The 72,089-nt window shown below is 37.2% G+C and overlaps 3 protein-coding genes across 7 annotated transcripts in view; 2 read left to right on the top strand and 1 right to left on the bottom strand.

The window, feature by feature from the left end:
• Nucleotides 1–760, top strand: part of LOC308689294 (uncharacterized protein) — a gene marked incomplete at its 3' end in the record, with an annotated part of 7,602 nt that extends 6,842 nt beyond the window's left edge. The window contains exon 2 of the mRNA XM_081362948.1: nucleotides 1–760. This exon is cut by the window's left edge and continues 1,136 nt beyond it. Coding sequence (XP_081219074.1) covers nucleotides 1–760 — 760 coding nt within the window.
• A 19,315-nt stretch (nucleotides 761–20,075) lies between these two features.
• LOC308689246 (uncharacterized protein) lies at nucleotides 20,076–38,722 on the bottom strand. 4 transcript variants are annotated; one of them, XM_081362897.1, is made up of 5 exons: nucleotides 38,657–38,722; nucleotides 37,801–37,972; nucleotides 27,119–27,210; nucleotides 26,856–26,948; nucleotides 25,833–26,747 (listed from the first exon to the last, which is right to left on the bottom strand). In XM_081362897.1, the coding sequence occupies exons 2-5, from the start codon at nucleotides 37,970–37,972 to the stop codon at nucleotides 25,998–26,000; spliced, it is 1,107 nt and encodes a 368-aa protein (XP_081219023.1). In that variant the 5' UTR covers nucleotides 38,657–38,722; the 3' UTR covers nucleotides 25,833–25,997. The 4 variants fall into 4 exon arrangements, with proteins under 4 accessions (XP_081219025.1, XP_081219023.1, XP_081219024.1 ...); XM_081362898.1 differs by having other exon boundaries at nucleotides 27,119–27,353; nucleotides 38,657–38,715; XM_081362899.1 differs by lacking the exons at nucleotides 25,833–26,747; nucleotides 26,856–26,948; nucleotides 27,119–27,210 and adding an exon at nucleotides 20,076–21,919.
• A 4,243-nt stretch (nucleotides 38,723–42,965) lies between these two features.
• LOC308689668 (uncharacterized protein) lies at nucleotides 42,966–51,725 on the top strand. Of its 2 annotated transcripts, none has more exons than XM_081363502.1 (3): nucleotides 42,966–43,051; nucleotides 43,709–43,854; nucleotides 50,334–51,725. In XM_081363502.1, the coding sequence occupies exons 2-3, from the start codon at nucleotides 43,770–43,772 to the stop codon at nucleotides 51,239–51,241; spliced, it is 993 nt and encodes a 330-aa protein (XP_081219628.1). In that variant the 5' UTR covers nucleotides 42,966–43,051; nucleotides 43,709–43,769; the 3' UTR covers nucleotides 51,242–51,725. The 2 variants fall into 2 exon arrangements, with proteins under 2 accessions (XP_081219628.1, XP_081219629.1); XM_081363503.1 differs by having other exon boundaries at nucleotides 43,030–43,285.
• Nucleotides 51,726–72,089: the final 20,364 nt, after the last annotated feature.

Here is a 72,089-nt window from a genome sequence, read left to right as displayed (position 1 = left end):
GGATGCAAACAAGGATTTTGAATATGAATTTGAAGTAACTGTCCCAAAACAGATTGCAAACACACCAGGCTCCTTTTTGACCAATTGCCAAACTTGTCACCATACATGTCATCTCACATGTGCTTATGCAAATGATAAAGATAAACATAAGTGCTGTGCCATGACAGATGGCATGTGTACGGTCTGTCCTGGAAAGTGTGCCTGGAACGTGCACTTTAATCAGAAATACAGATGGGATTATGTCAAAGAAAAGAGAACGGGAACCTCTCAGGATTTAAAACAGCGATATGTGGATGCCTGTGGACAGGTCATGTCAAAAGAAAAGATCTTTGAAGAGCTTGAAAAGGAACTCAAGAAAGTCCAGGATATTGTGACCAATCTGATTAAAGAATCTCAAAAGTCCTTGGAGCGTCTGCAGGTAATCGCTCTCAAACCCAATCCTTTGTCCACCCCGAACTACATTGATCTGATGATTGAGTCTGAGAAACAAGAAGCCAAGGATGGATTTCAAGATCGCATTCAGTCTTTAATGGAGGTCAGGAAGAATGCAGAGACCATCAGTAAGGTTTCCACAGGAGAAGTGCTTCCAGTACATTTGAAAACATACAAACCTGAAAGTAAAAAATCATCCTATGATTCATGGGTCATATTCACTAAAGGGATCAGTGAAGGGATCAGTGAAGGGATCAGTAAAGGGATCAGTAAAGGGATCAGTAAAGGGATCAGTAAAGCAAATAATTATTTGTTCAAGAAAAAGTAAGCTCTGCATTGAAGTAAAACTTTTAACCTTTTCTCTACAATTACTACAGCTATAAACAAAAAACATGTGGTTTTGTGGTAATATACATTTTTTATTATACTTAAAAATACTTAACCTTAAAAATAGTCTTCATCTTTATTTTTCATTTGATGTATAATACGTATCTGTATGATTCTAAAATCTAAAAAAAAAAACACAAAAAAACCCCACATTCAAATAGTTAGTTTTTTGCTATAAGATAGTCATGCAGCATTATCAGAGTTCCTCTGAAATGTAACCTCTAAGATATGTTAAGTCTTTTATTATTCCAAATCACTAAACAATGTTGAAAATGAAATGATTGGTGAAATGAAGCTGTGCAAAGCATGGAGGGTTTCCCCTCAGCTGTATTGTGAAATGGTTAATTATTCAAAGTTTTTTCCAATACGGTGCACACTAACAACATCTTGTGGTCAAAATGTGGAAAAGCTGATTTTGCAACCCAGATGACCCAGCCATTGCTTGATTTTCTTTGTCATGTAATCTTTTTCATGAAACCATAAAGGAAATAAAAAATTAGTCTATATAAAAGTTTTTCATGTGTCAGTGCTGATGCAGTACAATGTGTGAATAAATCACTCTGTGAATATCATTTTGTTAATTTGAATTTATGAAATAATTAATAAATGGGATTAATTGACTTTTACTGAAGCAATTTGTATGAATCAGCTTCAACACATAAACTCTTGCCTTAGTTCTAAACCTATGAGTTCATATACAGTATATATAAGAAGTGCTTGTGATCTGGGCAGTGAAAGTGCTTGTAAACTGGGGAGTAATCGGTGCAGGAGGAGTAGCGCGCCAAACTTTTAAAAATAAATTGTAAAGGCTATTGATGTACTAGTTAATGAAATATTGAATACCAACAGTTACACATTTTATCCCTACACTGTAAAAAAAAAAGGCATGATCAATAACTAATGGCAACTTATTTCCCATATTCAGGCTCAATTTTATTTGAAAAAAAAAAAAAGTTATATGAAATTAAACTAACTTAAATTAAGTTCAATATATTTATTTTGGCCCACCTAAATTAAATTTTCTTTCAACTCATTTTTTTTTTTTTTTTTGGTTCTAACTTTCCACGTATCAGTTTTTTTTATTTCTGGCCCAGCTCCAGCCCACACCACCAGTTTCCCTCAGCCTACATATTGCAAAGGTTCAGATTTGAAGGCCTAGATCCAGTAGCGGCTCGTGACAATAAATTCAGATAGGGCAGATTATGGGTCTTGCTGCTAGTTTATGTTAAACATTTTGTAAGCTTTGTATACTTGTAGCGCCCCCTACCTGTCTTTCTTGTAATTAAGTAGGACAGCGCTCCAGATTCAGTAATGATACGCCTACAGATGTAGAAGTTAGGCCCCTGACTGAATTAATTTTCCTGTAGAAAATTATAATAAAAATCTAGACTCAATTATGCTTAAACGGACTGGTATGAACTCTTTTGAAAGAATAAAACTCTTTGAAACTAACAAACTGTAAAGAATTTATTTTGTATAAAATAAAAAGGTCAAATTAGTTCATATACACAAATTAAAAGTATTTGATTAATTCACACAGACAAATTTTATCTCAAATCACCAATGGACAGTCACACACAATATGCAATATATTAAGTGTCAAAATTAATGAATGTGTCTGTCACACTTTCACTATAGATGAAAATAGTAAAAAAAAAAATAATAATTTTGAGACGTTGCTGAGGCCTGAGACGTTGATGGGACCTTTGAAACAACAAACTGGCTGCTTCACACTCCTGAGCGGGAAAACAAACTTACACAGAGGTACCTGAATTCAGTTTGGAACCATAAGTGACTCAGCGGCACTGAATAAATCTTAGGAAATCTTCCTCCTTTGCATTTCTGCGCGCCCTCTGAATACGGGCCAACGACTCCTCTGCACAGTAGGCCTCCGGGATATCGTCCACCAGTGTGTGGCTGCCCTCTCTCTGAAGACGAGCCACAGACTCCTCTTTGGCGGCCGGCAAACTCCCGATTCTCACGTTAAAACATCAACAAACAATAACTAAAGTGAGTGTCTTCAGTCTTTGAGTCTGTCCCCAGTTATCTTTACACTAACTTGAAACACTGTCTGTATTGGCAGATTAATTGGTCTGTATTGGTCAGTGATTAATATTTGGGTGCTAGATGTTTATTGTTCCACTTGGGAATTTAAAGGGAATTGGCAAACCACTCAAGGAAGCATCTGTAAGCAGAAATTCCCACACTGTTGCTTTGTGTCTCTATTGCCAGGTATACTGAGGGTGCTTTCACACTGGCAGTTTAATTCGGAACGGGGCACGGATCGCATGAAAAATTGCTAATGTGAACGCTGTCATGTGGACCTGGGTGCGCACTGGGGTACCGAACCTGAGACTACCTGGAGGAGGCGGTCTGAGTTCGGTTTGCACTAGGGCTGGGCAATAATTCAATATCAATATATATCGCGATATAATTTTTTCAGTGTTATGATTTTTAAACACATTTACGATATTTCAATATACATTACAGGCATGGAGGTCCGTGTACCTTCGGATAATTTGTTTTCTCGTTTTTGTCTTCAAAACAGAAAAATTAAGAAAACCATTCATTTACCACATACTCAACCCTTCTCATGAACATAAAAAAAGAATTTTAGGGTGTGTTTTTCATATTTTTTATTTCCGTGTCACCATATCATTCTCCAAGACTGGCACTATTATCAAATCTCTAAACAGCAATATTGGATAAATGAATAATTAATGCAATCTTTTTATACTTTTTGGGGGGCAGTTCAATATTATGAATCTTCAAATGGCATTAACTTAAAAGCAAGCTAAATAATATATATTTGAAACAGGAAATAGCAATATCAAAACAAATTATATGAAGATGTAGATAAAGTTCACTGTTAGATTTTTTTAATTTTTTTTTACTTTCCTCCAACAAGTGAACTGACCAAAAATAAATGACTAAACAGAGTCAGAAGAGAAAAAATAGATCCCTCTCTTCACCCCCATGTGTTATTTCGTTAGCCTTCGAGGTTAGTTGCAAACATTAAGTTCAAATACTTACTTATGTGGAGTAGCGTATCATATTAATGAAAGTTTCAATCCTTTAGTTTAAACGTGCTCATGTGAAAAACTCATAGAGAGCCATTGGGGCAGATTTCGGGCTGCTCCGCATATTATCACGTGATCTTACATAAACCTCATTCCAGAACAGGAAGCTATCAGTCTGCTTCAGCTACTGTATGTGTCTGCATCAGGTCAGTAACATGTTGGCATTTCTGTTCTTCTTATGTGGAGTAGCATATCATATTAATGAAAGTTTCAATCCTTTAGTTTAAACGTGCTCATGTGAAGAACTTATACAGTAGTTCTGTTGTGTTTGGTTTATGTTTGTTCTGAAAACAGACATGACTTAGTTTTCCTCACTGGAATTCCTAACTTGCAACATTATTACATCCAAATATTGTTTTATAAATACATTAAGGCAATTCTATGATGGCATTCTATGTGTTTGTCGTGTGTACTAAAGTCTGTCAATCATCAATAGAGCGCCACCTATAATTCTGCCAATTTTTTTTTTTATCCTTAATGTGGCAGAGCGGGGATCTATAGGGTGAGGCGAGCACTAATTATGCACATGCTCAGCAAATTCAAATTGATATCACTTTCCGACTACGCCACCTTGGGAATTTCGCCCACGGAATTTAAAGCGCCCTCTAAAGGCACGCACAGGTTCTCATCACCATTTGAGCCAGATATAAAGCCAATATAAAGTCTAAATTAAATGTAGTTCCAAGCAGGAACCAACTACTCGGTCCCGCCCGGGTCTACACAAATTAAAATCACAATTAACAAAAAACTCAAAGCATAAACAAACTCATATTAAAGAACCACTATAAACAAATAATTAAATAAATTTGGCAGTATAGGTCAACCGTAATAATGATGAAATGAAATCAATATATATCCAGTAATCACAATAAATGATTTGAAACAAAAATACAAATTCAGAAATACCAAACATTAAAGAAACAAACCAAAAAAAGGAAAACAAAAGTAACTTAAAGCATATCACTGAGACACACTTCCTCAACAGAGCTTAGGAAGCATAGAGAGTTCACTTAAATGAACATGAAAAGCTCATTGGAAGCATATCAGTCCTGTGCTAGACACGGAATAATCCAGTGGAAACAGAACAGCAACTGAGGAGGCACAGAGCATAGCACTTGATCAGACTGACGCCATTGCCCTTATCATTCGCGATAGAACATGTTGCACCGGGATTAATATCCCAAATTCTAGCACTGCATGGAGCCAGATATCCCCGATGAACATCGTCGACGGAGAGTGCGGATAGACTTTGGACGTCTCAAATGTCTACATTCATTTCTCCAACCTGCAACACGCCAGTAAACAGCACAGTCAGTGGCTCAGGAGCTTCAGTGGTCTCTATGATTGACAATATACTCTGCTTGACATTTCAACACTCTGCTCCAACACCAGCAGCAAGGCGCGTCATGACGTCACGGCCCCGGAAAATGACACACACCTGCAACTGGCAGCCCGTGCTCTTATACACCCATGGTCCCAGTCCATTGGCCAAACCTCAAATGACAAAATTAGGAGGGGTAATATCGCCTGGCTAACGTCAGACCTCTTTCTCATTGAGACGTGTTCATGTTTTTTTCTCGTATTTGAGACGTGGTTTACGAATGCCCAGAGCCGTTTATTGGGCGCTACGAATGTCTATCAAATGTGCCTGTACGTAGCTCATAGCAAATCGTTTCAATTATACCAGATGACGTATGTAGAGTGACAGAAATCCGATGAGGAAGAAGACGAAATAAACTTGCGTTCTAAACTACTTAGAAGACTATCTAAGGCTGCATCGAAAGGTAACTTCGCGTCTGATGCCATGATGGATCCATAGATATAAACAAACTGCTTCGGTGTGTCGCATAGACGTCGTCATCGCCTTGCTGCTCCCTCCCCGTTCTGTGATTGGTTCCCTTTTTGAGGGGAAAATCTGGTCCATGGTGTCCAGGCTGCCTAGCAGCGTGAATAAAATCGCGCTGCGTTCAAGGCAGGATGGGGAAACCCAGGCTAGGGGTAATAGCCCATCCTGCCACATTAAGGATCTTTTAGTTATAATGGAATTAATTTAAAGACAGACACAATTTGTTCAGTAAACTACTAAGTAAAAAAAAAAAGGCAATTTTATGTTTAGTTTTCTCCTCCTTGCTGTACCGAACTTGTACCAAACTGTGACTTCAAAATGGAGGTACATACCGTACCGTTACACCCCTACCAAACAATTTTTCCTTTTAAACATACTGTGGTTTTATTGGTTCTAAAAACTTAAGGTGCACTTTTCTTCTACTTAAAGTTTTACCAAAGAAAGAATGGATATATTTTTTTGCAACCTGTATAGTCCTGAACATGCTAAAATGTAGGCAACAAAAGGCTGATGAAACAGTTTTAATGCATATCCTCCATACTTTTACAGACATCATCAGTGAGCCAATGCTGTCCGAATGTTGCCGGAGCATCATTGGGTGTAGAGCTTGCATCGAAGAATGGGCGTTAACCTCAAACCAATGCTTGAAGTGCAGGTCTGAGTGCTCTGTACTAAACATCATTTGGGTGGCTGGTCTGTCAACTGTTTTAGATGTTGTGAAAGAGCTAGAAGTTTGAAATATTTATTGTACAATACTTCACTGAAGAAGCCTTTTTTTTTCCCTTCTTCTTTTTTCTTTTGTGGACATGGTGTTCCAGGTTGTAAAATTGCATGCACACATGTCAAATCCTTACCTAATTTTTTGTTGTTCTATGAAAAATTTAAAAAAGTGTTTCAGTACAACAGTTTCATGTTCTAAAGTTCCACAAACATGAAAAATCCATACCTACTTTTTTTTTTCTTTTTTCTATGGAATATTTAAAATATTGTTCCAGTACAACAATGTTTCATGTTCTAAAATTGCACCAATGCACTGCTATGTAGTTGGTAAGGGTACTGCAGTACAATGCTGTTCTAGGTTGAAAAATTGTGTGCACACACACCACAAAAAAACTGCATAATCCTAGCTTAACCCTCTGGGGACCAAGAACGTGCCGGCGCGTTTTGCTCGTTTTTTTTTTTTAGCAATGAAAATAAACACTAAATGCTCTGTTAATTTTGATCTTTCATTTTCGTGTAATACATCAATCGATCCTGTTCAGTTTCTATTTTTTTTCTGTATACTCACAATAAAAATAAAGTGTTTTGCTTTTTGACAAATAAAGAAAAATTAACATGATGCGATTTCTCCCTTCTCTCTGTCAGTAAACTCCCATTTGAAACGCGTTCGAAAATGATCTATAACTCCGCGAAAATTCAGTCAAACAGGCAAACAGACCCACGGGCATAAAGCTTGAGATCGCATCTGTTAAATGAAGTCATTTATATAAAAAACAAATATTCTCAGCTTCTGTAATCTGTATAAAAAGAGAGCGAATCCAGTCGAGCTCATTACGAGATCATTCACAGTAATGTGACCACTCCCCGCAGAGCGCGTGCTATTCAAACGCAAATTCTGAGGGGTGTGAAACGCCCACATCAGCTGTAAACAAAGCGCGTCGCGATCGAGTGAGGCATAATATAGCCTACCTTATGGAGAAAAGATTCCTCAGAACAGTGCTGATATGAGGAGCAATATCTCCTGATATGAGGAGCAGATCCCGCTGAGGAGTGAGGTAGGCTGTTTTCTTTTCTCACGTGTGGAATAACGTTATGGAATAACGTTAGTGTAGGCCTATGCAAACCGCAAAAAGATGAATCGCATTTCTATAATATGACTCGCCTTTCTGTGAGATGAATGTAGGGGACATATTTGTAAAGACTGTTTAGCCTAAATATGAATCGCGCGTCTGTGTGTGAAAGAATAAACTGCTTTGCTATAGCCTACTGAGATGAGTAAAAATCGAATGGAATAATATTGTTATGTTGAAATAAAATGTATTTGTATAATCAACGTATTAAACTGCAAAAAAAAAATACTATTTTTGTCAAAAATAAATTCATAGACTAAGATGTTAGATGTTCCAATGTTGGCTATATTCAAACTAATGAATACATATGATAAAATGTAGGCCTATAATCTTTTTTTTTATATATATATAGGCTATATATATATAAAGAAAGAGTACAGTTGAAATATTGTTGAAATTGTAATTATTGTTGTAATTGTAAAATTTTTAATAAAATAGTAAAACATATTTACAAGAGAGATGTAAGCGAAATCTTAAATGGTCAATATAAAGCCGGCCGCACACCGGACGCGCAGCTCAGCGCCGCGCAGCGCCACGTCTAGGACAACTGTCACCTGAAAATCCGTTAGCATCAGCAATTTTCTGATTTCCGTAAATAAATATAAAACTAAATGTATATTGCAGCACGGGGTTAAGTCCGTATACATTAACTACGATTTGAGACACATAAATGTAAATTTAATATAAAACTATTTAAATGGCGCTCTGTGGCGCGGCAGGATTTTGAACACGGTCCTGAGCCGTTGCGGACAGACGCCGGAAGGCGCCGCCGGTGTGTGTACTCTCATAGAGAATAATGTGTTCGAATTTAAAAAACGTGGCGCTGCGTGGCGCGGCGCTGAGCTGCGCGTCCAGTGTGCGACCCCCTATAGTCTTCTAAATACATCTTTTGTCCTTCCATTGTGGCTCAGTCAGTGTCACACCTGAATGTATGGCTAATTATGCAGAGTCATTATTCAGAGTGGGTGGGACACCTTAATCTAAGGTGTAAACTACTCCTCCCCCTCGCATATTGCCTTTCCAAGCAAAACCTGTTTTACACCATTTAAATCAATGTATTTTTTTTTGTGAACGATAAAGCAAGACTATTTTTACATCATTTTAAAGCTAGAACTAAAAGGGAAAACATCCATTAGTCAAAAGTCTTGTGGACACATATTTAATATGTGTTTTGTGTTCTTAATTCAGCAACTTTCATTTTAATTTTTTCCAATAACCACGCATAAACATTATTCTCTTAAAAATACAAACATCTACATACACGTTGCTCGCATATTATGGTAGCCCTGTTTGTGCTATATAGAGTGAATTTACACCTTTGCCATTAACATGTTTATAATTAACTGAAAAAAGCACAAATGTCAAGGCATGTCAGAACATCTCAAGGACCCCAAAAACAGCTTGGTCCCCAGAGGGTTAAAGATTTTGTTGTTATATTATAGAGTTGGTAAAACAGTTTTCCAGGGAAGTAGTTCCAGGTTGTGAAAAACCACAAATTCACAGAGCTCCACATGCATTCTTTTCAGTGCAAAGAAACAAGGAGCATTCATCTTTAAGTTGTTTTATTTTGTCTTTCTTTATTGGTTAGGAAAATTGTATTTAACATTGTTCAATGAATGTGATTTAATGCGAGTTATGCTAATAAGGCACATAACTGCTTCCTGAAAATGTCTGTAATTGTTGTTGATTACACTGTTGTATAGGAAACTGTTAAAAAGTAAATTACTCATCATTAAAGTAATTTTGGCTTCATTATGGCTTTTAACAGTCATAAACATTGCAACACTATGTACACATTGTCTTCACCACCAACATAAACTCTGTAACTGGTGCATGCAGGGCCGTTTCTAGGCATAGGCAAACTAGGCGGTCGCCTAGGGCGCAAACAGCTGGGGGGCGCCCTTGAGAGCCCCCACCACACCAAGAGATTTTTGCCCAAGCGAGTGGAAGAAAAATCTTTTTTTTACATTTCCGATAATGGAGCGTATATTTGCACTAAGTGCCTGTCTTTTTTAGCAAAAATACGCCCACCACTATATATCTACAGTGGCATAGGTCGTAAGGCATGAGGTGCTTGAAAGTAGCTTTGGATGCGTTCGACTCGAGTTCGAATCCGCCTTTTGCCGAAATCGCTCTTCTCCCTTTTCCCAACACTTGAGATGTAAAATTTATAGCCTAACATAAAGGTCTCTAGCGTTATATTTTGTCAACAAATTAAAATCGAAATTGTGATATGGCTTTGTGCCTTTATAAAACAGCACAAGACTTTAATTAAGTAGCCTAGACATTCTGTTTGTGCTGCGTGATTTAAAGAAGTGTGCACTTTGCTCATGCGATCAGCATGGTGATCTGGTGTTTTTCTCCAAAATAATAATAAATTCTCCATAATTTCTTGCAAGTGAAGAAATTAGGAGGATAAAAGTATTGTAATTTCCCGATACTATAGTGTAATGTAAAATATACTTTTGAAATATTCATTTTAATTTATAGCCTACATATGATTGGCTATATGGATTTTACGTCATAGGAATACTTATATAAATCATAAACACCAGTGATAATGTAATGTAGACTGAGACTCTATATCATGATAACTAATAAGATGTTTGAGCCCTCTTTAGTGTCCAGGTACAAGTCAATGGTTTTTCTTTGTTCAATGTGCACAGTTCCTGGGTTGAAGCTCTCAAAGTACCAGACTGATGCATTAATTTAACCTTAAAATGTACAAAATTGTCTTGCGGGGGAGGGGGGGGTTCAATAGGAATCTTGCCTAGGGTGCCAAAAAGGCTAGAAACGGCCCTGGGTGCATGTACTGTAAAGAGTGTTTAGAGACCATGAAGATTTCCTGGCCCATGATGATGACTGGCTAATAAGCTGATTTAGATTCCCTAGAGCCATGCTCTTGGATCTGTGTGCTGAATTGGGGCCAACATTACAAACTACATGAAACCGCGCCATCCTGGTACCATCCCAAGTCCTTTCAGTTTTCGGATTTTTGGCAACCGGGAGTTATCAGCATTGAGCCCAGCTGTCAGTATTGGAGGAGGCCTAAACGTCTCGTAGATGAGACTGCCTGGGTTATTTTGTTTCGATATTAGTTATATTTTAAAACAGCCAGTCATTGTAGCCTACCACTCGGGGAATAGGCATTTAAAAGAGACACAGATTATGGAGTGAAATGACAACGGGCAATGGAAGTGTGAGATGTTCAGAAGAATGTAAGAGCTAAACTTCTACAAGCTCAATAACATTCACAGCAACAAAAGAAGGTAAGAAAAATAGTCGGAAAACTTTATTTAAATTAAATAAATGTGCAAGGCAAGCAGGCAAGTTTTGGGCTTGTTATGGACAATTAAAAATGTGAACATGCATGTTGCACTGTTGTGCAGTGGACTTTCAGCGTATTTCAGAATGAATAGAGTCTGCGTTTCTTTCATATCGAGGCTCCATAATTTGTTTCTTGTATGGCCTGTTGGTATAAAATGAATTGCACTGTCTGCCTGAAAAAGACGCGCTCTCTTCCCATGCAGTCTATATTAACGTGAGTCTTCAGAACAGGCTTGTCCTAGTCGTCCCTAGTCGTCACCCTGACATGACATGATAATGTGAATGACTTATTTTATTCAAGCTTTCTTTCTTTTTGCAAACAAATAAAGTGCAATAGGCATTAATTAGTAGTAGACTAAATAGCAGCATGTTATTACAATGATAAAATTGTACAGTAGCCTATCAGGTAAGGTCAGGTTTGCAGATGTGCGTTTTATTTAGGTCATTTATTTATTTATTTTTGTCCCTGTGTGCCGATCGGAGACGGAGTTCACTGCTGATATTCTGGGGATACAACATAGCCAATAGGCTTTACTAGTAGGGACTTTAGCCTTTCAGTATCTTTGCTGCATTGGATCACTATCTTTTCTAGAACAGGCAAGAGCTTTCTAGCCTCGCAGTTCGAGTCAGCAGCACCTTGCATCGCCCATAGACCTTAAAACAATCAGCGGATGGCGGGCAGGTGCGGCTTTGAAAATTGGTCAAAAAACGTTGGATTGCGGACCAATGATGAGTTTTGTGAAGCGGATGAAATAATAGCCCATCTGCGCATCTCTACTCCCTCCCCAACATGAACGGCTAGGGTTGCCAACCGTTCCGTATAATACGTAATCGTTCCGTATTTGACACATAAAAGTCTTGTTCCGTATTGAACTGATACGGATCGCACTTTGTTCCGTATTTTTGAAAATCAATTCAGTGCAAATCCATGACAGACACATATAGCTTCTAATATATGTCAGACTATGAACGAAGACATTTGTAGACGATAAGAAAAAAAAAAACCCGACGGTGCGGTAGATACTAATTTCTCCCCCTGTTTGTCTATGATCAGCGTAGCGTTTTTAACATCTTGGAACATCATCAGAGAATGCCCTTTTAATTGGTCGTTTCAGTCATTGTGAGTCACGTATCGTAGCAACGATGACGACAAGTGACAACAGCGGGAAATGTAAAAATGACTACCTCCGAGCAGCCGGCGAAAAAGAAAAGAGCATAAAAATATAGATGTCAAGGTTCCTTGTCCGTCAGACGTCTCCAGAGGCTGATATGGTAGGCTATGTAATCATGTGGATTTTTAAAACTCAAATATAGTTCATAAGAAAGTGATTATATTAAAAGAGATAGTACAGGTTTAGCCTAACATTGTAAAGAAATCAAAAAAGTACACATGGAAAAAATAGCTGCACAATGTGCTTAGTCTGGAGGTTTATTTATTTCTGTGAGATTTTCCATGTGCATACATACAGGTGTTGTATTGCTTGAATGCAGTATTTGAGTGCAATATTTTAGATTTTCTTTATTAACTGTTTTTTTATTTATGTTTTTTATATTATTGTTTTGCACTGGAAAGAAAGTTCACTATGATGGAAGTATAATTATATAAATATATTTGCACTACACCTCCTTAAAATGTTGTCTAATTAAATTAAAAATATATTTTTTTGCACTGGAAAGAACATTCTAGAAGTCTAATTCTATTGAATAAGTTCGCACAAGGCTACAGAAAACTGTTGTGTTTATTTTTCTTCAAATGCAGATTAAGCTGATAAGTTTTGAATGTTATATGTTGTATTTGTTTAAGTTAAAAATAAAACGTATTATAAACTAATCAAATCCATGGTTCATTGTTGGCAAAATGATCATGATAGGCTTTATATTTCACATCTAACTTATGTGGTTCAGTCTTGTATATTGATTAGGCCTACTTTGCTATTCTATAAATATAGGCCTAATAAGTTGTATTATAATATGCTACAATGTATTAAATATATTAAATATATTTATCTAAATATATCAATTAGTTTCCACAATATTCACCAGAAGTCATCATTTCAGGAGTTATTTAAAAAAAAAAAATTCTAAATTTTCTTCCTTGGGGGGGGCGTGTCACCGAACCGGACCGTTAGCCAAACCAACTGCATTCACCACTGCAGCCACATGCTGCCATTCCACACTTTTTTTGTTTGTTAATAATGCCAATGCTATGGATACCAAACAAAATAATTTTTCTTTCCACCACCTCCATCACAAGAACCTCTATTTCAGTATCTGAGAAATTTTGTTTTTCAACCTTGTTCTCCATTGCTGCCAATTTTGAGCATAAAGAACCTTTTGCTGGCTCATATTAATATGCACGGCCATTCATAAGGTGATTTGCATGGGCTATATATGGTTAAATGTGGGCGACTAAAGGGCGGTATGTCGATTGTTCTCATGTGCGCAAATTATCAGGTAGAGTGGTAGACTGTGATTTATAAATGGTAAATTGCGTGTAGGTGTGCGTACACACAATTTTATAAGTCTCAATTTTTGCTTGTGTACGCCATTTTTGGCTTTTGGACGCACGTACACTTTTAGTAAGGATCCTACGCAGTTTTATAAATGAGACCCCTGTTGACTGGAGACCATTTGAGTTTAATGAACTCATTGTCATGTTCAAGAAACCAGTCTGAGATGATTTGAGATTTAAATCAAATCAAGTATATTTGTATAGCGCTTTTCACAATACAGATTGTATCAAAGCAGCTTCACAGTATTAAAATAAAATAATACAACAAAGTTTGTTTCTAGTGGAATTTATTGATTGATAGAATAAAATTAAATATCCCCAAAATATCCCCAACTGAGCAAGCCAAAGGCAACAGTGGCAAGGAACCGAAAAACTCCATCAAGTGACCTAATGGAGAAAAAAAAACCTTGGGAGAACCCAGGCTCAGTCGGGGGCCAGTTCTCCTCTGGCATTTATGAACTAGAGGCTGGATTGTAGTTTGAAACTGTGAGATTAACAATATTATATGAATGCCTGGCTGAAAAGATGCGTCTTTAATCTAGTTTTAAACTGGGAGAGTGAGTCCGAGTAACGAACAGTATCAGGAAGGCTATTCCAGAGTTTTGGAGCCAAATTTGGAGCCAAATGCTCAAATTTAAGACATGATACATTACTCTGGGTACACAATCCAAGTTTTTAGCCCGATTTTCACTTGCAGATAGAATGTGATATTGAATATGGTACAAATTGTGTACAAAATATGCTTTATTGCGTTCAGAGAAAAATTTTATGTTTAGAGAAATTTCATTGAAATTCAATGCATGGGGGGATCCATAGCACTGAAATAAATTAATCAAAATCCAGTCAAATCAAAATGTTTTCAACTTCACTTTTTGTTAACCAGGCAGATGTGGCTGTTTATGTTTACCATGTACTCATCACATATACTTACAACAGACTTAAAGTACATGCACAAGTAAAATGCAGCGACATAAGCACCAAATATACTTGAAATACGTTTATAGTTAATACATACAGAAACCGAACCAAGAAAAAAAAGAAAATCACATGGAATCAGTTTTAATCTGACTGCTCTAATTGGATTTCTCGTGGTTTATGTGACTTTCTCACGCCACGTAAATGCAGTAGTCCCAGCGTATGCCAACCAATGCAACATCATTGCCATAGAAACCAATGCAGACATTCCGAAAAACTAACAGGACACAAATCAGATATGAACAGTTTTGATACAGTGTGGACAGTCAATAGTTTAGATTCCAATATGCAAATAATTAGCTATGGACTCACAGTAGCTGCGTTTCCATTACCCTTCAAATTGTGCAAATTAAAATGGTGAATTGACAATACGCCCAATGGAAACACGTAGATTTTGCAAAAACACCCATATATCGCAAAAAAGTATTTAAAGGACAAGTTCGGTATTTTACACTTAAAGCCCTGTTTCCAGATCGTTTCTGATGAAATGCAATGGTTAAGATTGAAATTTGGACAAATGCTGCTGGCCCGAGAATTTTTGGTTTTTGTGGTAGCACCCCTCCACCTTCACAATGGCTGCATAGGTGCACTGGAACAATCCTTCCTAAAACGCATTAAACTTTCGTTTACAAAGACGTGAAACTCACCGAGTGGTCAGGGCTCCAGACTGCGACCAAATGGTCGCATTTTGCGACCAAAATTTAAGAGTGCGACCAGTCTTTTTTTTTTTTTTAAATGTGGAAGGGGTGCATCAATGAATCCGGAATGTGTGGCAGGCCAATGAGTGTGAGAAGAATAGGGAATAGCCACTGTAACTGGCTAATGTGTGGAAGGGGAGGGTCCTAGAGATAATCGAGCGCGCGTAAATGTCCTTGGGAAGGAGACGGAGACAAATATCAATGTCACAGACAGACACAGTCGGATGATGATTCAGAGTCAGAGGTTTTATTAGGCGATAAAGGCCCGAACCCACCATTTTCGGGAAGACTGGCTACGAGAATTCAGCTGGTTGAGGTACTGTAAGGATACGAACTTCATGAGCTGCGAATGTTGCAGTTGCTACCCCAGAACTGCGGGGAAAACGAAGTTTGCAGACAGTGCAGGCACTTCGCAGTTTAACCATAATACGCTAGTTAGACACAATCTCAGCCTCAAGCATAGAGTATGCCGTGACATGTTAATAAATCAAAACAAAATGAAAGTGGAAAAAAACTGCGCTACTCATTCTGCTTCACAGACCATTTAATAATTCCAACCAATAATAGACAGCGCAGAGCTTCTCTCGCCAGTCGCGGGCCGATCTCGATCACGCGATACCGTCACATCGTGGAGATCGAGTGAAGAAATCCATTGAGTTCGCGACTGAATTAATAACATTGCTGCGAGATCCAGTGAGAAACATTCAGATTTGAAGCAAATTCTCTGTCATAAACCATATCAGATCAAACAGCGCTGACGTAGAAACCAGGAGAAACATCGTGCCATGAACGAACAAGTTATCCACCGTTTATATACTATGTTATCCACCTTATTCCTCCATGACGCTTTGCGCGAATTATGGGTGTAACTTCCATTAAGCTGTAAACAATCAGTGAAACGCTCGCTCTAGGAACGCAATATGTTAAGAAAGTGTCACATTGAGATGACATTAATCTACTTCCACCATCGAACATTAAAAGGAAATTTAAAAGTGTAAAAGCATCAACAAGGTACTTTCAACTACCAAATAACCCCCAAAGTTTTGACAGAATTTAAATTGCATTTACCTGTGAAAACAAACCTGGAAAGAGACGTGAGGATTTAAGGAGAATAACGAGAGATTCTTTGTGCATTCCAGTGAATTATTAATGGAATATATCGTAAATTAAATTCAGAGGAACAGACCACACATGTGCAGTATCTGTTGTCCTTCTTCATACTTTTACACATACTTTTACCTATTGCAAAGGGAAAAAAGAAAATAATCATGAGGAGAAGAAATCAGCGATTGAAAAGAGGTCTTGCCATAGATATTATTGTTATTACATGTCACGTTAAAATACCAAGTATAACATTATTTTCATGATGTCTGAAAATAAATCATTAAGGAAAATTGACGGATTAGCTTTATTTGTAGGCATGGGCGTCAGTTTTGTTTGAAATGTGCTGGGGACAGAGACGCATTCGGAAGTGCATTTTCAGAAGTGCTGGGTACAATGACGCATTCATTTTTTTCTCTCTTTCGAGCAGGTCATGTTTTGAAAGACGATGTCCTGTAGCTCAGGCACGGCCCCACTTTTCAACAGGCCCACCCAAAACTTTTTTTTTTTTTTTAAAACCAAAAACTTTTACTATATTCTAATTTTGTCAAGAATTATAAAAAACATCAATAAGCTCATAATTTGTGCTAAAATAGTCTAAATGTTTATCCATTTTAAAAAGCTGGTTATATTTTGATGTTTCTGCGCAAGTTCAGCAGACAGTGAGGTTCAGGTTAGTTCCGATCAGAGGTCGTGAGCGGAGAGCGCATTTCAGAATATTCCGCTCCGCTCGTTCATTCCGCAGGGTTGCTCGCTCAACCCAGAATGGCCTGCTGCCTGGTTCGAAAATATGTGGAATAAAGGCTGCTTCCGACTAAAGTTTTTTCTAGCCGACTAGTAGTTGTTCATTTAAGCCATTAGTGGACAAATCGCCCCTATATATTAATTTAATTACTTATATAGCCTACAGGATAATGAGCGTTTACGTAATATATACGCACTCAAGCACACGACCGCACGCATAAAGCTTGCCACAAAGAACCGGTAAAAGTAATGATTATGAATGTGTCTAAATTAGCCAGGAGACATTGAATTGTTTATTAATAAACTGGTGTTTTATGTGTCGCTGCAAAGATGAAGTTGACGATGTGGACTCGCCATGAACGCCAGAGAGAAATGCACATTTCGGATTACATAATCAGAGAGTAGCCTATTTCTTTTGGGTTTTTATAAAAGTAGACATTTCAAGCTTTCATGGTCAGAACCATGGAGAGTGATTGCGGATAGGCCCGTCCTATGCACTGAAACTTTTTACAATGCAACAAAATATTTAAAGAGCATCAAGCTATTATAATCTATATTATGTATACGCACATTATATTAGTATATTAATATAACAGTATATAAGTCAATATTTTGTATTAGGTTAAACAGTGATTGGATAATGTTTTTAATTAAACGTTTTTAATTTAAGGCCCACCCACAATTGGTCTGGCAATCCTGGAATCCTGGCGCCGTGCCTGCTGCAGCTTACTAATGTAAATAAATAAAAATGTATACAAAACTGTGATGATGTCCGACTCGTTTTATGAAGAAAAAAGCCTTAAGTTTTCAAAAAGCATTAGACATAATATGACCCACTCTTCTGCTTCTATAGGCAAGTAGGATACCTTATACGCTGAGTTTCGGTTCATTTATGAGACAAGCTCCAGTTAAAGCACGGCGCCTCCGTGTCGTGATTATCTATTGTCTGCTATATTTACTTCTTATTTATTAAATCCAGGCAATTGGTTCATGAAACATTGATTACAATTAAGATACAATTAATACAAAACGAAATTCACTTTAAAGAAAGGCAGCTGTTCTGTTTGAGGTCTCTGTGAAAGTTTTAAAGCAGTCTTTTAGTGCCGCTTTCAGAGCGCTCACGTCCGTAACCGAGAACTGACACGTTATTTTTTTCCCTCATAAATGCGAACACAAAAAATAAAATAAAATTAATATTATAATGGATTTTTGTTGGGTCAGACAATTATTACCAAATTTCTCTCTTATATTGCTCCTCATAACCACTGAAAACGGTCAAAAAATCTAACCAAAAGTCAAATTATTATGGACGGAAGTTAAAAGTGGTGGGTACAAAATGACTCATGACGAAATCTGGTGGGTACGCGTACCCACCGTCCCCACCGAAATCGACGCCTATGTTCGTAGGGCAACCTTATGATTTGAAATGATTCGCTTCTGCCTTTTTGAACGGAAGTTCCCCAAACCGGAAGTGCCACCCATAATTCAAAGCCTAGTAAGGTCGTCAGGAATAAGGTGGATAGAAGGCTTTAGGTCCACGGATCAGCAACATTCACCTTGGATTTAATGTAGTAATACTAAGTGTAACTATGGTATACTGTGATTATATCTGTAGCCTACACATCTTTTTCCAGCACTTCAAAGCTATAATATCATAATATCATCATCCTTTAAAGATTGTCCCTATTTATAAAACTAAAAGTTTCAAGAAGTAGGAAAAGACACTTCTTTTTAAAAAAAAGAAGAAAAAAAAAAGAGATTAAATTACCATTGTAAACATAGCTGCAGAGGACGCTTATTGGCTATTTTCACTCCCTAATATCTCATTTTGCTTTTGAATTAATATTAAGACATTTATGAATGATAACTAAAGTTACCTTTATCTATACACCTCAAATTAAGCTCAGTGCTTTGTCATCCCACAGTGCTACCAAATACTTTCTGTAGAACTTAGTGCTGCTGCTCTCAAATGTTAGTCTGGAGCCCTGTGAACTTAAAATAAAACTGCACATTGTAATTTCTATACATTAAGTCTATTTATTATCAAAGCATTTGTCAGTAATACAGTTATTTTGGAGGAAAATGTGAATAATTGCATTGTAAGGTGATTTAAGGTGTGCCCCTAAATTTTCTGCTTGCGCTAAACTTTTAAGTCAGGGGCTACAGCGCTCCTAATAAAAAAGTTAGTCTGGAGCCCTGGGTCAGGGGTGTTCTCTGATATGCTCACACAAAAAAAGCTGCAAAAGATGCTTTCCAACAGGTTTTATCTTAGTTTTTGTCCAACTCCATTGACTTGTATTGGATGTGCTGTAAGGTACGGTATTACTCCGCCGCCGGAAAGTGTCTATTATTCAAGCTCTCAATGGAAGAATGTACGGGTGTGAGGCGTTTGGAAAAATAGGTCCACAGTTTTACAACAAATGGTAAAACACCTGTTGGAAACCATCTTTTGCAGCGATTTTTGTGAGCATAACAGTGAACACCCCTGACCACTCGGTGAGTTTCACGTCTTTGTAAACGAAAGCTTAATGCATTTTAGGAAGGAGTGTTCCAGTGCACCTGTGCAGCCATTGTGGAGGTGTGTGTGGGGGGGTGCGTGTGGGGGGGTGCTACCACAGAAACCGAAAATTCTCGGGCCAGCAGCATTTGTCCAAATTTCAATCTTAACCATTGTGCAGAGCTTTAAGTGTAAAATACTGAACTTGTCCTTTAAGCTTGCATGAGGTGGGTTTTCAGGCAATTCGAAAAAGGCATATTTTGCAAAACTGCTATAGAAACGTCTGTTATGCATTTACGGGTCACCTGATGTACGTAAAAGTCTATCAATCTTTAAAGATGACGTGGTATGTTTGGACAGAGTTCTTCATTAAACTCATAAAAGACTAAACAAACAACATTATAAACAACAAAGAAATGCCACAATTTCTCAAGACCTTGAAGCAGAAGGAGGGGGAACACCTCATATGTGCCGCTCTCAAGTATAAGGGGCTTTCCTTACCAATAATGCTTGAATAAACACGCCATCGTCTCCTTCCAATAAAAATAATGGCTAGTGTGGAGGCTGGAATATACACAAACCTACCAACATCTGTCCTCATGATTGTTGGAATGACTCACAAGATTAAAAAAACAAAAACATTTTAGTCGCATCGGTTGACGGAAACGCTGTCATTTCGCAATAGTTTTGCGCAAATCTGTAATGGAAAAGCGGCTAGTGTGAGCATAGCCACGAGGTGAACGAGGTAAAACGCCTACTTAAAATTTGGTCAGACAAACACATTTCAGAACAACTGTCCATAAAAATACAGATGAAGCTTTGATTCTTACTCAGTGGTCCCATGACAGTTTTTCTTTTACATTATTATGTCACTGAAGGACACAAGTTTTGAGGTGTTAAACTAAATAAAATATATGAGTAATTTCAATACAACCTTAAAATTAGACTGTTTCTCCTGCAACCGCTCAATATTTGAAACTTTATCAAAGGAGATGGTCAAGTATGGCCATATGCATTCACATATACATGACAAAAGAAAATAAACAGCATCAAGCCAAAGAGACAGATGCACATAAATGACATGTGTAGGAGCATCATCTGTTCACACAAGTATTTATAAGAATGCATGTGCTAGTTGACAGTTTCCTTTAGTCCTTTTGGTGTGTTCAAGTACAGCTTTTTGGCCGAAACACAGTCGGCTTTCCTTGCCACTAATGCACATTGAAGTCAGTTTGGTGTGTCCCGGGCTTATGACAAAATCATTTTTATACCACTTTAGTATAGGGGACAATTCTCACTATTAACTATTGATTATTAGCATGCATATTACTAGAATACTGGTTGTCAATAACTAGGATATTTTCTGTTTATTAGTACTTATAAATTTCTTTCTATGTAACCTTATTTTACATCCCTTAATCCACCCAATACCTAAACTTAACAACTACCTTACTATTAATAAGCAGTAATTAGGAGTTTGAGGCAAAATTCGTAGTTAAATAGTGAGAATTGAACACTAATCTAAAGTGTGACATACATTTTTTATTACACTAATCCCAATTAAATTGCCTTCTTCCAGAGTGAATGTGCTAATGACTTTGAAATCACTCCTTTTTCTAAGCTTCTTGCTTCGCTGAGGAACACTGCGATGCCTTTCCACAACATTTTTTCCAATGACGCTTCAGGTCTCTTTTATACGTGAAACTCCCTTCACACTGAGGACACGTGAAAGGCCTCTCTCCGGTGTGAATTCTCATGTGAGTCTGAAGGTTTCCATTGAGTGTGAAACTCTTTCCACACTGAGGGCAGGTGAAAGGCTTCTCTCCCGTGTGAATTCTCAAGTGAGTCTGCAGGTTTCCTTTAAGCGTGAAACCCTTTCCACACTGATAGCACATGAAAGGCTTCTCTCCAGTGTGACTTAATACATGATTCTCAAGGTGTCTACTGTCTTTAAATCTCACCCCACACTGATGACACTTGAAAACGGTCTCTTTTGAGTGAAGCCTCATGTGCATTTTAAGGGTTACCTTGTGTCTCAAACTCTTTCCACACTGATCACATGTGAAAGGCTTCGCTCCAGTGTGACTGTTCATGTGATACCTTAGGTTTAGATCTGTCGTGAAACCCTTCCCACACAGTTTGCAGGGGTAGGGCTTCTCTCCATTGTGAAGTCTAATGTGCCTGTTAAAGCTTCCTGTTTGAGTGAAACCTTTTCCACACTGAGGGCAGGTGAAAGGCTTCTCTCTCTTATGAACTCTCATGTGGGTTTTCAAGCTTCCTTTTTTCTTGAAACTCCTTCCACACTGCTGGCAGGTGAAGTTGGTTTGGGTTTTTTGAGCTCTTTTTCGCGAGGAAGTCTTTTCAGTCTTTGAGCAACTAAATGAGTTTTCTCCAGTTGTGAAATCATACTGGTCTTTCTCCTCCGTTTCATTCAGTACTTCACTCTCCTCCTCTTTCAGCGCTGTCAGGTCTAAGGTGAAAACAGAGAAGTTAACAATGGCACCAAACAACAGACACCAAACATGTAGGCATGTATGCAGAATCCTGTAGCCACAAAGCAACTGAAAGAGTTGTTGTAAGCTCAGAACCTCTTCACAATATTGTTTACTCTTTACTTTTATGACACATCCCAAATACTTATCAAAAAGTTATCAAACCCACTATCTAAAACCCACAGTTTGACCAATAAGAACTGGTAAACCTGCAATTAAGGTCTAAAGTATTAGAAAAACACTGGCATTTCAACTATGTTCAGTTTTGCAGAGAAACTATTTGTGAACAATATCAGTCAGGATGTAAGCCACATTGTCTATGTATATTAAAGTTATAAACAAACTGCTCTCGGCATCTAGTCATTAGATATTTCGCCAACACCGACTATGACATTCTCTTGAACAGATTTATATGTTGGCATTTGTGGACATTCGTCACATCTAGCCAACTGCTACTACTTGTGTTTGACAAGAAGACTCTTCATTTACTCAAGGAAAGTATGGTGTGCCACAGGGCTCAGTATTAGGTTCTCTGCTTTTCTCCTTGTATGCTTCCCCAAGGAGCCAATGTCATTATATTTCACTGTTATGTCAATGATACTCAGTTTTAAATGTCTTCACAACCTGAACAACATTCCAGACTGTTTTAAGAATAGCAAATATGGGATGTCTAGTAATTTTCCTGTACTGATTCTGACAAGACAAAAGCCAAAAAATATCTCCAAATACCTAGATCCCATTGGATGCATGTAACAGTACATTTCTAATGTTTGAAGAACAGCCGTATATACATGTTGCAGGATCAACAAATAAGCTCTTATAAGTCACACTGACAGCTCTCGGATTTCATTAGAATATCTTCATTTGTGTTCTGAAGACGAGGTCTTACGGGTTTGGAACGACATGAGGGTGAGTAATTAATGACAGAAATAAAATTTTTGGGTGAACTAACCCTATAAAAAAAACATAATTTGTAACTGTAAAGGGTCTTTTGTTTGTTTAAAGGAATAATAACAACAAAACGTGTTTTTTTTTAAATAAAATAATCTAACAGGATATGCTTTCTGCCGTCTCGGTCTCTCGGTCGTCACAAAAATGAACTGAAAGTCAGCGTATGCTTGGCTCACAGACATGAGAAATATCTATTCACCTTATTCTGCTCTAAACAATGCGCGCTGCCTGCCATGACGACGACTCCAGTTGCCTACTTCCGGTTGGTAGCGCTCGACCTGTACTAGCAGCGAGAGAATGAGTTCAGGCTCCACATGTGCTGTTGTTGGTTGTTTTAACAATTCAAAGAAGATTTCAAACTTTTTAGAAACTGAGTGCTTCGAGCATAAGATAAGAAGGAGAGAATGCCCATGTCCGGTTCCGTATCAGATACATTCAATGCCAGAGAGTAAACATTTAGAGTGGTTAGCTGCGTTAAAACTGAAGCATCCACCGAAAAAGGTGTCTATTCGCACCAATTTGTTTAACAAACGCCCCACGGATGACCATCCCAACCCGGAATTATACCTTGGATATGACAGACCAGTGGTGAAGAAGAGACGTGCAATTGTTCGTGTCGAAGCGACAGGTAAGCCACTTTTAATGTTGAATTGTGTAGCTGGTTAGCGATAGCACCACTTCACAGCTAACCTAGTTAGCTACCTACGATTGTTTACATTTTTACGAACTCCACCGGCCTGCTACAAAAATGTTCGTGTTGTCTGTGGGCATTCTAACCTACATTTTTATGAACAATAAGCTCATTATGAGTAAATGTGTTAAAAACATGGCCATTAATGGTTTATGCCTTTGTCCACTGAATGTTACTGTAGGTTTAGTGCTATGAACTCCACTGAAGGCTATCGTAGAGCTAGCTGCTATCGTTATGTGGGCCAGGTAGTTATTAGCCTGAGCGAGGAAGAGCTTATCGTAAGCTTTTACTGTAATGTTGTCAGTGTGAGAAACATGGACAGAAACTGTAGAGATTAATATGTAGCCTATGTGCTCTTTTTTTTTGTACAGCAACAGCAGAAGTGATAGACCAGGAGGATGAGGGCAGATGCAGATGCACACACACACACACACACACACAAACACACACCCTTTACACGTCTACATAAATTGCTCCAGTATATTTAATATTGACACTCGCTGCCTTTTGTCATTTTTTACTGTTTATATTTACTCTTTGTATGATTTTTTTTGTTATTCTTTGAGTTTGTGTACAATAGATTTGATCAGATTTGCATTAACAACAAATTGTACAATTTTATATGAACAACATTCTGTATTTGTAAATATTCACTTATGTACAACAATACTTATGCTCAGCATTTTTAAATGTATGATTGTGTAAAAAATGAGTTTTCATTCTGTTAACAGCGGCAGCACTTAACAGTTGTTTTGTGATTTGAATAAAAATGTTTCTGAGCAATATTTTCTATGAATTCATTATGCTCATGTGTCTATTCTGCAGTTTCAGTCACTGACCAACAAATTAAATTGTCTACTACTTTAATAACTACAAATGATCACTTTACGCTAGTACTTGCATTCTGTGTAAACAAACACTTCAACCGGAAGTAGAAAACCATTTAGTCAGTTGAACCCGCTATGAATCATGGGAAATAGAACGGGCGCAGAATAAGGTGAATAGAAAGCCTGAAATGTCTACTATTAGAAGTTTATGTGTGCTCGAGCACAGAATAGGTTATAGATTACGCCTACAGATGGTGGACAACCAGAAGACTTTTACCGCCGCGGGAAATTGGGATGTGTATTTGCTGCCTTTTACCGCTGAGTGGCGCTGTAATCACAGACTTTGAAAAGTGTCAGTTTATTCTCTTTATGACGTAATCTGCCGCGGCAGTAATCTGAGCTGAGAGGTCACAGATAAATTCAAGATAAATATTGTGGTTAAACGAATTCAAATTCATTAAATTTAAACAAAGTAGACACACGTTAACATTGTGTGCCCAGTTTTCCTATAATTTAGAAAGGCTATGTCAATAGGTTACTTGTCATTTACTTCGTGTTATTTTAATGTGTTTGTAGATTTATTAACTGAAACATAACAGTGAAATAAATTTAAATAATTTACCGCAAAATTTAAACATTTTCAGGACTTGCAGTTACTAACCGATGTTAGTCGGTTTAAGCATTCTTTGTTATATTCAGAATTAAATAGGCTTACATGTTATGATTATCAATTGAATTCTTTAATAAATAATCAACCAAAATGCCTATTACTGCCGCAGCAAAAATAAACCAGTCGAATTTCAAAGTCGTTCGCGAAATGACTAGGCTATACCGGGTGGCGCAAGTGACAGGGCAAAACAGCAGCAACTGCGGCATTTTAAAAGGTAAGTTTCCTATCTGCAAGATCTTGAAAAAAAACAAAAAAAAACTTTTCTTTTTTTTTATTATTTTAACAAAAATGAGACTGATTGAATTTGTAAAAACATAAACAAACAAAGCAGAGAATAAAACAAACTTTTAGGGAAAAAATATAGGCCTATTATGCTACAACAGAATTGGTTAACATTAACGAAAGCAAAATATGTAAAAATACATTTCAAACAAAATAAAACAAAAATTTGTGGCCGAGTGGTAGGCTATAACTTACGTTTTAATAATTCAAATGACACGGGTTCAAATCCCGAACAAACATGGGCTACTTTTTTATTATTAATGCAGAGAGATTTGATAGTTCTAAAATATTGCTACACCATATTGTTTTTTTTCTCCTATAGCCTATATTAAATATTTTATATTTATAAAATAAAATTACCATTCATTTCCATTTTACATTAGGGACAATTTTTGTCCAACAGAATGGCTGAATTTACATCTCATAATAATAATAATAATAAATAAACACAAAAAACAGCACAAAGTCTTGTAAAAACACTTTTTTTATTTTTTCGACACATAATTTCGTTAGCTACAAAAATAGTATCTACAATATAATTTGTTAATTTTGACAAGCAAAATGTAAATATGTAGTTTTTTAAAAAATAAATAATGACTACACATTGATGACTACAATATCTAATATTGTAGACGTCAGTGAGCAATAGTATTCCTCGGGGAGCGTAGAAATTCGTTCACCCTGTCCTTGATCCGCTTGTCGTCACAGTTAGCCATGCGGGGGAATCTCTGGGCAACTGAATTAGTTATAAATTGCCTTACGTTTACAGGCAGTCCACGTTTGCCTCTCGAACCATCCCAGTTTGTTGTGGATGCCCACTCTTCGTAGAGTTGCTGCGGTACCACGGCGCGGAACAGCAAGCAACCATACCGATCTGGTCGCCCCCGACTCTGCATCATCAGCGACTCAAGAAGCTCCGGAGTGGGAGAAGTGAACGGTAGATCGGGATGAGAGTTTGTAATAGGTGCTGTGGCAGAAGAAGGCACACTTCCCCTGCTCTCTGCATCCTGGCACGGAGTACCCCTGGTCGGAGTCAGACAGTCTGAGGTTGCGACGGGTGTACAGTTCAACCGTGTCCTTAGAGCCTCAGTTACCGCTGTCTGTGCCTCTCTTAGCTGCGTTACAACCGTGGAGTGGATCTCGATTAGCCCTCTGTGGGTAGCTTGCATATCAGCAAGGGATGCCTTTGCTTCTACATGTGCCTCTTTGCAGACACGCAGCTCACTCCTCAGGGCCTCCATCTCCTCAACATGCTTCGCCTTGCAGACTCGCAGCTGCTGTTTTAGTGCCTTTATCTCTGCGTCGCGCCTTGCCAGCTCAGGCCTTAAGTCCTCAGACACGGTTTGTCTTTGGTGTCCCATCACTTCTCTAAACAGAGTACTTGGCTATATCAAGAGAAAACACGTGTTAATACAAATCCGTGGTACTTTGTTACAAGGCTAGTCAGTTTAATGTAAAAGCAAATGAAATTAAAATTAAATAAAGCAAATTACCGCTTTTTTCGGGACCATACGCTTCTTTGACGCAGCATTTTCCCTCCTCTTTGCTAATGCAGGGCCTGGGGCTCTGTTTTCCTCCAAAGATTTCTGTCAACAAATGATTAAAACATAGTAGGTAATGTGATAAATAACAATTAAAAGGATAGTAGGTAGGCTATGTGATAAATAACAATTAAAATCCGTGGTAGCCTACTTTGTTACAAAGCTAGTCAGTTTAATGTAAAATGTATCTAAAAATATTAAATAAAGCAAATTACCGCTTTTTTCGGGACCACACGCCTTTTGTCGCAGCCTTTTCCCTCCTCTCTGTTAATGCAGGGCCTGGGGGTCTGTTTTCCTTCAAAGATTTCTGTCAACAATAGTGGAATGATTAAAACATAGTAGGTAATGTGATAAATAACATTTAAAACCAGAAGAATGTTTAAATTCATATTGAACAACAATAAAATTATTAGCTTTTGTGTTACCTTTCTTGTGTTCGTCATCCTGGAACTGTAAAACGAAGAGGTGTTCATTTTTCGGACGGAACAGTTCAGTTTGCAAAATAAGTTCCGTGGCATTTGCCTTTTTTATATATAGCCTACATGGCTGTGAAATGTGAGTGGGTTTGCAAAGGTGTGAATCAAAAGTGAGAAAAACATTATGAAACGATCAGAAGCGCCTATTCAAACCGAGGGGCACGTGCCCTTTCAGATTTATGACGCAAATTAATTGTAAATGTAGCCTACTTTAGCTTCCAAAACACTTCCAAAAAATATAGTTTTATTTTTGTTTTTATTTGAAATAATCACACCGGTGAGATTAGAATGGTCAGTGTCCCGTGTCATCAGCTGATAAATTCGTTCGCGCTTTGGCTTTCGCTGAACCAAAGACGATCAGTTCAGTGTTTTTAGTCATATAAGGTTTAGTTATGTTTCTGATATTTAAATACACATAGTATAGCTAATAGAGGTCGACCGATAGTGGATTTTACCGATAATGATAGCTAGGTTGGGCCATACTTGCCGATAACCGATTAATCAACCGATAGTTTTTAAAATTGATACTGGATAAAAACAAACATAACACTCCAAGTAAAACAGTGCTGAACTTTATTATAAAAATAATAAAACTGTATTGAACCATGAAAACATGCTAAATGAAATAAATATATAATATGAATAAATATTGAAGTCAATAAAAGACATTCATTCAAACTGAAACAAAAATAAATAACCAATAAAACCAGTTACTGTTATTTTTCAAGCCAACTTAATGAATAAAAAAGTAACAATTTGATCGGTATAATATTTGAGCAATACAATTGCACCTTGATCATTCATGTTAGTTTGATAGTGCATTAACTATGGTTAACAAATAAAAACCTTAATTTAAAAATGTATTAGTACATGTTAATTAACAAATAGTGAACAATCCTTATACAGAAGTTATTAACCTTAGTTAATGTTACATATGGAATTTTATTGTAAGTATTATCATTTCATATAAATCCAAACAGTCATGCTTAAATATCTACAATGCCAGAGCATTGAAATGACATAAATATTAAATGTATAGTCTCACACTTTTGCTTCTATTTTATAAACACTTGATGATTATCTAATCAAAATAACAAAACATGTATTGAAGTGATGAAACTTGCAAGTTTATTTGCACTGAACACACATTTGCTTTCTTTCGTCATATTCTGTGCTCATCTGCTTTTCTGTAGTATGCATTATAAGCATTGCGTTTACTGAGTTTGATAATATCATTTATTTCTTTTAATATCAGTCTAATGCATTAAGCCATGTTAGTGTTTCAGTGCACGCGGGTTTCGTGACATCATCGAAGTCCCATTTCATTGGCTAGCTGCCAACCAATAAAACGGCTCATTTGAACCCCCCACTCCCCCCCCCCCCCCTTCTCTCTCGCCGCCTCTGAGTTTCAAGTGCACAAGTTAGTTTTGCACCTGATATGGCGCTTTTCCACTGCGTGGTACGGCACGGTTCGGCTCGGTACGGTTCGACTCGGCGCGGAACGGTTCGACTCGCTTTGCTTTTCCACTGCGTGGTACGACTCGACTCGGTACGGCACGGTTCGGTTCGCTTTAGCTCGGTTGCTTTTCCATTCCATTGGACTGATCGTTCTAGTTGCCGCCTCTACTGCCATGACATCATCGTAAAAGCGCCACATTTCAAACGCACAACACAGGGGATGGTGCTCTTGATTCTCGGCATGTGGATGTTTTTAAATTAAATTAAACGTTCTTATAATGGTTTACTATATGGAAGGAAAATTCTTAACGTGTAATTAAACGTTGCGTTCATATTCTGGGCTCATCTGATTTTTTGTACATAGCATAGCCTACTTTGTTATGATTTTAGTATCATAATGATTAATAAATTCACGCACAATTATCCGTGAACTTGATTTGAACAAATGCCTTTCAACTTGTGTGTGCAAAATTCAGAATTAAATGAATGTGCAGCAATCTTTACAAATAGAGAGTCTAGGCCTAATGTACTGTTTTAAACTAGCCTACTGCCATTAAAAAAGCGCATTTAGTTAATGTTATGTTATTTTTTTCCATCTGCCTATGTTGATTATGAAAAGTGAACTGCACGAGTAGAGAGACATGGAGCGAGTCGGACATAATTTTGACCACTTCATTAAGTTTTGTTTTGTAGAAAGCCTTTCTTTAAAGTGAATTTCGTTTTGTATAAATTGTATCTTAATATTAATATTTTTTTCATCAAACAATTGATGAAAAAACATCACATCCTCAAATACACAAAGCTTGAAATGTCTTTAAACGAAATAATTCAAAACAAAAAGAAATAGGCTACTCTCTTATAATTCATTATGTGCATTTCTCTCTATAGGCGCGTTTACTACGAATATGGCGATCGTCAACTTCATCTTTGCCATGCACAGACACTGACAGAAAACACAATTTTATAAATAAAAATCAGTGCACGCGTTTTAATAAAATTAAAACTTTAATTGTGATCATTAAAATAATTGAATATTAAATATTTTGTGGCCACGTTGCTCATTTATTAATAGTATATAGGCCTATATAGGCTATATATAGGCGTAATTGTATTAAACTGAACAAGCGCAAAATTCAGCATTCAATCAAATATTCAAAAAGACTTAATAATAATTTTATTTCAACATAATATCTCGATATTTCGACATAATGTGCGTGCAACAAGCAAGATGTGCATTTGTAAATCCGGGGATGCGTGCATTGATTTTTATTTATAAAATAGTGTTTTCTGTCAGTGTCTGGCAAAGATGAAGTTGACGATCGCCATATTCGTAGTAAACGCGCCTATAGAGAGAAATAACATTATTATTAAGTCTTTTTGAATATTTGATTGCTGAATTTAATAAAATTAAAACTTTAATTGTGATCATTAAAATAATTGAATATTAAATATTTTGTGGCCAAGTTTTGCTCATTTATTAATAATAATAATATAATAATTTATTACATGGCTTGGCTGAATTCCAATATAGAATGCGGTCTGTTATTTCTTGATAACAGACCGCTGCGAAGTATAACAGACCGTTGCCATGAAAAACAGCGCGTTGCTATGGACGCGGAACGGACTATTTTCTTTAGCGGAAGCAATACAATCGTTTTTAAATCAATAACCCCTTTTTAAATCAATAATTCGCGGCAAATTATTTATTTATTTTGTAGGTAGCCATGTAATAAGCGGGATAATGTATAGTGAGCCGGTTGTTATAGTGAATAACAACCCCTTCAGGCTGATTCAAGCTCCGCTTCGCGTCGGGATCCCGTTCAGCCTGTCGGGGTTGTTATTCACTATAACAACCGGCTCACTATACATTATCCCTTACATAACACACACACACACACACACACACACACACACACACACGTGTGTGCCCTCAGCACATGCGTTAAAAATTATCCGGCGCCGCCCCTGACTGCAAGAAACAGTTTGCAAGAAACTTTTTAACTGCAAGAAACTACAGCGCTGGCTGTTGTCTACTGGCTATTTAAATCTAGCGGGTTTGTCTCGTGCATGGTCTCGTGTCGCAAATACAATGACACTGGTAGTGACGATTCTCTCTGACCAATCAGTGATCTTCAGTGTTTTCACGTCACATTTTAGTATCGGTACGGTACGCTTGGAACCTCAACAGAGGTGGTACCATTTAAAGCGAGCCGAAGCGAGCCGTACCGTACCGTACCATGCAGTGGAAATGCGCCATAAGTGAGCCGTACTGAACCGAGCCGTACCGTACCATGCAGTGGAAAAGCGCCAAAGCATGCCGTACCGAACCGAGCCGTACCGTACCATGCAGTGGAAAAGCGCCAATATATCGCGAAAAGAGCAGCAAAAGTCAAGGCGTGAAATTTGAAATTGCAGTGACAGATTTGAGAAGTTGCAAGTGCCTATTTGAGGTAGTACTGCGAATGTGAACGTAAGATTAAACGCAAAATATATATTACAAGTTTGTGTCTGTCGTTGTATATTTGTGAATGGCATTTTACACATTTGGGTCTACTTGTCTGCAGCTTCAGATTCAGAATACAGGTTTGTTACTATTGTATGCGAGTGCAAATTTCAACATTCAACTTCAGATTTTTATTTTACAGGTTTTCACATTGGAGCTGTGAGTGTAAATGTTCATGTACAAGTACGAATATTTATTGTACAAGTTCTCAAATTCACATCTACGTGCTCTCGAGTTTTGCTACTATTTTACCTTCATAATATATAGGCTACCTTTTAGCTGTCGGTGCTTTAAACACGCATCTGATGTCAGCGCTCTCCACGCAACGTGTGCTCTCAGTGCAGCACGCAGAATCACGTGTCGAAATAAACAACACGAGGCATCAGCGATAGTTTTTATTACACCTCTAGAGGCCGCTCTTGTACTGCATGATGCCAGCAGACCCTTCTCAGCTCTCTCTTACGGTGTAATGAATGAGTGTTCTAAGTGTGTGTGATTGCATGCATTGTTTATCGTGTAATTTATACGCGAAAATGAGTTTTAACGTGCATATGACACAGTTTTCACGTGCATTTGATACACACTTTTTGCGTGTAATACACGCACCCCACACAACTAATCCTACCCATGCCTACAGTATCATATGCACGTACCCTACCAATACTAAACCTACCCATGCGTATCACAGTAGGCCTATGCACGTAAAAACTCATTTTGGTGTATAAATTGCATGATAAACACAATGCGTGCTATAGAGGCGCATTTAGTGTGATCGGGTAGCCTTCAAAGCTAAAGGTATTCATCAATAATTCTATATCACAAACAGGGACACTTTAGTGTGCATTTCGTATTGTGATTTTACCCCGTCTGTAAGGCGCTCGTCTGTGATGATGAGCCATTGCCACTGAACTGATAGCGGCAACGGCAACACTTTTCATGATTTCAAAAAACACATTCAGGGCCATATCGCATCTTATGTTACACAAAGGAATGTAATTCATATTTTAGTCAATTGGAGATACATCAGCCCCACTCGCTAATTATTCTTGTTAAATTAAAAAGGGGAAAAAGACCACCAATTGTATGACAAATAGCTCATGATACATAGTTACAAAATACAGAACAAGTACTTTTTACATGGACATTTACAGGGTTGTCATGGAACCATTTACCCAGACAAAGAGCCATATAAGAACCATTATTTCAAAAAATCACAACTTGTGCTTGCTGCGAACGCAAGTTATTTAAGGTGTCTCAACTGTACACAGTCTACCCTACAGTGTGAATTCGTTACAAGGTTTCATTTAATTAAATTAATGTGCAGCAATTTGTACAAATAGAGTCTATAGGCCTACTATACTGTTGTAGCCATTAAATAATCTCATTTGGTATCATATTAGTTCAAATATTATAATGTTATTTTTTTCCATCTATGTTGAATATGAAAAGTGAACAACACGAGTAAGATAGGATGCATTATATCGAGAGATGGATATGGAGTGGGTCAGACATGATTTTGACCACTTCATTAAGTTTTGTTTAGTAGAAAACCTTTCTTTAATGTGAATTTCGTTTTCTATAAATTGTATCTTAATTTTAATCAATTTTTCATCAACCAATTGCCTGGATTGAATAAGTAAGAGAAGCAAATATAACAGACACTAATCATGGAGGCGCCCGCGAGGTCACTTGCATTGCACGTCAGCTGGAGCGCATCTCATCCTCCTAACTTAACGAAACTCAGCGTATGCCTCACACAGACATGATAAATACATCAAATACACAAAGCTTGAAATGTCTTCAAACGAAATAATTCAAAACGAAAAGAAAAAGGCTACTCTCTGATTATGTCTTTATGTGCTTTTGTCTCTAGGTGCGTTCACTACAAATATGGCGATCGTCAACTTCATCTTTGCAGTCGAAACTGTCAGAAAACACTAGTTTATTGATAAAAATCAATGCACGCATCACCGGATTTACAAATACACATCTTGCTTGTTGCACGCACACATATTATGTCGAAAAAACGAAATATTATGTTGAAATAAACATCTTTTAGAATATTTGATTAAATGCTGATTGTTGCGCTTGTTCAATTAAATAAAATTAAAACTTTAATTGTGATCATTAAAATAATTGAAAATTAAATATTTAGTGGCCAGGTTTTGCTAATTTATTATATAGGCTATTATATGCCTATTGCCTATATTAAGTAGGTCATATTAAGACAAGGCATATATTAAGTTATTTTAGCTGTTATGAGAAAAATAAATGTAACGAAATCTAAAATCTAAATCTAATAAATCTAAAAAAAAATTCTAACGTCAATTCAACATGCCAGAATAAAACCTGATTTTTGAACAATGCGTAACGCCACTCGGCCTGGTGTGCCAAAACACTACATTTTAAACGTCAATGTTTAATTCAAAACAATCTCAAAACGCGTTGTGACATTTTTTTAAAGCAGTAGCCTAGCCTATATACATTAAGGGCATTGAAACCAGGATCTTAACTAAAACACGTTCCGCGTCATCTCTCAAAAATTATGCCACACTACTCCATGTATTTATTTTTATTTTTTAAGGACTGCTTTTGAAATCACTTTAAATTACTATGCAATTGTATCGCTCAAGAGAGCTCTTCATTTATCTAATTCCTCAATAGAATAGTAAAAATATTCAGCGTCATTGCTCCTAATATCGTCTCTATTTTTAACTTTTGATTCTATTTTTTTCAGTTCTAAAATTGATTCTATCTTTGGTTCAATTCTGTTGTAGCCTAATAGGCCTATTTATATATATGAAAAATATGCCTATTAGGGTAGGGGTGGGCGATATGGCAAAAATATCATATCACGATTTTTTTCAGGAAAATCACGATTAACGATTTTATCACGATTCTTTTTATGTTGGTTTATGTTACTATTTTGTGACTTAGCACTACAGGCAATCTAATGTCCATATTTTAAAAACAAAAACCTTAGGTAACAAAATAAAAAAATGGCAGACAGGGGCGAAGATAAATATATTTGTCATTATTTTCTTTGTTATTAAATATTAAGATCAAAGATACACATTACACATACACAACTTAATATACAAATTAAATGTATAAACAGTGCTTTACGTTTTCAGCTACAGTAGGTGTATTTAACAAGTAGCATTGAAGAAAGTAATTAAATGAACAAATATGAAAATAAAACAAAACAGACTTCACTGTATAAATTATACATTGATACTTATTAAAGCTACTATTAAAGTTATCAGTCAAGAGCAGTGAGTGATTTTCTCTTTGCATTTTGTTGTTTTATTCAAATTATCATAAATTCAAATTATTATAATTTACTCTCTCAAGTTGTTTTAAACTCGAATAAGTTTCTTTCTTCTGTTGAAAATAAAAGTTATTTGGAAGAATGTGGGAAACCAAACGGTTGATATACCCCAGTGACTACCATAGTATATTTTTCTCCTATGGAAATATTAATATTAGAAAAATATTAGAAACTATTAGAAGGAAATTAAAACAGGTTTGGAACAACATTAGAGTGCGTAAATGATGAGACAATTTTTGGGTGAACTATCCCTTTAAGGCAGGGGTGTCAAACTCATTTTCACTGAGGGCCACTTCAGCATTATGGCTGCCCTCAAAGGGCCGGTTGTAACTGTAAGACTTTTAAAATGTTAATATAGTGTCTCTTTATTTGATTATTACTTATTTAAGTTACAAATATTGTATATGCATTTGGAGGGGTGTTTCTAGGTTTTAAAAACATCAGGGGATGAGCCCGAAACATCAGGGGCTGGGTAATAATGATTTGATACAGAGAATAATGTATTATTGTATATATGCAAGGGTAAACTGGCTCAAAAATTCAGCCCTGGCACTGTAGCCACACCAGCACACATTACCACACAGTCATGCTTATTCAAATGTGAGGTAGTTAGGGGGGTTCGGGGACATGCTCCCCCGAGAAAATTTGGATTTCTCGGACCTACATATGTGCATTTTAAGGTGTTTAAAGGCCAAAAAATTTTGATAACAATAGCTTTAAAAGCATGTCAGTGGGCAGTAGCATAAATTATTTGTCAAGATAACAGATTCTTAAAAATAAGAATGAGGATAAATATTGCAATGAATGATCCACACTACAAAATGGAAATGCAGAATGTTTCTGCTTATTGTTGACAATACACAATCACATATTCCAAACAGGAATGGCCTTAAATGAAAAAATCTTTCAAGGATTATTTTGCATAGATGTTACATTTCAATCGAACACCAGTGCAATCTTTTTGTGTCCAGAGGCAAATGAGCAATTTATATTAGCATTAAAGATTGGTTTCAGCAACTTGTTTCTTTCCTGAGTTAATCATTGTTTTTGGCACTAATCAGTTTTAAGTTCAATTGTTTACTCATAAAGACAGTCACTTGTCGCCACCTACTGGCTTAATGATGCAAGTGGCGCAAACACAGATAAGCGGAGTGATCCAAATGGTGCAAAGGTTAAGTATACAGTATATTAAAATATATTAAAATAATATAAAATATCAATATATTATTCTTCAATCAGTTCTATGCAGCAGAATCAGATTTAACAGATTTATTTTTTGACCAATTGTCAAAATAAAGTATAGTCCTACAAAGCTATTTTTAATCAAACCATGAGCAGAGCAGGGAGAGGACCAGTGAACGAGAGTAATTTTACCAGTGTTGCCCAGCACGGCTATACACACCATGACTATACACATGTTACAGCACAGTAGTGCTATTGCAAAAAGAAACAAGTCCAGAGAAATTTCATGTCGGCACGTTTTTTTAGCGGACTTTGCCTTTCCGGTGAGCGTGAGCAGAGCTCGCAACACACACACACACACACACACACACACACGGAGGTTGCTTGCGGAACATTGAGCAGAACGCGCTGTGAACACGGAGCGGAGAGCACAGCGCACACACACAGCGGAACGCGCCTAGAAGTTATGCATCTTCGGAAGCGGACTCGCACGCAAAGTCATAAAACACGTTGAGCCAGTCAAACCGTCGCCGAACACGGAGGGGCGCGGCGGCTTTTTAGTATCTTTCGGCCAAAAAACGAAAATGTTATTTTCGGCCGAAATTTTTCGGCAGCCTAAATTTCCATATGCTCTCGCGGGCCATATAAAATAACTTGGCGGGCCGGATTTGGCCCGTGGGCCTTGAGTTTGACACATGTGCTTTAAGGACAAGCGGCAGCGTGTTTACTATTGCTACTGTCTCTTTAAGAGCTGCGCGCGACGCGTCTAATATACACGCATTTGACAAGCAGATTTTCTCTCAATTTTCTCAAGTTTGCTTTCACTTTAGACATAACCGACTTTGTTTATGTAAACCTTGTGTGTATTTAACAGTATAAGCACAATAAGACTCGAAAGATAACTTAGTCCAGTATCAAGGCGCTGGTAGACATCCTTTTAGTGCATGTGAGCTTCACATGTATGCGCTGAGAAACGCACACGTAGAACAGCGCATCAGCACGCGAATTAAATGTTTAACCGACAAGGCATTAAAGCACATGCAAATATGAACTTTTGTGAACTGCAGTCCCGTTCCGCTGCGTTAACATTTTATGTGAATATACGTTGCGTTGTTCAGTATGTTGGGAAAGAGGCGCCAGAACAGATATAATGCACGATTCTACGATATTTCTTCAAAAGCAAATCGTGGAGACATTTTAATTGTCCACGATCAAAAATCGTCATATCGCACACCCCTAGCTTAGGGTTTTATATTTAACCCACTTACATTTTAAAATACGGCAATTAAAATACGGCAATTGCTGCTGTTTTGCACAATGTCCCTTTGCGCCACCTGGCGGTCATTTCGGGAACAACTTTGAAATGCGGCTGGTTTATTTTCGCCGCTGCGGTAATTGGCATTCTGGTTGTCCACCATCTGTATATATTGAAGGATTATTATGGTTTAGTATCCCTGCCACCCAGTATATATTCAAGTAATTAAGTTAATATAAACATGCGATTAGTTGATTAATGGCTCAAATGAACGACTACTAGTCGATTAGAAAAATCTTTAGTCAGAGGCAGCCTAATTTTATACGTAATGCTACTTTTTTGCTTTTTTTTTACTAACTTTTTTTAATCAGTCAGTGACTTATCACACATTTACAAATGTTTAAATGAAAAATGGTTATCAGTACATTGTTTTATGATCTGTCCTGACAGCGATTAATTTTAATTAATAAATATATAGAATCAATTAATATTACAAACTGTTTCTTTGCATTTATTGTCAGTCCTGTGCTCACAGTTCACACAGTGTCCGTCCACCGCCACCAAAGACCCTTTTTGACCCAGGGAAAACCCTGTTAGGACACTCATTCTTCAAAACTATCATTCATTTCTGTAGAGCTGGACATTTTAATAAGGATCAAATGACAGAGTTCAGCTTTGAGAATGAAACCAACCTGTTTGTTCCTCAGGATCTTCATGTTTCAGACTGAATGTTTCTTCAATCTTCATTTCTTCACTCTCCTCTTTAATAAACAGCATCTTTGTTTGATCCTCAGTTTCTTCATGTTTTATTCTAATTGTTTCTTCAATCCTCATGTCTTCACTCTCCACTTTAATAAACGCCATCTTTATAATAGAATGTTTAGGATGAGAATAATTAGTAGAAAGAAAAACACTCAAAACTAAATCTCTGTGTGTGTCTAAATTAGATCTAGTTAAGTAGTTCAGTTCACTGGTAAGAGAGTCAGTCAGGGTGAGAGTTAATGGACTTAAATCACCCGATTAATCTAAAAGTTATAAAAAGGCTCAAAACTAGCACTACAAATTAATAAAAGAACACAAAATATAAAACATCTCATTTTTAGAGTAATACTTAGTTTAAAATAGGTAGTTAATGATATGTAATTGCATTTTAAAATGTACAAAATTTTAGTGTTTGTTGTTCTCATTGCATTTACACTATTTTCACGAATCGAGCGCTTCGAATCTCTGAATCATTTTGAAAAGCATTTGATTCAATTGACTCGGAGTTTCAAAAAGCTCTGTTTTGCTCATCTCTACCCGTGACTGAATTCGTGTTCATGATAAACTGATTCATAATAAAGGGAGCGAAATGAGACGCACATTTTCTGTTAAGCATGTGTGGATGCGCTTTACTCAAACAAATGAACATGCACTGATGTTAGATAATGCATCACAACGTTACATTCAATAATAACGCATTATTTTTTTATTTTTTTACAAATCCTGTTAAAACTATGAAATAACCTGAACGGATAGCTTTGAATTAAACACTTTACAAACACTAACCTTCTTCAGCCGAATCACAACAGAAGCAAGAGCGCGGCGCAGCCTTATGACGTCAAATCACAACTCCAAAATAAAAGTCCTTTTCTAAAATTACGAAAGTGCATAGAAATACGTATGTGCATTTTCATACTAATAATAAAACATATATCAGCAGCATCCAGAGTTGAATTCTTTGTGAAATAGGAAATATATGTTGTTTAGTGATGTGCTGAAAATAACTACCAAAGAAAGGTTGGGGCAAAACACTAATGATTTAAACGATTTAGTGCATACACCATTTCTTTATTTACTTATTTTTTTAATTACTTTACCTACCTACCAGGGGTCTCTGGAACTTTTCTATATCAAACCATTTTTTCCCCATTTTTGTTTGATATGAATCAAATATATGTATCAAAAACTATTATTGAACTCAAATATAGCAAGCTTTATAATTTTTGACAGAGCCATTTTAGATTATCAGTCTTACCTGGTTTGTGCATGATGTTGAAGTGGATTCTTCTCAGAGTCAGAACTGTGCAAGCTTACAGTGTTTCAGTCTGTAGCTATTGGTGTGTTTGAAATATGTCTTTTAAAAACACTTTTAGAGTTTGATTTTTGCTTATCATTAAATGCATTATAAAAATCTCTTTGGAGTATAAATCATAGCATGTTTTAGGTTATAGTTAAAACACACATGCGCGCGCGCGCACACACACACACACACAATTTATTATAGTCCAGAAAATATGATATAGGAAATTATTTCACGGAAAATATACTGTATTTATATCAGATATTGTTTCCTCTTTTCCACAGTATCGTACACACAAGACTGGGTCAACTCATCTTCAGCTCAAGTTCAGAAGGTTGTTGCAATCTTTTAATATCCATGTTTGTATTGTTAACAATCCAAGCTGGACAATGGCATCACTGTTTTCTACAGAGCTGCTTTACAGATGAAATGAACTAATTTAATAATTGATGATCTTAACAACTGAATCAACACTGAACTGACTTGAGCTGAACAACAGCCTGAAATAAATCATTTTCTTGCTATCACTATAAAGCTGCTTTGAAACAATCTGTATTGTATAGTGCTATATAAATAAAGGTGACTTGACTTGTATTTTTAAATGTTGTTTTCTGTTGAAATGTTGTTTTCTGACTGTTTTTATGTTTTAAATTATATTTAAAAAAATTTCCGACACATAAAAACAATGAATTATTGTTTGAACTTTATAGTTTTGCTGTGCACCTCCTGCAACCTATCAAGTCACTCACCTGTAAGGGTTTCAAGAGGGATGTATTATAAATGTAACGACGAAGTTACTTTGCTGTATGGGTTTCTTAGTGGGATAAATGAAATGAAATGTTGACCGAGAACGAGCTATAGTATTTTGAAGCTTTAGGGGTGTTGATGGACCAATGTCATTGGACTCGATCTACTCCATCTATGTTTTGATCATCATTCTGAATCTGATCTGGATGTAGTCTTTTACAAAAACGTATCCATATTCAAGTGTTGTTAAAAAAAAGTGTGCATTAAGCAAGAATAAAACAGGTTGGGTTTAAAAGCAGAGGGTCTGTTCTTTCTTTTGATATATTGCGTGTACAGATGTTCATACAACAAAAGAGTCTGGGGGCCATGACATTTTTTGTGAAAATGATAAAAAATGTTGGCAGTGGCTGGCAACTTTTTCGGCGTCAGGGTCGTGACACCCATGCCCTGTGCACTTCTGCCAGTCCAGTGTGTTTGTTTTCTGTCGGAGCTCATGGTGGTTTGTTTGCCATGTCTGTGCCCTTCTGTCTTGTTTTGTTTGAGTGCATGGGCTCTTCTGTCAGTCGCTTTTCTGTTTGGGGCCCAAGTTATAGATTGATGTGTTTGGATTAATTTGTCTTACTTGACATCGCACATCCTGCAATGCGACCATCGACACATTGTGATGTCGATGCTGAAACTATATCTTGCAGGTCTATCTGAAACTGCTTTGTCAACCGCTTCCTAGTTTGATTGTCGTGTCTCTTATGCAACACAGCAAACGGTTCTGCAGAATCAGGAATGTCTCTGTCCTCTTGCTAACTAGACTGTCATCCCTCCTCTTCAGGGTCCCACACCATCTAGGGCACCCGTCCCATGGCTACCCCCCAACCCCCAACAGCAGGTAAATAACAGTAGACACAGATATAATGGAGAACAAAGTGTCAGTGTCATACTGCCCCCTCCTCAGGTTTCCTCGTCCCCGAAGAAAAGGGAAATCCACAAAACGCTGTGGCATTCGAAGTACATGTGTAACTGTAAGTGGGTAGAGTAGAAGCGGTCACCCGGATGGGATTGAGGTTTAGGGGGGCGAGTGTAACTGCTGTAAGCCAGTAGTCGCTGTGCGGGTAAACCTCACTCACTTGATCTCAAGAAGCGCTCTAGAGGCTGTGGTTTTTAGTCTCCTTGAGATCGCCCTACTCAGTTGGACCGGTTACACAGGCCTCTATCAAGGGGGTAGTCGGCATGTACTCCACTGCTACTTCTTCCACCTCTCAAACGCCGATCAGAGCTCATTGTAAGATCTTCAGGTGCCCCCCAACACAGACCGATCTGGAAGAACCTCAGACCCTCTCCTGGTCTGCAGCATTCCTCTGCTTTCTGGTAGGGTGACCTTTAGATGATGACTTCAGGGTCTCCTGGGCGGCCGACATTATTGTTGTATTACAGAGGCAAAGGTTGTTAAGTTTGGAATATTGTGGAACAAGACGCTAATAGAATGTGTGCAGGTCAACATTGGAAAATGGAACACAGTATTTTTCTACAAGTCAGTCAAGTCCATTTTCGACTGGTACATCGGAGGGGTTACTAGAGAAAGGTGATATAAATAGGTTGATTTTTATCATTCAGTATTATTCTTAGTCTATATATTTTGAGCTTGAATCGGTCCGTGTTGCCATCGTTGATGGGGGAAATGTGCAAGATTGTTCTCTGAAAGCTGCATCTACCACAAGTTTTTTATTTTTATGTTCGGACTTAATTATAGTACTGTGTTAACAGTTTTATCAACCTTGAAGTTTGTTGAGAATGTTTAAATGGTCATGATATCCACCATAAAGAATTTAATTATAATTATTTATACAGTATAATTAAATATAATTATACTGTAATGTTGAATGGCTGTATTTAATGGCTAAAATTGAGGGGGAAAAATCACTTTTATAGAGACATCAGTAGCAGTATTGGTATCAGTATTACTGGCCTTCTTTCATAAAAGGATAATGCAAAAATATACCCCAGAAAAAACTTTGCAGTAAAAAACAAACAAAAAAACTGCATCTAAGGGCCTGTTTACACGACACCGTTTTCAACTAAAAACGTTTTAAGCATATCATTGACGTGTAAACGTACCCTAAAAGAAAGATTGCACACTCAAGTATGAGTTTAAAGGGATATTTCACGCAAATTTTTTTTTAATCTTTATTTGCTTACTGTTACAGAAACAGTTCCAGTCTTGAGCAGTAGATGTTACAAATATACATTATTAAGTGTTCCATAGATGTGGAGTTTTGTGGACAACTATACATTAACAAAATATTACATTAAAATTAAATAAACCTTACATTAACTGATCTTATGTTAATGTTTAAGGTTGTGTCAGAGTATTTGATGCTGTCCCACTGAAACACCAATAGCTTTCTATTTGTCTGTCTCTGTTGTATATTTTGAATAACCTCCATTTGTCATATAACTCCTTCTCTGATTTTTTGGTGATTTTGACAGACTGGAAAGAGCTGTAACGACACATGCTGACCTTGAGAAAAGATTGATGAAAATGTACTGCAATAAAACCCCTAAATGGAGGTCAGATCATGTTACACATACACCTGTATTGTGCATACTAATGTGGATAGAAGACAATTGCAACTATATACATTTAGGATACGTTTATTTGTTTTAGAATAATCTGGTTTAATTTATAGACAAACCTTTTTTGTATGACAGTAGTAGTTTTTGCAATGGCAATAGAAAATGCATCAAACAAAAATGACAAAATGGACTGTGAAAAAACCCAATAATAATAAAAAAATAAATTGCCAACCTCATGACTTGTTAGACAGATTCTCAAATATTAGATGTTACAAACACTTTCATAAGCAGTTATTTTCAGCACACAATTAGACATCTGAATACTTCTGGTATGTTTTATTATTTAAATGTTTTTATTACTCTGAATACTTCTGATATGTTTTATTATTTAAATGTTTTTATTACTCTGAATTCTTCTGTTATGTTTTATTATTTATGTGTGTTTTTTTGTATGTAATTTCCATGCACATTTCAGCGTGTGAACAGGACTTTTATTATGGTGCGGCGAAGTGACGTCATGTGGCAGCGCCGCGCTCCTGCAACTGTTGTGATTTGGCTGAAGAAAGGTTAGTGTTTTAAATCGTTTAAATAGATGCAAACCATTCAGTGTATTTTTATAGTTTTTGTAAGCGATCTAAAGGTAATTAGCCTATGTATTATTGAATGTAACATTGTAATGCTTTAACTAAAGTTAATGTACGTTATTGCTTGTGAGTAAAGTGCATCCGCAATTGAGTAAAAGAAAAGGAGCGTCTCATTTTGCTCCCAATATCGTGAATCAGTTCGTAAACACGAATGTGGTGAGTTGTAAATAGTGATGAGAGAAACTGATGTTTTTTATTTTATTTTATTTTATTTTATTGAATTGAATTTAACTGATGACACACACTGACGTCATCTGCTGGTTTAAACAGTGTAAATGCAATAAGAACAACAAACAAACATGAGTAATGACAACTTTACAAACCAACTGCAAATGTTTTCATGAAAGAGTAATCTATTAAATATAATCTGTACATAATTAAACACCAACTATAAATCATAACTTCAGTGTATAATTTTGAGATTTGAGATTTATTTTTGATTTTATTTTTAGTTTAATCTGGTGATTTAAGTCCATTAACTCTCACTCTGACTCTTACCAGTGAACTGAACTACTGAACTAGATCTGATTTAGACACGCACACAGAGATTTAGTGTGGATTTATTCTCATCTTAAACAGGACAAACACGCAGAAGAACTCCCGGTGAAGCGACTGACATCCACGCGACACTATTATAAAGATGCCGTTTATTAAAGAGGAGAGTGAAGACGTGAAGATTGATGAAACATTCAGAGTGAAACAAGAAGAAACTGAGACACAAACAGGTTGGTTTATTTGATCCTTATTAAAATGTCCAGCTCTACAGAAATGAATGAAATATGAGTGTCCTAAATAAAGTGGGTTTATTTGACATGTAGCGGTCAGACACGAGATCACATGACCAGACAAACACTAATGCAAGTATAATACCTTCAAGTGAACCTGAGAAGTTCATACTTTCCAAAACATAAACGCGTGCAAACAGCTAAACATAAAATTGCTTCTTCTTTTCTTTTTTATTAAACAGTGATTTACTGAACAAATAGGCTCTATGCACGATCGCTTCCGGTGCTGCGCTGTAAGCCGTGTTTAACAACAAAGTATTACCTATTTGTATTTTTAAGTCATTTTAAAGGCTGTTGTTCACTTGTATCTACCATTTATCCGATTACTCGATTAATCGATGGAATAATCCGTAGAATACTCGATTACTAAAATAATCGATATCTACAGCCCTAGAATTCACCACAGAAGTAATAACATCGCTGCGAGATCTAGTGAGAAGCAGTCAAATTTCTCCGTTATTAACCGTAGATCTCTATTAGATCAAACAGCACTGACGTGGAAACCAGGTGAAACATTGTGCCATGAATGAACTAGTTATAGGCTTAAAGTCCACAGATCAGCAACATTCACCATGGATTTAATGTAGTAGCACTAACTGTAACATGGAGGTTTGGCAGGAATAGTAAAATGCTTTCAACAGGGTTTTCGCGGATCCTTAAAGTCTTAAAGGGTTAGTTCACCCAAAAATGAAAATTATGTAATTAATGACTCACCCACATGTCACTCCAAACCCGTAAGACCCCCGTTTCTCTTCTGAAGACATCTTAAGATATTTTAGATTTATTCCGAGAGCTTTCTGTCCCTCCATTGAAAGTCAATGGACGTGTCACTGTTCATGTCCATAAAGGTAATAAAGACATCATCAAAGTAGTCCATGTGACATCAGTGGGTTAGTTAGAATGTTTTGAAGCATCGAAAATACATTTTGGTCCAAAATGAACAAAAACTCCGACTTTATTCAACATTGTATTCTCTTCCGGTCTGTTTTCCATCCACGTTCACGAGTCCACATTGACGCTGCTGACGTAAGACGCTGCTGACGTGTTATCTGGTGCGCCCGAGCTTCGGTTACAGCGTGTTTCGATGCTTCAAAACATTCTAACTAACCCACTGATGTCACATGGACTACTTTGATGATGTCTTTATTACCTTTATGGACATGAACAGTATACCGGCCATTGACTTTCAATGGAGGGGACAGAAAGCTCTCGGAATAAATCTAAAATATCTTAAGATGTCTTCAGAAGAGAAACGGAGGTCTTACGGGTTTGGAGTGACATTTGGGTGAGTCATTAATTACATAATTTTCATTTTTGGGTGAACTAACCCTTTAAATATAGTTTTTTTTTTTTTTATGTTTTTTTTTTTTTTTTTTTTTTACTTATGAAAGGTCTTACATTTTCGATGGCAATTTGACTTAGACATATCTAAATGTTTTACAAATTAGAACCATCTAAATAGTGTACTTTTTTATTTATTATTCTTTCTTTGTGGATTTACTTGTTCATGTGACATTTCGCGCCACATTCGCGTCAGCATTAAGCCCGTCTCCTGCGAAACAGGAGGAGAGAAGGAGAAGCAAGCTGGTAAATGTCAGTTCAATTTTAAGTTCATTCTTTATGAGCGTAGTGGTGTGCGATGTGTATTGTCTATTATGATATTGTAATCTTTGTTTTAACGATGTGCGAGGCACTCTTTCGTGCTTTCACTGCGTGATGTGTGCAGTTATAGGTCTGTTCCCAAATGAGTTTTTGTCTTATATTATATTATGTTGTTATCATAGGCCTACAATATCACATGTGATATTTATTTTAAATAACAGTTAAATTAACAATAAGTTAACATTGTGAGTTACATTTTATAAACCATATTGTTAATATTGTTTGTTTTCCCTTTATTTCACTGACAAGAATTTCAAAATGAAACCAGCAGAGTTTCAATGCAACAGACAGCCATGATTTTTATTTTTTTTACTGAAATCTGCGTTTTGAACGAATCAATTGAATGGTTCAATGAACAATCACTTGCTTCTTTCCCGAATGATGATTTCCCAAATCAATTTAAGGTGGCAAATATTGCCCCTTAATAAAAAATTAAATTTCTGTCACTGCTGTGAACTGACCACAGCATAGAATATAAAAAATATGAATATATTTGTCAGTCATCTGTCAACAACAGGCCTAAACCAGCCATGGCACCAAGCACAAAAACACAATCAGTAAAACATTATCTAATTAATATCAATTAATATTTGATTAATATCAAATAAAAAGCCTTAAATTTGACTTTAAAATGTGTGCAGAAACCCTGTTTCAAGTACGTCAAACTTCTTTCTCCAGCACTTCAAAAACTCAAATATTATCATATTTAAATGTTATTTTTAATGTGATGACCAAAACATTATTTCCACTCCTAAATATTTATTTTTTAATCATTTTGCTTTTGAATTATTATTTCGACATTGTTAATAAAATTGCTGCCCTCAAATATTAATCTGGAGCCTTGCAAATTTAAAATACAAACTTTTGTTACAAGGAGCTGTTTTATATTCTAAGACACCCCAGAAGATGGGTCAAGTATAGCAATAGCTCCATCACTGTTCAAAGAAAAAAATGATCATACTTCATGATGTTAGTTAGATGATTGTTCATATTGTGTATAATATGCATTTTAACAGTCGCTCTTGGGTGAATTAACCCTTTAATAGTTATTCTTAATTTCATTGTTGCTTCCTGATTTTCAAAGTGCCTGAAAACCAGGAAGCATCAATGAAATTAAGAATTTATTTTTTTACTTTTTAGGAATGAACGTTTCAGTGCACTGATAGGATTCTGGGATTGAGACAACCCTTAAAATGTCCGACTCCCTGATCGGAAGCTTGACTAGTAAACTAGGGAGCTGTAAGGGGATTTACAGTCAAAGACCCAGAACCAGATATGATGAATGAAGACCCGGAGTCAGAATTATAATAAATGAAAGAAAAGTTTTACTGAAGATAGTTTGAAGTTTCATCAGCCAGAAGTTCAGCTTCAAGACTCACAAGGAGTTTGTAGGCCGCCCCGCTTACAGTTACAAAGATCACAGCAGTTATACCCTTCACCAAGGTCTAAGCTACTTCATTACTTCAGGTTGAATGATTCTCATTGGCTAAGAAATAGATAAACATAGTAATTTCCCACACATATACATATAGACTGAAGCATACCTACATCTGATTATGCTGCTGACACTCAGACCCTGAAGTTAGGCACGTCGTGACCTTCCTGGTCGCAGATTTGGGTTGCTGGGCGCCAGCATGTCCCGAACAACAACTCAGTCGATCACCAATAATGCCACTTGTTCCATAAGCTGTAACCAAAAAGACTAACACACACGCCGACACACAGCTTCCTCAAGGTTGGATTTGGCCAGGCTCTAACTATAAACAGAAGAGTCCTCTCAAAACATCAAGATAATACGTTATTTCTCTCAAGAAGAGCTACACTTTAGTCTAACTGGAAAGTAAGGCTTTAACCCTCTGGAGTCTGAGCGGTTTTCTGGGCCCTTGAGATGTTCTGACATGCCCTGACATTTGTGCTTTTTTCAGTTGCTTATAAACATATTAATGGCAAAGGTGTAAATTCACTCTATAAAGCACAAACAGGGCTACCATAATATGTGAGCCATGTGTATGTACATGTTTTAATTTTTGAGAGAATAATGTTTATGCGTGGATATTGAAAAAACTAAAAACTAAAATTTCTGAAATAAGGCCACAAAACACATAGTAAATATGTGTCAATAAGACTTTTGACCAATGGATGTCGTCGCCTATAGTTTTTTCTTCAAAATTATGTGAAAATAGTCTTGCTTTATCGTTCAAATAAAACCATACATTGATTTAAATTGATGTAAAACAGGTTTTGCTTGGAAAGCCAATATGCGAGGGGGCGTGAACGAGGAGTGGTTTTCACCTGAATTACCACCCACTCTGCATAATGACTCTGTATAATGATGAGCCATTCACACAGGTGTGAAACTGGCTGAGCCACAATACAAGGACAAAAGATATTTAGAAGAAGACTTATATTGACCATTTAAGATTTTGCTTACATCTATCTTGTACATGTGTTGTGCTATTTTATTAAAAAGGTTACAATTACAACAATAATTACAATTTCAACAATATTTCAAGTGTACTCTTTCTTTGTAAAAAAAAAGAAAGATTATATGCCTACATTTTATCTATGTATTCATTACTTTGAATATAGCCAACATTGGAACAGCTAACATCTTAGTTGATGACTTTATTTTTGACAAAAATAGTAGGCTATTTTATATATAGAAATTGCTAAACAAAAGCTTATTTGACGAGGCAGTATATTCTACAGTAAAAACTGTACCCAAATCTACTAAACAAAATGTTGTCTTTCATATTTCGCCTGACTGTAAAGTTGTTTTCATGAAATATTAGGGCATATAAATGTTAATTTGCAGTTTACGTTGCTTATACAAATAGCCAACATTTTATTTCAACATATTTCAGTCGATTTTTACTCATCTCAGTATAGCAATACAGTTTGCTAAAACATCATCATTCGTTGACGATAGGCTTATTTACTTTAAATCCAGGAAAGTTGTTAATGAAAAAATTATTAAAATTAAGATACAATTGATACAAAACGAAATTCGTTTTAAAGAAAGGATTTGTACTTTTTGTTTTGAGGTCTCTGTGAAAGTTTGAAAGTCTTTTAGTGTTTTTTTTTAGAGCTCGCGTCCATAATGGAGAAAAAACAGAGCGCATGCCGTTCAATCGTCAATAAACAGAAACCCGAGAAGGAAAAACTTACTTGTATTCCTCAGCTCGTATTCCTCGTATTCCTCATTATTCCTCACAGCGCTGCAAGACGGTGTAAGCAAGTAATGTTCTGAATAAACTTGTGTTTTGGTTTTCTCGAGCTGATGGGGGCGTTCACAGGATTGCGCGGATTACCTCAGCCATTTGCGTTTGAATAGCGTGCGCTCTCCGTGGGCGGAGTCACATTACATTTGAATTAGCTCTAATTAGGTCGACTGGAATCGCTCTCTTTTAATACAGATTTCACAAGATGAGAATATTTGTTTTTTATATAAATTACTTCATTTAAAAGAACAGATTTCAAGCTTCATAAAGACATATATCACGTGTATGTGTGAGAAGTATTCACTGAGTTATGGTTCATTTTCGGACGCGTTTCAGAATGGACTACACGGACAGAGAGAAGGCAGAACTCGCTTCGTGTTTATTTTTCTTTATTTGTCGAAAAGCACAACACTATGTTTTTATTGTGAGTATACACAAAAATAATACACATTTAACAGAATCGATTGATGTATAGAACTCCTATGGAAAATCAAAGTCAACAGAGTATTCATGAGTTTCTTTTACACTGATAAAAAAAAAAGCGAGCTGGTATCGCCGGCGATACCGTCGACCTCAGGGGGTTAACAAAGAGATGGTCACTTAAACTATTGGTTCCAATGACTCTTGTGACCTATAGTCGTCATGGTGACCTAGAAGAACAGATATATGTTTTAACACATGTTGAAGACCTTTCTCAAACTAAACATCTTCCATATATTTCATTTCTGGAAGCCGGGCTAAATGAGGAAGCGCTGTTACTGCATTCAGATATCAAATACTGACATAGAGAATACATGAAAAGAACATTTTAGTAATCACACTGGTAACTACTATAGCAAAGTAAAATCTTATAAGCCTAGAGAAGTCATTCAACTCGTGATATTTAGAAGGAAAAATATTGATTAATACCTTGATTTTCACTCATTCGACATACATTAAAGCAGCAGTGGATTCCAGAAGCCATTCCTTCAGTGCTGATTGAGACGCACCAATAGGCAAGACATTGAAGATGCTAAATTGCCAGCAGAATCTTGATATCTCGAACAGTGTGGCCATTGCAAGGGTTTAAATTAATGTCATAAAGGTAAAATGGGAAGTCTAGGATTTTCTAAGTGTATTGTCTGATAAAGATCACATTGGTGTTGTAGGTTTGGTCATGGGGTCATGAATCTGGCTACTGTGATTCAGGGTCAGAACGCCACAAGCTGGCAACAGGAAGTGTAGCAGGAAGTGTAGCACATACAACAGGAAGTGTAGCACATACAAAAGGAAGTGTAGCACATACAACAGGAAGTGTAGCACATACAACAGGAAGTGTAGCACATACAACAGGAAGTGTAGCACATACAACAGGCTATGAAACAGTCCTCCTATAAATGCATGTGTGACGATGGGAACGTAGTACTTGAGCCTGTTATCGCTGTTTACAGCTATGTATATTTTTGGTTTTTATGCTTTACATGTATAAATGTTTTGATGTCTGTTGCTTTCTGCCATTAGCTGGAGTTAACATATATTTGTCTTTATTTGCCTTAGACCTGATGGCGCTGAAAGAGGAGAGTCAAGATCTGAATGAGAAACACACTGATTTCGTAACTGAAGAAACATCTTTTAGTTGCTCAGAGACTGAAAATGCTTCCTCAGAAAATAGAGCTCAAGACACAGGAACTAGAAGTCAGTTCATCTGCGTACAGTGTGGGAAGTCTTTCAAAAAAAATGGAAACCTTAAAGTCCACATGAGAATTCACACTGGAGAGAAGCCTTTCACCTGCCAACAGTGTGGAAAGAGTTTTTATCAACATGGAAACTTTAAAGTCCACATGAGGATTCACACCGGAGAGAAGCCGTTCACATGTAATCAGTGTGGAAAGAGTTTCGCACATAAAGGAACCCTTTATGCTCACATGATCGTTCACACTGGAGAGAGCGCTTACACCTGCAAACTGTGTGGAAAAACTTTGAATCGAAAAGGAAATCTTAAGGCTCACATGAGAGTTCACACTGGAGAGAAACCTTTCTCGTGTGGTCAGTGTGGGAAATGTTTTGCACGTAAAGAAACCCTTATTCAGCACATGAAGCTTCACTTAAGAGCAAACTGTTTTACATGTCATCAGTGTGGGACGAGCTTTAAAGACCGGAAACGCCTTAAACGCCACGTAAAAACTCACATCGGACAGAAGCCTTTTATGTGCCATCACTGTGGAATAACTTGCACAAACACAGGAAACCTCAATACTCACATGAGAGTTCACACCGGAGAGAAACCTTACGCCTGCCAACAGTGTGGAAAGAGCTTCCCGCGAAAAGAAAGTCTGAAGAGTCACATGAGACTTCACACTGGAGAGAAACCTTACACCTGTCCTCAGTGTGGAAAGAGCTTCACACATAAAGGAACCCGTTATACCCACATGAGAACACACGCTGAAAAGAGGACTTATCTTTAGTGCGTTTCATGGATAAAATAGATCTGAAAAGTAATTTGCAAATTCATTCTGGAAAGACATTGCAGTGTTATGCGTCTTTTACTCTCTATTTCTGAGCATTTGATGTTTTGCATTGATTTTCTTTGAATTGATTATGTAATTGCCATAATTTATTTACCCTAATCATAAATTGTTAGGTTTGAATTTATTCTGACTTACTCTGAAATTATTGACTCAAGTAGTTTTGAGCGAAGAATGCACGCCAAGTGTGATTTTACACTTGGCACTGGATCAAGTGTACTTGGACTGTAAAGACTAAAAAGGGAACTTCCATTTAGGACAACAGAATTACTTACCTAGAGTAAGTGTACATGGGAAACCATGGCATGACCAAACCAAAGCTACTATCAGAGAAAGTATTATTGGTGGGCTGTAGTAGGTCTGACTTCTTTATTCAAGTGTATACGGATCTATGAAAACTAAATAAAATAATTTTAGAGAGAGCAAGCCTTGGAGTGGCCATCTATATGGTATAGTAAATAGCTGCGTTTCCACTGTCAGGCCAGTGTGAGCCAGGACTTTAAAAAGGCCGTGCCGGGCCAATAACTTCAGACCTGTAGCACTGAGCTGAAAACCATGCTGCGTTTCCACCGTCAAGCCACTAAAACGCTTAACTAAAACCAACCCATAACACGCCTCTCTGGATCAACGTCACACAAACCCATCATTTCACCAACAAATGGAAGTTTTATCAGACAACTAATAAGAAAGAAATCACTGGAAACTAGCGAGATCTCAAAACAAACATGATAAAAGTGACCGTTTGCTGGCATTTTTGTTTTTACTTAAAGGGACACTTCACCCATTTGCATTAAGCTTTGTATTGTTAGAAACCTAGTCATATATTATAATAAACGTGGATTTTTCATTCATTTTTCCCTGAGATGGGAGAAATAAGGATTTAAGTGTTTTACTTCCTGCTTATTATGACGTAAAAATCATCATTTTGTGTCATAATAAGCAGGAAGTCACATTTCATTGAAAAGTGTAGAGACTACAAACACTAGCTCCTCATTATTCCAGGGGGCGGGACCCGCTCACGCTACAGGCCTATTACAGATCAGTGGGTGGGACTTCACTTTCTGAAACTAAAAGCAATATCCTCCATCTTGTTTGAAGCTAAGCTAACAGGCACTGTGGAGCCAGCTGTGAAGATATGACAATAGCGGAGGGTAACGTTACTCAATATGATATAGAAGAAGAGAATTTCGGAAGTCTGATGCTCGAATCAGGTGTTTGTGGCCATCTTTACGAGCCGCATTATAGCGAAGAGCAGCCGAGGCAGAAGACCTGCCTGTCGCGGACGAGAAGCCCAGACTGGCTCGAGCTGTGGGTGGACTGGTGGCGCCGGTGATCTCACTATGCAACTACGAACACAGAGATAGAGTCCGTCTGCTGCAAAGAATTTCAACGATGCCAATTTCTCCTGGACGAAATCTCTGACTCAGACGAGGACACGGACGTTTGTGTTGTGAACCATCCTAGTTTCGCACCGCATCTGACTGAACATCCCGGTAACGTTACCATGCAATAATTCACCACTTCGAAAGAAATACAAATGAGGAGTAATTCACTAATGAGTTTGCCAAATAACTAACGTTAGACATTTTGTGTGAAATGAATTTCAAGCTCCGGTGGTAGCTAGCCTTATAGACGGATGAGTGATTCATATGGTGTTCTGGATTAGTGGGAGTGGCTTGCGCAGCTGTGCAATGTGGTGCATTGTGGGAGTTGTTGTCTTTCATACAAATGCGTCCTGAAGTTACTTTCTTTCTTTCCTCGGTCAAGAAGGCACCAAATTCAAAATTTATTTTACATTTCGACTACATATATGACCCACTTTCAATAAAGATCAATGTTCCCATGGGTGAAATGCTCCTTTAAAGATTTAATACCCTAACATCGATGTTTTACCACAAGTTGTGTCAAGATTGCACATTAGTCACACAGAAATAAAGTGGTTTACCGTTATTTTACAGAAGAAAGAGGACACACATAGCCTACTTTTTCAGTCGCGTCTGTTTGTTTATTTGTAGTCACAGGACAGTAGTCATGGTTTAAATTGCATATAAAAAAAGATTGATCATTTCTACAAATATGCCACCAAAAATACGACCTGAGGAGCTTTAGCACTCTCTTCCAACAGTTATATTTTCAGTCAGAGAAACGGAGGAAGCTTTTGAAAAACCGGAGTTGATTTATTTTATGACATAAGCGGAGCTAAATATGGATATGTCTGATATAAAAAGACAAGCACACTTACAAATAAAATTGTGATAGCCTATATAATTTGTCTGATTTCTTCAAGCGGTTATAAATACCATGATATGTTAATGATTAGTGCGCATAATCTTTTGCATCGCGTATAAATATTTCTGCCTTATACAGTGATCAGAATCCACATTGGATCACAAACAGAAGGTTTTTAAACATGAAAAGTGAGTTTTGAGATAAAATGATTTTAAAAGTATTTAAAGCTGATGTTTGCTGGTATATGAAATCATCCACTAGCACGCCCGCTTTTGGCCCAACAGTGGAAACGCAGATATTTACCTCTGTCCAGTTACTGGGGTGGGTCTGAAGCCGAAAACCTTATTCAGGAAGACATGGATTATGGCTTCAAAACAAATATTGAACAATATTCTGACACTAGCCGCGTTTCAATTACCCTTAACATTTTGTAAATTGGAAAATACTCCTAATGGAAACGTTAATTTTGCTAAAACTCCCATATATCGCTAAAAAGTTTGTGTTTAGGCAATTCGAAGGAGGAATATTTAGCAAAACTGGAGTACGTAGAAGTTGGAATGATTCGCAAGAGAAAAAAAATTACAATTTAAAAATTAAATTTAACATTGAGCTAATTTTTTTTGTCAATTTGGAGTGCTGTCAATACAGAGAACAACGACAAAAATCGGTGTTGCCTACACCGTGTTATCCTCTTTTTAAAATTTGCACCCTGTTGACTTCAATAGGGCAATATTTAAACCTGCTTTTAGCCTTTTGCTAGCCAGCGCAAATACCTGTGTTTACATCCTGTTTTCGGTTGAAGTCCAAAGTAGTCGATTGTCGAGTTCACGCGCATAGGTTCAGTTACCTATGATCACGCGCGCAAACTCGGCAATCGACTACTTTGGACTTCAGCCGAAAACAGGATGTAAACACAGGTATTTGCGCTGGCTTAAATAAAATAATTTTTATCCATATCTTTCACATCTACTGCAGTCAGATTCATTCGTGTTCACTCTGAAGGAATCGCTCACATTGGCTGTGCACTTGTAATGACAGATCAAGGATGTAAAGAGGCTAAAAGCAGGTTTAAATATTGCCCCATTGAAGTCAACAGGGTGCAAATTTTAAAAAGAGGATAACACGGTGTAGGCAACACCGATTTTTGTCGTTGTTCTCTGTATTGACAGCACTCCAAATTGACAAAAAAATGAGCTCAATGTTAAAATTGACCGGAGTTCTCCTTTAATAGACGGTGGGCCGAGGGTCTGTATCTGCTTTACTTTTCTAAATGGATGATCCCCATGGAGGGAGAACCTGGATTTGTAAAGTTGGGACGGTTGTTTTATTCTCAATATGAAAAGTGTTGCCACTCCCATTCATTGCACTTTTCCCCCCGAAATCATAATGTACGACTCGTAAATATGCAGGCAAACGCAGTTGCCTACTATATCAGTTGAGCCAATAGCGCAGTTGAGCCAATAGCTTATTTCGAACAACTGTTACATGGATGATTCAGCTATCAGACACGAGCAGCAGCTGCGGCGGCAGCACATTGAGCATCGCCAAGGACATTCTTCTGTGTGATTGTAAGTATTAATTTAATTAGAATATGGTATCTATATAAAATGTTTTTGTACACTGTGTTGTTCAAACGTGTGTAAGCGTCTCGTTAGTGTCGTTTTAAGTAGGGTAACGTTTGGTTCAGCTGGCGAACTAGCAGTAGCTAGCATCATGCGATTACATATTTGATTTGGTGTAAACATTCCATTCTAACGGTAACACTTCGTCCAACTCACATAGGCTACAGCTTCACTGTATGTTGGCGGATAATTACCTCAGACCGTTTTGCAAACGTTCACCAAAAACTCAAGGCAAACATGAACCTGTCAATGTTTAAGACATATATTTAATTATCAATACTAATATTCTAACCAATATTCAAACCGGAGAGCTAATAGCTCTAGTTAGAACTGCATGTAATAGAAATAAGATTATAAGTATAACTATCAAAGAACATGGGCTATTAAACAGAGCAGAGTTCTAATTTACATAAACATTTACTTCTGCAGGAGTAGCCAACACACAAACCATTCCCCACATGTGTACATACACACACACATGTGCCCTAGTCATCTTCAGGTGACCTATTGTCACATTTAACACACTGACAGAGGTTTGTACATGGCAGCTCATGCAGTTTACATGTGCATCTACCCATAACACAATTAGTTTTTTTTACACGAGCAGTGTATGGCCTCTGGAGCTGGCGGAAGTGCCATCCAGTCCACTCAGTAGAAATCTCCTACCATCTTCCAACCATGATTTACAGGAGGAGGAATGTCTGGCATGCACTCAAGACTCCTTCTGTGTACTACAGCCTGATAGCTTGCCCGCTGGATGTGTTTATGCAAGGAGTCTTTGTTTGGAGGCAAGTCTCTCTCTGAACATTTACCTGATTTGAACAGTTTAGCCCTTGCAATATTGACATCTTGGCAGTCCTTCTGATCATATAGATTAGAGGGTGACACGGGAGTGGATTTTCAAACCTCTCCCGTCCCACTCCCACAAAAAAAAATCCTGTCCCGTCCCAAACCCACGGAAAAACATCCAATCCCGTCCCAATCCCAGAAGAATGACTCCTATTCCCTCCCACTCCCGTGTTGTGTTTTTTTGACCGGAATCTGTCAGTTACAGTAAAAAAATGCAGTACAGATAACAGCATAGCACAGTTTATGTTACTTTATTGAACTGAAAGCCAGTTTAAACAATGCACATTAAACGCATTAAATTTCCTGTAAATCATCCATGCAAACACACACACAGGCACGCACGCACTCAATATATAACCAAATTTTCAATGGCACCTTACGCTTTATGAATGATGAAATTGCCGGTTGCCTTGAGCTGGATGCTTTACATGTGTGACGCTGAAGGCCACTCTATATACTCTAAATACCACACTGCCTGAGTCGGAACGGTATTTAATAATTTGTCTGCATGTCTTGCAGCTAGTGTATGGCGTTTTCATGCCGTCTTTCTCAACACGTCTAAATCTTTTGGTGATTTCAGACCACCCTAAAATGTTGGTGAGCACAACTGATGGATTGTTTTCCGACAGTAGTCGTAGCAGTGTGTCTTTCATGTCTGACTCCATTTTGATTGTGATTTTCACGGAAACACAGTGTATGGGGGAAGCCTTCTTCTCTAATATTATTGGTGGTTGGCATTGTATACTAACTTGGTGCATATACAGCCACCAACTGGTACGAGTGTGTGGAGCACATCAGTTCACTTTACCAGCCACACCAAAGCAAACAGGAGAGCATAAAGAGACAGGGCAAATAGAATTTAGTTCAAAATTTAAATATATAGTTTATTTATAGAAACTGTATATTTGAGTATAAAGTTGGGTATCAAAGTTTTATTATGATTCCCCGTCCCGCCCACTCCCGCTGACATTTTTTCCTGTCCCATCCCAATCCCGTGATTAACAGTGATTTTGTTTCCCATGTGACCCGCGGGATTCTTTTTTTTTTTTAAATGACTAGTGGCTCATACCAACATTGTATTAACAAAAACTAGTTTGGGACTGCTATTTAATAGCTTTAGCATAGGCCTAATGTTTATTTATTAGTACTAGTCTTTACTATTAGTCATATTCTTACAATTTATGTTAAGTAAGGGGGAAAAGTACTTGTGTGTGTTAACAAATTTTGTGTAAACGTGTTATAATTTGCCTATATATAATATTTTCCCCTTTACTTAACAAAAGTTTAAGTAAAGGGCAAGGCTTAGTGAAATTGGGGGAGAATGGCAAGCCTTTTAGTTTGTGGACTAAAAAAATCAAACAGCCAGGTAAGTTACGTGTCTTTGCACAGTATGTCACAGGAGACTTCAATATGGCAATAATGGTAAAAAAGTGCTAGGTCGCCATCAATCAGAAGCTAGTCACAATGCTGCCGTTCGTGCTCTACAGTAGCCTACACATGCTCCCTGCCTGGTTTTCATAGATTAAAAAAGCTTTTAAAATACGCCTACTGGCAATATTAAAGTGGGTTAAAACGTCTCCCCTTAAAACGCTATTGGTCTCGACTATGTAAAAAATGTAAAGGAATATGACTTGGCCTAAAAAAAAAAATTTCAGTCAGAAGAATTTTTTTCACTTTAATCCCTGAGAAAAGGCATGCAGACCTAGCCTGGGTTTCCCCATACTGCCTTGCTCGCAGCGCGATTTTATTCACGCTGCTAGGCAGTCTGGACACCATGGCCCAGATTTTCCCCTGAAAAATGGAACCAATCACAGAACGGGGAGGGAGCAGCAAGACGATGACGACACCGAAGCAGTTTGTTTACATCTATGGATCCAACATGGCATCAGACTCGACGTTACCTTCTACCCTCATGTTTATCTTGCACAAACGGTAATATTCACTAAACGCCATCGTGTACAAATAAATCTTTGACCCATCGTCTTTTTCCTCGTCGAATTTCTGTCGCTCTACATACGTCATCTGGTATAATTGAAGCGATTGGCTATGAGCTACATTCAGGCGCATTTGATAGACATTCATAGCGCCCAATAAACGGCTCTGGGCATTCGTAAACCACGCATCAAATCCCAGCAAGCAATAGCCGTCTTTTCAACGTCTGGGTTATATATAGACCCAATATAGTCCGGCTATGTGTAACCCAATTTTAGCCCAAATAACATTTAATCTGGATAAATGTATTTTTTTTCCAAAATAACTTGTGAGATGTATGATATTCCATCATGTAAGCAAAGTCTACCGTGATTACAAGTTGTTTGGCTTACTTTATTTTACATGTTATATGTGTAGGCTGTGCGTAGCCACGATTTAGCTCGTATTCAGACCCGGCTATGCGTAACCCACTTTTAGCCCAAATAACATTTAATCTGGATAAATGTATTTTTTTCCAAAATAACTTGTGAGATGTATGATATTCCATCATGTAAGCAAAGTCTACCGTGATTACAAGTTGTTTGGCTTACTTTATTTTAGGCTACATGTAATAGGCTGTGCGTAGCCACGATTTAGCTCGTATTCAGACCCGGCTATTGTAGCCCACTTTTAGTCAAAACTGATTGTAGTTTTTTGCCAGGCAGTGCATGAAATTGTTGATATTCCATCATGTTCGCATTGGTATGATATCTACAAGGTTCAATATGTCATTTCACGACATGGTCGATCTGTAGTCACGATTTAGCTCCGAATTGGACGGGCTATATGCGGTCTGCTTTAGCCCACCTGGCGAAATCAAAGCAATCTGGTCTACGTACGGCTTGGCTATAGCCCAGATTCAGACCAGCGATCTAGTATAAGAATATTACTCTTTTAAATGTTTTCGCTCACACAGCTTAATATGTTTTATGTCAAACATCATACACAATCTACGATAAAAAATCAAATCAAATGCAATTGCATTTCCCAACCGCTAGATGGCACAATCTAAACACTACTGAGACATGTCTACTGGGACTACTGGCATTGCGCGACTAGATCACTTTAGCCAAATTTCGCGAAAACATTTCCGCCATTTTATTTTACACGAGGCAGCTGTCGGAGAGCAACGGTCTGAGTGAAAATCTGAACATTTATACTTCGATCTTGTAAGTATGCGTGTTATTTTTGATATGTTCATTGTTTAAATTAGTTAGTTGTTATAATGTGTAGGAACCGTGACATTTTAACGTGACATTTTAACATTAACATTGCAGAGTACTATTTTTCTCCAAAAAGTTAACGTTACCTGCACGTGTTATTGCAAATGTATCTAAATTCAATGAATGTGGTAAGCATGAAACTATGAAACTTATTACTATTTTTTTTATTATTAATAAGATACCAGTATATTTTGGTTTTTAAATTACAGTTGATTTAAAGCAAATTTTGTATGTACTTTATATCAAATTTAACAGCAGCATAGTGCAACATGAAAAGAAAAAAAACAAAGTCTTGTTTGTAAATGATTAAAATATGCAGCATACATTCAGTTTTCAGTGAATTTGTTTCAGATATAAATCTGAATGCTGCTTCTCCATGTTTTGTTTTGACTTTGGAGATATAAAAGTAGCTGGCAACTGTCCTAGATGTCCTGAGAGGTCTGCTCTGGATGGTTCAGTGCATCAGAAGATTAGAAATTTACTTTGGCCTTAAAATGTTACTTTAATAACCAACTGTAGTTTTTTTTATATTAATTTTTTGACAAACAGATAGCCAGTGTAAAAACCTCAGAACTGGAGTGATGTAATCCACTTTATTTGATTTAGACACTGTTTATTGCAAATTATCCTGCATTCAGTCAACAAAGTACTTGTCAATGACTACCATTAAATGTCTTGTTACCAACATTCATCAAAATATATTTTTGTGTGTGTGTTCAACAGAAGGAAGACATACAGGTTTGGAACCAAGTGAAAGTGAGTAAATGATTAAAAGGTTTTTTTTTTTTTTTTTTTTTTTTTAAAGTGAACTACGCCTATAAGTATCTTTTTATGTTTATTAGAGTTATATAAGTAGGTGATAAAGAATGATTTATAGTGATAGTTCACTTTGAAATTAAATTTTGATATGTTTTAGCTCACCTTATGGGCATCCAAGATGTAGGTGTCTTTGTTTCAGTAGTTTCAATTTTTATATTTTTAGGTCAAACTGTTCTTGTCTGTCAGTCATATAATGCAGGTCTATATGGTCACCACCTGAAAGAGCATGCACAGAGAAGTCCAAATTAAACAATTCCCCACCATAAGTACACACTGATGGCCTAAGACACGAAACGAGCGGTTTGTGTCAGAAAACGAACAGTAGGCTATTTGTATTGTTTTTACCTCTTATACACAGCCACGTCTAAGTGATCTGAGGGCGCGCGTGCTTCGGTGTGTGCGCATTCTGGCTTAGTCTAAGTGCAGCGCTTGCGCGAATTAAGCCAGAACGCGGACGCATCACACACCTGGAAGCACGCGAGCCCTCATATCACTTGGATGTGGCTGTGTACAAGAGGTAAAAACGATATAAATACTGTTCATTTTCTCACACAGACTGCTCGTTTCGTGTCTTAGGCCAACAATAGCTGCGTTTACATGGACACTTATAATCGGATTGACGGCTCAATCGGACTAAAAAACCTTCATGTAAACACCTTAATCGATTCGATTGAGCTCGATCCGAATGAAATTTCGATCGGATTGAAAGGGGTGGTTTAACCCTTTTGTAATCCGATCGAGAGAACATGTAAACACTTGATCGGACTGAAAACCGAAACTGAAAGGACTGCGCATGTGCGATGACGTTAAGTAGCGTTATGACGTGCGGAACGAGCTGTTCTTCCTGTTGAATAAAGAGTCATATAAATAAGTTTCCCGTCATTCTAAAATCCTCATTTCAATCGCGCGTCTGTGAAGTGAAGCAGGACAACGTCCCACCAGTCCTTGTTTTCAGGGGCGGACTTTACCATTAGGCAAAGGTCGGCAATTGCCTTGGGCCCCGAGCTACCTAGGGGCCCCCAAAATGCCCTATTAACTTATGCTTAAGTTTTAAAAAAAAAAATTATTATATATTTCTAAAACTCCATTTGCGAAAAATGGCATCAATCATTAGTGTCGCAGACAGGAGGGGGCCCCCCGCCTCACTACATTGGACTATTCCATTATCTCACTTTTACTGCGCATCTGCGAAAGTGACAACCTGGCTGTGCCAAAAAAAACTGACGGAGAAAAATAAGTGATTGACAGACAGAGTGTACAGAGTAGTAGACAGAGTAAAAATGAAGCGAAGCTAGCTACCCAAGCGGTGCTGAAAAAAGGAGGAAGCGGGAGGAAAGCAAAAAGTCAGAAAAAGTGCGCGGCGCGAAAGATAAACAACACGCAGTAACAGGAGGACTGGGAAATAGAGCAATTGATCCCCAGAGCAAGACGAATCTAAACGCGAAAATTTAAAGTTTGGAAGTTACCCAAGCGGCTCAAATAAAAGAAAAAATAGTGAAAGACGCTGATAAGTATTTGGGAAAGCTGCCAAAGATGACAAACTTTTTTATGGCTACTGTTGGGGATACAGATCAGGAACAACAACGTCCAACGCACAGAAAAATCGTGAAGCAAAGAGGACACAGACATCGACAGACAAAACTGAGCAGTTTATGAATCATGATATTTAAAAAAATCTCAGCTCTCAGATTCTGTCAATTCTATTACAAAATTCAAACAATAAATCCTGTTTTGCCGTTTTAATGTGACGTGACAGATTCCTATAATGGCACGTGAACTGATCATCTCTAGCTAATAGTAAATAAACACTAATTAATTAACGATGTTGAAAGATAACACTTTTTGATCGATATTATGAATGAGGAATATACATTTCGGTAAGTTATACGGATAACTTACCGAAATGTATATTCCTCATTCATAATATCGATCAAAAAGTGTTTTTCAACCGCGGAAAGAGGTAAAACAGCTGGAGAACAATCGTCACTTAACATTTACCTCAGGAAAGCCATTTAATTGGCTAGAAAAAAAGAGCTATAGAGAGTATGCTAAATATGTGTACTATATTACTTATTTTAACCTTAAATTATACCAGCTGATAGGGCTTTTTTTTTCTTGAGAAAAAGTAACGCCTGTCTTGTGAAATGTTACCTAATATTTATCCAAATGAGTCAATATGAATCAAATCACAAGAACTGAATCGAAATGGTGAAATTTGCCAAGCAAAAAAAACATAGCTAACCAGAAATTGTACCATGTTAACATTGTAACATATTTCTGCTTAGGAGTAAATAAGTGTAGCCTATGCAGGGTTTAAAGGGGATGTTTTTTTCTCTTCTCTAACCTTTACGTCCCCGTAGATTAGCTTTACCTGCCTATCCACCATTCAGTCGGTACATATTTTGTTCGTTCTCTTTTAAAGATTGGATGGGTAGGGGCCCATAGCCTACCTTCGCCTTGGGCCCCCGATTTGCTAAATCCGCCACTGCTTGTTTTGGATTCTCATCCACAGACGACTGGTTTTGGGCATTTGTACTGCGTGATCAATAAGCAGCACGGCAAAACGGTTAATATGCTCTAAATTATGACCAGAGACGAACTAATATTACGTCTGCTGTTTAAAACAAATAAAGAACCAATAGAGGAGAATATTTATGCGCGAAAAACGGAAAACTCTGTATATTCGTGCAGTGTGCGCGTGTCAAAACATCAGATCCGATTTGAAACGCGCACATCAACCCGATTACTTTATTTATCAGTCATGTAAACACCTCGTTCGGATTCATCAATCGGATTGATTTCATTCCGATTGTGTCCATGTAAATGTAGCTAATGTGTACTTGCGATGGGGAATTGTTTAATTTGGACTTCGCTGTGCATGGCCTTTTTAGGTGGTGACCATAGACCTGCATTATATGACTGACAGACAAGAATAGTTTGACCTAAAAAATCAAAGTTGAAACTACTGTGGAAACAAAGACACCTACATCTTGGACGTCCTTAAGGTAAGCTAAAACATACCAAAATTTTATTTCAAAGTGAACTATCCCTTTAAACTGGAGGGAAGATCTGTTTTCACCTTCATTAGAATGATAATTAAAAAAATACTGTATTTCAGTTTCAAAACACATTATGATAGTAGTCAGACATGTCTTGGGATAACAGTGTTTCATAATCAATTATAATGTTAATTTTATTTCCATATTCAGCAGTTATGGATCCCAAATATCTAAGAGAATGGCGTCGATTGAGAGCTCGAGTTAATGCTCTCGCTGCATCAAGTAGCAGCTTGGATGAATATCTAGATTTGGATGTACAAGGAGATGTGTTTGTGGAGGGTACATCAGTGCTAGGAGATGTGTCTGGAGAGGGTACATCAGTGCTAGGAGATGTTTCTGGGCAGGGTACATCAGTGCTAGGAGATGTTTCTGGGCAGGGTACATCAGTGCTAGGAGATGTTTCTGGGCAGGGTCCATCCACACAAGGACATTTGTTTGAGGGGGGTCCTTCTTTGATTGCAGATGCTGAAGAGGATCCATCAAATTTGGATTATGGATACAAGGAAACTGCTGATTCCAGTGACTCTAGTACAGAGTTTGATTATTCTGATTGCGATGACACACCATCATTACACAATGATTTGGCTGAATGGGCAACAACAACAAGTCAGACACATGCTGCGTTAAATAAGCTGCTAGGAATTTTGAGAACACATGGACATACACTTCCAAAAGATAGCAGAACACTGCTACAAACCCCTTCTGGATTTGAAATTAAAAACATATGTGGTGGCCAGTACACATACCATGGCTTAGAGCCGGGTATTCTCCAGTTCCTTTCACAAAACACATGGTTTACAGGTCCTGTAGACCTTACTATCAATATAGATGGTCTGCCAATATTCAAGTCCAGTAAAACTCATTTTTGGCCTATTCTAGCTAAATTTGCTACTTTTGATCCATTTCTGGTTGCTCTGTATTATGGCAACAGCAAGCCCGACCCTGTTCATGACTATCTTCGTGATTTAATTGCAGAATTGCAGGTGCTTATGGAAAATGGTGTCCCACACAAAACCACAGTGCACAAAGTAACTCTGCGAGCATTCATATGTGATGCTCCAGCAAGAGCATTTCTGAAGTGCATCAAAGGGCATAATGCATTGCATGGATGTGAACGTTGTTTGTCAGTGGCCACATCAGTTGAGGGAAGGGTTGTCCACTTGAATAAAGTGTCCTGTGAGAAAATCACTGATGATAAATTCAGTCAGTTGCAGTATCCAAACCATCAGAAGGAACCTACACCTCTAGCCCAACTTGGAATGAAATGTGTCTCACAATTTCCTCTAGACCACATGCACCTAATTTTTCTAGGAGCTGTGAAAAGATTACTTACCTTTTTGTTGCGCGGCCCAGTTATTTGCAGGTTGAAAAAAGAACAGAGTGAAAAAATCAACAATCAGTTGGTACAACTAAAAGGTGCAATGCCGGCAGAGTTTGCCAGGCAGCCAAGATCTCTGACCGAACTAGATCGCTGGAAAGCAACTGAACTACGGCAATTTCTGCTGTACACAGGACCACTTGTGTTGCAGGATGTTCTGTCTCAGGACCATTATCATCACTTCCTGTCATTAACAATTGGTATGTCTATTCTCTTGGATGATGATGATGCCAGAAGAGAACACTACCTAGGATATGCCCAAAACCTGCTGGAACACTTTGTGGATACCTGTTCAGAACTATACGGGGAAACTTTCCCAACATACAACATACATTCCATCAAACACATTGCTGATGACGTTTGTAACTTCAAATGCTCCTTGAATGAGTTGTCCTGCTTTCCATTTGAGAACCACCTGCAGTCCATAAAAAAAAATGGTCAGAAATAGCAAAAATCCAGTCGCCCAGGTCACTAAAAGATTGGCCGAAAAAGCAAATACAAAGCAACACATGAAGCAATGGAGATGCAAACCGTACTCTATATCAGCCAAGGCACCAAATCACTGCTTCCTGTTGGAGACTGAGCAAATTGTGTTTGTGAGGGAAAAGCGTCAAGATGGGATGTTGGTTGTGGATGTTATCGATCCAAAGGTCACAAAGCAGCTGTTTGATCTTCCTTGTGAGTCAAAGCTGATTAACATCATATATGTGATGGACAATGACCTTAGCAGAGCAAAGAGGAAGCTTTTAAAGGCAAAGTATCTGCAAAAGAAGGCTGTGTGTTTACCACATGCACAGGGATTTGCCATATTCCCTCTTCTTCATGTCTCTAAGATGAACTGAAACTTGGTCCGGTCTCGTCAGTTAACTTTTGTGGGTGAGAATATTGCCGACGTCAATTAAAATACTGACTCGTATGCCAGATGAATCTAAAAAAAATCATGCCTCATCATTCTTGTATTTGATTACCGTTATTAATTAGTCTTTACATTTGTCCAATCAACAGGCCATTATGTCTCAAGGACTGAGGCGTGCACCAAAAAAGAAAAATTATGCAGACTACATCCAAGGTAAGTGCCATTTTCACCTTTCAGTTTCTTTTACAACTTTGTTGATGCAGGTCAAAATCGCAGAATAAATTTAATACCATGGCCATATTACAATTGTTTTTAGATATCAGCTCATCAGACTCCTTGATCCCATCACCACCACCACCACAGAACCACCGAGGTAGTTGTGCTGTTATTATTTTGTTTTTCCTTAAACACATTAATGCTGATTACATATTATGTAATATAACAAATCAGTATACATTTAAATTTGTAAATAGGCCATTTTAATCACCTTATTTGTTATATTAAAGATCATCAGGTGGCATGTGAATATTTCACGAGCAATAACAGTCCTTGTTCTGTGCTGTCAGTCAGAATTCTGTGGCTGTTCCATTGAATGCTTTTGCATAATATATAATTGTTTTAAGAAATACTATATTTTAGATAAAAACATCAGTGTTTACATCTCATTTACATTATTTAAATATATTCCTTTCATGTTATAGTTTGTACTTTTCCTGAGCCACCCAAAAAATATGATACGGCCTCCAAACCTAGCACTGCCTCAGGTACGCAAAACACATTATAGTATATGTATTATTTTGGCAACGTGCACAAGTTTAATTCCAATTAACTTGTTTTGCTATATATATATATATATATATATATATATATAATTATTAATAATTGATGCTTATACTATTCTTTTTAGTACCAAAAAATAAGAAGGGAAATAAGCCGATGAAGAGGGTCCATTCAAAAATGGGTAAGGTCATTAATCGTACTTGTAAAATAAGTGGTTATGGTATGGATATTGGCCATTTCATTCATTTGTGTTTGCCCTAAGAAATGCTCGTGGATCATTGCTGCTTCAATCACTTGCCTTATAATTGTAAATAGTCTATGTACTAGAGCAAAAAAAAAAAAAAAGCTTAAATGCTCTTATTTTGAGTGGGTGAATTTTAGGCATTCTGTGTAAAGCATTTTACTATAAAAAGATTAATATTATTTTTCTTATTCATTTTGCTAGATCCAGCAGAAATCTTTTCTGAGGACCTTTTTTCAACTCCACCTACTACAAATCCTTGTAAGTAGACTTTTTGAAAATATCAATTAGTGATTTTTTTTTACATTTTCTTGTCTAGAAAATTGTTTTAAAGTTTAAACTTGCTTGCATAATATTCAAAGTGTAACCATAGTGTAGTATTGAAAACAATTATTTATTGAAATCTTTCATTAGGTGCTCTGAGTCCATTGGATGACCACGAAATGTCTACACAATCAAGTAGGATATATAATGTAGACAGACCTAACTGTAAATTCAGTTTATTATTTGATGTTGTGCAGTATTAACAGTGTGCAGTTAGCTTTATATGCTACACTCAGCTACCTTCTACTCATTTCTCAATATATAAAATATGGAGTATAATTTAAATTTCAAAACAAGCATTGACCACTTATAAATGACTTCTGACTGTGTTTCTTGCAATAAACCCAAGAAGTACATGTACTGAAAAAGATTATTTGCAATATTGTTTTTAAATTAACCGTGGATGGATGTATTTAACACTCAATTGGATGAATGGAGAAATTAATGAAAGGTGACAGAGCACTGTATATAAAGTTAAATGTTCACTGTTAGGAGTTCAACAAAGCTCTCAGGACATATAATTTTTTTTTTTTTTTTTTAGGTTGTCAACAAACTCCACAACGCCTCTCTCCAATTATTGAACTAAGTAAAGAAAAATATTCAAATTAAATAATGCTGTTTTAATCATTTCAAGGAAGTAAAAGTAGTTAAAAATGTACTGTACAAACAAGATAACTAAATACCAGTTCAAGACATCACAAAAACCTTCAGAGTAGCCCTAAGTAGCATACTGGTATTTCATCCATAGCTGTTTTAAATTAATACATTATGCTTTCTGTGACTATAAAGGCACTCCACACTCTATGGACTCAACTATAATTGAAACGCCAAAAAGTAAGATGTGCTTTGATTATTGTTGTTTGTTGACTATAAAAATCCTGTCAAGATAAATTGCATTCACTTGAGAAATTAACAAAGTCATTATTTCAGAAAAATAGAGCTCTGTATTTCAAAATCAATGACTTCTCTTTAATTCACAAAAACAGAGCAGCTTTATTTTTTATTAGATGAATACAATACAATCTTGATGTACTGTATCTAATTCCAATGTTTTTTTCAGGGACTAAGAAGGAATTCAGGGGTCGTTTTTTTGATTTACCAATATGCACCTCAACCCCAGGTTAATGGAAAAAACAAAACTGATATGTCAGGACAAAGCATAACATATATTTTATTTATTCTTTTGGGTGGTGAAATAGTACACTAGCAAATTTTTTTAATGTCATTACTCATTACAGCTTCCAGGACAGAGCGCCAATCCGGAAGTCCTCAAGTCAGAAACCCCCAAGGTTAGTATGGACATGTTTTGCCAGAGTAGTCAGATTCTGATCTGAATAGTCCAAATAATCATATATTGGTACTTAATTGCAGCTTTCAGGACTGAGCGCCAATCCGGAAGTCCTCAAAGCAGAATTTCCCAAGGTTAGTATGGACATGTTTTGCCAGAGTAGTCAGATTCTGATCTGAATAGTCCAAATAATCATATATTGGTACTTAATTGCAGCTTCCAGGACTGAGCGCCAATCCGGAAGTCCTCAAAGCAGAATTTCCCAAGGTTAGTATGGACATGTTTTGACAGAGTAGTCAGATTCTGATCTGAATAGTCCAAATAATAGTATATTGGTACTTAATTGCAGCCTTCAGGACTGAGCGCCAATCCAGGAGTCCTCAAGTCAGAAACCCCCAAGGTTAGTATGGACATGTTTTGCCAGAGTAGTCAGATTCTGATCTGAATAGTCCAAATAATCATATATTGGTACTTAATTGCAGCTTCCAGGACTGAGCGCCAATCCGGAAGTCCTCAAAGCAGAATTTCCCAAGGTTAGTATGGACATGTTTTGCCAGAGTAGTCAGATTCTGATCTGAATAGTCCAAATAATCATATATTGGTACTTAATTGCAGCTTCCAGGACTGAGCGCCAATCCAGGAGTCCTCAAGTCAGAAACCCCCAAGGTTAGTATGGACATGTTTTGCCAGAGTAGTCAGATTCTGATCTGAATAGTCCAAATAATCATATATTGGTACTTAATTGCAGCTTCCAGTACTGAGCGCCAATCCAGGAGTCCTCAAGTCAGAAACCCCCAAGGTTAGTATGGACATGTTTTGCCAGAGTAGTCAGATTCTGATCTGAATAGTCCAAATAATCATATATTGGTCCTTAACCCTCTGGGGACCAAGAACGCGCCGGCGCGTTTTGCTCGTTTTTTTTTTTTAGCAATGAAAATAAACACTAAATGCTCTGTTAATTTTGATCTTTCATTTTCGTGTAATACATCAATCGATCCTGTTCAGTTTCTATTTTTTTTCTGTATACTCACAATAAAAATAAAGTGTTTTGCTTTTTGACAAATAAAGAAAAATTAACATGATGCGATTTCTCCCTTCTCTCTGTCAGTAAACTCCCATTTGAAACGCGTTCGAAAATGATCTATAACTCCGCGAAAATTCAGTCAAACAGGCAAACAGACCCACGGGCATAAAGCTTGAGATCGCATCTGTTAAATGAAGTCATTTATATAAAAAACAAATATTCTCAGCTTCTGTAATCTGTATAAAAAGAGAGCGAATCCAGTCGAGCTCATTACGAGATCATTCACAGTAATGTGACCACTCCCCGCAGAGCGCGTGCTATTCAAACGCAAATTCTGAGGGGTGTGAAACGCCCACATCAGCTGTAAACAAAGCGCGTCGCGATCGAGTGAGGCATAATATAGCCTACCTTATGGAGAAAAGATTCCTCAGAACAGTGCTGATATGAGGAGCAATATCTCCTGATATGAGGAGCAGATCCCGCTGAGTAGTGAGGTAGGCTGTTTTCTTTTCTCACGTGTGGAATAACGTTATGGAATAACGTTAGTGTAGGCCTATGCAAACCGCAAAAAGATGAATCGCATTTCTATAATATGACTCGCCTTTCTGTGAGATGAATGTAGGGGACATATTTGTAAAGACTGTTTAGCCTAAATATGAATCGCGCGTCTGTGTGTGAAAGAATAAACTGCTTTGCTATAGCCTACTGAGATGAGTAAAAATCGAATGGAATAATATTATTATGTTGAAATAAAATGTATTTGTATAATCAACGTATTAAACTGCAAAAAAAAATACTATTTTTGTCAAAAATAAATTCATAGACTAAGATGTTAGATGTTCCAATGTTGGCTATATTCAAACTAATGAATACATATGATAAAATGTAGGCCTATAATCTTTTTTTTTTATATATATAGGCTATATATATATAAAGAAAGAGTACAGTTGAAATATTGTTGAAATTGTAATTATTGTTGTAATTGTAACATTTTTAATAAAATAGTAAAACATATTTACAAGAGAGATGTAAGCGAAATCTTAAATGGTCAATATAAGTCTTCTAAATACATCTTTTGTCCTTCCATTGTGGCTCAGTCAGTGTCACACCTGAATGAATGGCTAATTATGCAGAGTCATTATTCAGAGTGGGTGGGACACCTTAATCTAAGGTGTAAACTACTCCTCCCCCTCGCATATTGCCTTTCCAAGCAAAACCTGTTTTACACCATTTAAATCAATGTATTTTTTTTTTGTGAACGATAAAGCAAGACTATTTTTACATCATTTTAAAGCTAGAACTAAAAGGGAAAACATCCATTAGTCAAAAGTCTTGTGGACACATATTTAATATGTGTTTTGTGTTCTTAATTCAGCAACTTTCATTTTAATTTTTTCCAATAACCACGCATAAACATTATTCTCTTAAAAATACAAACATCTACATACACGTTGCTCGCATATTATGGTAGCCCTGTTTGTGCTATATAGAGTGAATTTACACCTTTGCCATTAACATGTTTATAATTAACTGAAAAAAGCACAAATGTCAAGGCATGTCAGAACATCTCAAGGACCCCAAAAACACCTTGGTCCCCAGAGGGTTAATTGCAGCTTCCAGGACTGAGCGCCAATCCAGGAGTCCTCAAGTCAGAAACCCCCAAGGTTAGTATGGACATGTTTTGCCAGAGTAGTCAGATTCTGATCTGAATAGTCCAAATAATAGTATATTGGTAAGTAAGTAAGTAAAATTTATTTATAAAGCGCTTTTCGCAGATAAAATCACAAAGTGCTGTACAAAAACATAAGAAAAACAAACAAATATAAAACATTTACATATGTAAAAATTTTTGTGAGACTAATGAAAACCCATCAACCAAAAGCTTGCCTAAATAAACATGTTTTCAGATTAATTTTACAAGAGGTAATAGAGTCTAACATGCGTATGGATAGGGGTAAAGCATTCCACAATCTGGGAGCAACAGACTCAAAGGACAGGTCCCCTCGTGTCTTATAACGAGTCTTAGGGACAACAAGCAGGTTCTGGCCAGAGGACCGAAGAGTCCGGCCAGCAGAATAGGGCTTCAAAAGGTCCAGAATGTACTGTGGGGCTTGCCCCTTTAAGGCTCTGAAAGTCAGTACTAAAATCTTAAAATCGATCCTGAATTTTACAGGGAGCCAATGGAGAGCCGACAGGACTGGAGTGATATGAGACCTTCGAGGGGCACCTGTTAAAAGTCTAGCAGCAGAATTTTGAACAGTTTGTAGTTTGTTTAGAGCAGACTTATTTAGACAGGTAAAAACAGAGTTGCAGTAGTCCAGTCTTGTTGATATGAAAGCGTGAATTATCATTTCCAGATCATTTTTCGACACCATTTTACGAATTTTAGATATATTTCTAAGGTGATGAAAGCAATTTCGTACAAGCTGTTTAGAGTGTGTCTCCAAAGACATTTCCTGGTCAAACACAACCCCCAGGTTTCTGAGGCTGGACTTGACCAAGGGGCCTAGAGAGCCGAGGTGCTGTTTGATCAGCGAGGTCTTATGGTCTGGGGCGAATATTAGCGTTTCTGTCTTGTTTGAGTTTACCTGCAAGTAGTTAGTGGCCAGCCAGTCTTTAATGGAGGACACACACTCTAAAAACAGGGACAGGCGGTGGAACTCAGCGTCATTAAAAGAACAATACAACTGGACATCATCGGCATACAAATGATATGATACATCTTTAAAACAATTGATAATTTGACCAAGTGGCAAAATATACAATAAAAACAGGATTGGACCCAAAACTGACCCTTGAGCCACTCCGCAGGATAAATTTGACACCTCAGACTGTACATTGTTTGCTGCAACATTAAAGGTTCTATCTTGAATATAAGAAGAGAACCACTGAAGGACAGATCCTGATAGTCCCATCTCATCATGAAGACGATTTAACAGTATACTGTGATTGACAGTGTCAAATGCAGACGTCAGATCAAGAAGTACAAGTACGGTATAGCGGCCAGAGTCTGATGCCATCATCACGTCACTAGAGACTTTTATGAGAGCTGTTTCAGTGGAGTGTAATTTTCGAAATCCAGATTGAAAAGTATCAAACAAGCTGTGTTGCTCCATAAAGGAGGT

The sequence above is a fragment of the Scardinius erythrophthalmus genome (genome assembly GCF_964197995.2).
Source record: "Scardinius erythrophthalmus genome assembly, chromosome: 4".
Lineage (NCBI taxonomy): Eukaryota > Metazoa > Chordata > Actinopteri > Cypriniformes > Leuciscidae > Scardinius > Scardinius erythrophthalmus.
This window is presented reverse-complemented; position numbering and strand designations above follow the sequence as displayed.

What these genes read in the sequence shown, in the direction of transcription:
- LOC308689246 (XM_081362900.1), bottom strand. Translation starts at nt 27,421, where the DNA reads ATGCCACGGAACTTATTTTGCAAACTGAACTGTTCCGTCCGAAAAATG. An exon ending in GTGTGGTCCCGAAAAAAGCG is followed by an intron (nt 26,949 to 27,118) that starts GTAATTTGCTTT and finishes ATTTGTTGACAG; the next exon opens with AAATCTTTGGAGGAAAACAG. An exon ending in GTATGGTCCCGAAAAAAGCG is followed by an intron (nt 26,748 to 26,855) that starts GTAATTTGCTTT and finishes CTCTTGATATAG; the next exon opens with CCAAGTACTCTGTTTAGAGA.
- LOC308689668 (XM_081363502.1), top strand. Translation starts at nt 43,770, where the DNA reads ATGCCGTTTATTAAAGAGGAGAGTGAAGACGTGAAGATTGATGAAACA. An exon ending in AGAAACTGAGACACAAACAG is followed by an intron (nt 43,855 to 50,333) that starts GTTGGTTTATTT and finishes TATTTGCCTTAG; the next exon opens with ACCTGATGGCGCTGAAAGAG.